This window comes from Moschus berezovskii, chromosome 11 (assembly GCF_049115385.1).
Source record: "Moschus berezovskii isolate FMDL1 chromosome 11, NW_MosBer_1.0, whole genome shotgun sequence".
NCBI lineage: Eukaryota > Metazoa > Chordata > Mammalia > Artiodactyla > Moschidae > Moschus > Moschus berezovskii.
The window spans coordinates 18008259-18080347 of record NC_142470.1 but is presented as its reverse complement, the minus strand read 5'-3'; the positions used below and the strand labels follow the sequence as shown (position 1 = coordinate 18080347).

At 45.8% G+C, this 72089-nt stretch overlaps 2 long non-coding RNA genes across 4 annotated transcripts; both read left to right on the top strand.

Annotated features, from left to right (window-relative positions):
• The first annotated feature begins 6598 nt into the window (after positions 1-6598).
• On the top strand, positions 6599-9339 carry LOC148776094 (uncharacterized). Its single transcript, XR_016038682.1, has 3 exons — positions 6599-6745; positions 7060-7136; positions 8490-9339. It is a non-coding gene; the product is annotated as an uncharacterized LOC148776094 (long non-coding RNA).
• A 13558-nt stretch (positions 9340-22897) lies between these two features.
• On the top strand, positions 22898-45809 carry LOC129539574 (uncharacterized). Of its 3 annotated transcripts, XR_016038529.1 has the most exons (7): positions 22898-23179; positions 25691-25835; positions 38355-38512; positions 39958-40076; positions 40786-40916; positions 43251-43366; positions 45378-45809. It is a non-coding gene; the product is annotated as an uncharacterized LOC129539574 (long non-coding RNA). The 3 variants fall into 3 exon arrangements; XR_016038528.1 differs by having other exon boundaries at positions 38355-38468; positions 39958-40916; XR_016038527.1 differs by having other exon boundaries at positions 39958-40916.
• The last annotated feature ends 26280 nt before the right edge of the window (positions 45810-72089 follow it).

Here is a 72089-nt window from a genome sequence, read left to right as displayed (position 1 = left end):
CTTCCATTTTCTCCCTTTTTTCTTTCTCATTTCTGTCTGGTTATCTGTTGCTGCCTGGCGACCCACCCCACCATGCAGTGGTTAAGGCATTATCCATCTTTTTATCGTTTATGATCTTGTGGGTCACAATTTCAGGCTGATCACTCTCTGTTCCCTTTGTGTAGACTGGGATGGCTCAGAGGTGTTCACTGGGGGCTGGTCTGGTCTGGACCATTCCACATGGCTTCTCTCACATACTGTGGGCCTTGGTAGGGTGGGCTGCCTGGCTGGGCTCAATGATCCTACTCACCATGTCCTCCATGGGGTCAGTCCAGCAGAGCAGTTCAGTCCTGTTACATGGCTGCTCAATGCAACAAGGGGCTGAGGCAGAAGTTTCCAGTTTTCTCAAAGCCTAGTCTTGAAACTGGTTGCCATGTTCAGCAAACAAAACAATAGGAATTTTAGAGAAACAATAATAACTATTAGTGTGCGTGTGCTCAGTTGCTTCAGTCGTGTCCAATTCTTTGTGACCCCATAGACCATAGCCCACCAGGCTCCTCTGCCCATGGGATTTCCCAGGTAAGAATATTAGAGTGGGTTGTCATGTCCTTCTCCAGGGAATCTTCTTGACCCTGGGATTGAACCTGCATCTTCTGCATTGGCAGGTACGTTCTTTACCACTGACCCTCCTGGGAAACCCAAGCTATTAGTATAGGTATGTCTCAAGTATTCTATTCCACAGGGATATTTCTCATCCAAAGAAAACTGTTATTTATCTGAAATTCAAGCTGAACTGGGGGTCCTGCATTTTTTTTCTGACAACTTTGGCCTGGAGTCAATTTCACTGTTCCCTACTTGTTAAAGCAGGCACAGGCCACACCAGACCCTGGGTGCGGGGGCCCGTGGGACCAATGCTATCCCAAGAAAAGAGGCAGCAAGTGTGTGTCCTTCCTGTAACCAGCTTCAACACTGTGGTCCTGGGCTTTGGTCCTGCTCTGGGTTCTAGGAACCATGCAATGCTTGCCACACTTTTCCTTAATGGATCGAGGGGCTTGGTGACATTAACAGCCTTGGTCAAGCAGGCAGCAGGGCACAGGTGGGAAGGGTAGACCTGGGTGAGAATCCCATGTACCTCAGGTAGTGGCCTTCATCTTTTTGAGCCTCAGTTTCCCTCACGGGTTACATGAAAGTCACCGTAATGCCGCGGGGGCCAAGAGGTGAGGAGTGGGCATGAAGCACAGCCCCAGAAGCAGAACGTGTTCTCCAATCACTAGGAGCTGCTCCTACTTGTATCATTGTTTTAGCAAACAGAAGAGATATGAAATGAGAAGATGGAAATTTAAAGGATGAGACATTTGTGAGTTGGGCCAACTGCTTGATGCCAGCCTTGGCTTTGCTCTTGCTGTTTCACTTCTCTGAAGTTTTATTCTTTTGACTGCAGAAAATACCTCATCTTCCAGCAGATTAAATACAAATGTGAATGCTGATCTTACCACTTACGATTTGTGGCATGTCTTGTTGAAAATAATACTGTAAATATTTTAATACTTTAAGACAAGGCTGGGAGAATGTTTTCTTTAGCCCCACCCAAGCTTTTTAATGTCTCCTAGTACTCTTGCCTGGAAAATCCCACGGACGGAGGAGCCTGGTAGGCTGCAGTCCATGGGGTCGTGAAGAGTCGGACATGACTGAGTGACTTCGCTTTCACTTTTCACTTTCATGCATTGGAGAAGGAAATGGCAAACCACTCCACTGTTCTTGCCTGGAGAATCCCAGGGACGGGGGGGCCTGGTGGGCTGCCGTCTATGGGGTCGCACAGAGTTGGACATGGCTGAAGTGACTTAGCAGCAGCAGCAGCAGTGCTACAAATAGTGACAAGTTAATTTTTTTCAAAGTTTTTTTCTTTTCTTTCTTTCTTTTTTCTTTTTTTTTTTTTTGATGTGGGTCATTTTTTGAAGTCTTTATTGAATTTGTTACATTGCTTCTGTTTTACATTTTGGTTTTTTTTTGGCCGAGAGACATGTGGGATCTTAGTTCTCCGACCAGGGATTGAATGTGTGCCCCCTGTATCAGAAGGCGAAGTCTTAACCACTGGACCACCAGGAAAATCTCCAAATTTATCTTTTTAACATGTCAGGTCATTTTATCCTTCCCATCCCACTATTGTCTTCTAAGTGGAAAGAGTAGAGGCCACTTCTGTGCACAGATGTCCGTTTCCATCTTGAGTCACGACTGCAAGCTCACCGAGCACCCTGACTTGACTCTCTAGGCTGACGCCTCCGCTCCTGCTTTTACCAACCTCAGTTCTTTGCATGAGTGCAAACATGGAGAGGACTGTCAGAGTTATCCATAGTCTAGGCATGGACCAAATTAAGTACAGGCAAAGTATTTGACAAAATGCATTTCAAAAAATAAAAACAAATTTTAGGATCTGTCACAGCCAATAAATTCACTTAGATGAAAGGCCCTATGTGCAATAAAATGTCACATTTAAGGAATTAAATGGATCTTGTCATTGGTAACAAGAATTAATAGAATTTTTAAATAGAGTGAGCTCAAATGAAGCCAGTGAGTCACTGTGGCCTTTCATATTTGCAATATTCCTAAGATAATTATTAATTAACACACCAGGAATGATTTTAATGTAACATTATGGTACAGATTTCAACACCCAAATGGAAAAAGCTTCTTATTTAGTTCTCTCATCCTTTCTTAAAATTAAAATGCTAATTAAAATCAAAGGTACTTTAAAAACAGTTTGCTTCCAAACAGATTTTTAATATATGTCAAGTCAAGTATGAGCCCAGAGCTATTTGGTTGGGGACAGAATCAGGAATCTATTAAAAGTGGAATCTCTGCAAGGCATCCTAACAGACTGTCCTCCATCTCCAGGTAACCTGCGTAGCAGTAATGCGATTTGTGGCAGAGTTTGGCACCGAGTTGTGTATCTCTTTTCTTCCTCAATATCCTGTAATAAACTATAATGAAAAAGAATTAAAAAAAGGATATATACATATACATATAAATATATGTAAAATCAAATCACTGTGCTACAAATAACAAAATCATCTGAGCTAACACAATATTGTAAATTATTAATAATTATGCTTGCTCCTTGGAAGAAAAGCTATGACAAACTTAAAGTATTAAAAAGCAGAGATGGCGGGAGACGCCCGGCTCTGGCGGCACAGACGCGGGAGACGCCCGGATCCGGTGCAACTGACCACGTGCAGAATCGTGGCTGAGATGAGCTACCCCGCGCCCAGGGTTAGGGCGGTGGCCGAGAGGAGCTGTACCACGTTCAGGAGGCGGTGGCTGCTTGGGCACCGGAGGGCCGAGAGGAGCTGATCTACATTCAAAGCAGGAGGCGCGGCCTTGAGGAGATACCCCTCTTCCAAGGTAAGGTACAGCGGCTGCACCTTGCTGGAGCAGCTGGGAAGAGATACTCCATGATCAAGTGGAATATAAGAATCCAGTGTTCTGGGGAGGAAGGAACAAGATGGCGGAGGGATAAGATGGCAAGACCACTTTCTCCCCCACAAATTCATCAAAAGAACGTTTGAACGCGGGGTAAAGTCCACAAAACAACTTCTGAATACTGGCAGAGGACATCAGGCTCCCAGAAAAGCAGCCCATTGTCTTCTAAAGGAGAGAGAAGAAATCCAGCTCCACCCACCAGAACACCGACACATGCTTCCCTAACCAGGGAACCCGGACAAGTCACCCGTCCAACCCCACACACAGTGAAGAAACTACGTAATAAAGAGAACTCCACAAACTGCAAGAAGAGGGAAAGGCCACCCCAAGCAAAGCAATATAAGCAAGATGAAGAGGCAGAGAAATACCCAGCAAGTAAAGGAACAAGATAATTGCCCACCAACACAAACAAAAGAAGAAGATATAGGGAATTTACCTGATAAAGAATTTCAAATTTTGATGGTGAAAATGATTCAAAATCTTGAAAGCAAAATGGAGTTACAGATAAAAAACCTGGAGAAAAGGATTGAGAAGATGGAAGAAAGATTTAATAAGGACTTAGAAGAAATAAAAAAGAGTCAATATACAATGAATATTGCAATAGATAAGATCAGAAACACTCTGGAGGGAACAAACAGTAGAATAACAGAGGCAGAAGACAGGATAAGTGAACTAGAAGATAGAATTGTAGAAATAAATGAAACAGAGAGGAAAAAAGAAAAACGAATTAAAAGAAATGAGGACAATATTAGAGACCTCTGGGACAATGTTAAACGCTCCAACATTCGAATCATAGGAGTCCCAGAAAAAGAAGACAAAAAGAAAGACCATGAGAGAATACTTGAGGAGATAATAGTTGAAAACTTCCCTAAAATAGGGAAAGAAATAATCACCCAAGTCCAAGAAACCCAGAGAGTCCCCAACAGGATAAACCCAAGGTGAAATACTCCAAGACACCTATTAATCAAATTAACAAAGATCAAACACAAAGAACAAATATTAAAAGCAGCAAGGGAAAAGCAGCAAATAACACATAAGGGGATTCCCATAAGGATAACAGCTGATCTTTCAAAAGAAACTCTTCAGGCCAGAAGGGAGTGGCAAGACATACTTAAAGTGATGAAAGAAAATACTCTACAGCCCAGATTACTATACCCAGCAAGGATCTCATTCAAATATGAAGGAGAAATCAAAAGCTTTACAGACAAGCAAAAGCTGAGGGAATTCAGCATCACCAAACCAGCTCTCCAACAAATGCTAAAGGATCTTCTATAGACAGGATACACAGAAAGAGTGTATAAACTTGAACCCAAAGCAATAAAGAAAATGGCTACGGGATCGTACTTATCAATAATTACCTTAAACGTAAATGGGTTGAAATTTTCAAAAAGGCTAGGAAACAATTCTCATAGCCATCAATAGTTCTGTGTTGAGTTCATGAATAGTTTTTAAAGTTTGGGACAAACTGTAGTATTTGCTATTTGAAGTACTATTTGTAATTGGCATATTACGATGTAACATTGGTCTTCATTTCCATCTTAAAACGCCTAAAAATGCCTAACAGGTTTTTAGATTTGTGAATTTTAGTTGAAATGTATTTTACGATGTTACTAAACCTGCAGAAATATTGAAATATTTCAGAGAACTTATTCACTGTACATTTAATTTATTTTATTTATAAAAGTTATGAACTGTAGAAAGTTTTACTTGTTGGGTCAAATGTTTGTTGCTTCAAATGCTTGTTGCATTTGAAGTGCTAGTTACAAGAAAATCAAATACCTTCAATGTATAAATGCTATTAAGTTTTTAAAGGACTCTGGAGTATAAGTAAGTTTGTTTAAAGAAATTTAGTCTGTTCAACTTGAAAAAAATAAATAAATAAAATTGGAAAAAAAAAATAAAAAGCAGAGACATCACTTTGCCTACAAAGGTCAGTATTGTCAAAGCTATGGTTTTTTCCAGTAGTCACATACGGTTGTGGCAATTGGACCATAAAAAAGGCCAAGCATCGAAGAATTGATGCTTTTGAATTGTAGTGCTGGAGAACACTCTGAACAGCAAGGAGATCAAACCAGTCAATCCTAAGGGAAATCAACCCTGAATATTCATTGGAAAGACTGATGTTGAAGCTCCAATACTTTGGCCACCTGATGTGAAGAGCCGACTCATTGGAAAAGACCCTGATGCTGGGAAAGATTGAGGGCAGGAGAAGAAGGGGAGGACAGAGGATGAGATGGTTGAATGGCATCACTGACTCAATGGACATGAGTTTAAGTAAGCTCTGGGAAATGGTGAAGGACAGGGAAGCCTAGTGTGCTGCAGTTGATGGCGCTGCAAAGAGTTGGACACGACTTAGTGACTGAACAACCACAACAATATTTCAATTTTAAAAATCATAAGATAATTTAGTAATATAGAATATGAAACTGACATACAGAAAATAACAAGCATTTTATATAGACACATACACATGCACCCCTCAAGCAATATCCTATTAAAAGGTATAATGAAAGGGAAGACACCATTACTATAAAGAGTTTCAAATGTGCAAAAATTTTATGATTAAAATTATAAAACATTCCTGAAAGAGCAAATGTAGAATTAAAAGAGAGAAGTCAATATTCTTGGATAGGATGGCTGCACATCATAAAGATGCCAAAAGGCTTAGGTGACAGGTTGATGGTGAATGTCGTGATGGATGAGAGATCAATCTTACCTAGAGTGGGATACGCTGACATTGTGTGTCACTATTTTGCTTAACATATTCCTATGATCTTCCATTGCCCCAAGTGTAAATTTCAATTTTTTCGCTATGACCTAGAATGCCCTGCACGATCTGGCTTCTACCTACATTTTTCTCCCCCTTTCACTGTGTTGTTGTGGTACCCTTCTTTTTCTGAATGTGTCAAGCTTGTTCTTGACACCCAAAGGTTTTGTATTTTTAATTCCTTCTAGAATATCCTTCCCCTAAATCATTTCACAGCCAATTCCTTCTCATCTTTTTGGTTCTAACAGTCTCATCCAATACGATTCTAGTCCACTCCATGACCTGTGTTATCCAGTTGGGGGCACTCACTAAAAAGCTCTACAATAACTGCATGTTTGTTTGCTTCTTTAGCATTTGTCTCTTTCAACTAGAACACAAGCTCCTTGAAAGTCAAGTCCTTTGCTGCCTTGACCAAATCCGGATCCTCGACATCTCTCCCAAAGCTCAATCTACCTCTGTGGACTGAAGGAAGCCATCTGTGCCTTCCATAAATGACAACAGGAAATGGCGACCAGATAGCTGGTTAGGAAAATCACGTTGGTTTTTAAAGAAGTTACCCTTGTCTCATTGTGAGGCCTTGAAGAAGTTCAGATAAAAGTGTGTGGGCAGGAAGTGGGAAACATATGTATTAATATGCTCGGCTAATCTCTGAATCAAAGAGAAAGAAAACAGAGCTATGACATTGAAATAAAAAGGCTGATAGCAGCGAGGGGCCTGAGTAACACTGTTAAGAGATGGAGGCTGTTGGGTGTTTTTTTCATGTTTAAAAAAATTTTTTTTTATCTGAGTCTTTTTTTTAAAGGCTCGTGTTTTTTTTTTTTTTTTCCCCTTTCTAGGTTTGGAAGCATTCACGAAATGCTTATCAAATGCTTATTTGGGAGTCTCAGTTTCCCCTTTCTTCCTATTCTTCCTGGTAAGTGTTGCTTCACATTTATCCATGGTTGTGAATTACTTATTTACATCATGACAAGAATGTGCTCTTTTGTCCTAACTCCTCTCTCTTCTCTGGTGTCAGAGTCACTCCAGCCTTCTCCATCACCTCTGCTCCATCTCCCTTTCTGACCTGGCAGCATCTGATACCCAAGGATTTATCTGACAGTGTGTGGATCTGGCCATTCTGTGGAAACTTACTGTTGTCCTGGAGGGATGTTCTTCAGGAAAACTTCCATCTTAGAAGTTTTGATGGAATGATCAGTCCCCAACCTCTTCATATTTTAGGATTGCGTGAGGGCCTTTGTTCGTTCTCTTTCTAAATGACTCTCCCTCACCTGCCCTGAAGCCATACATTTGTTCTAATTTATCAGGAAGATCTGAACCAGCCAGCTTCAGTTGTGGTCATCACTATGTTAAAAATGGGCCTGACATATTGAAAAGTTCATTATATGGCCCCTGACAATAGTAAGCACAAATAAAACAGCTAAAGGCTGCTCACAGCACTAAATGTCTTCTCATTGGTCTACAAGATTAAGAGTGATAATGCGCATTTTCCTTCAGTATGGGCTCTAATGTAATTTGGAAAAGATAAATTTAAATCAAAGATAATTTACATATCTACGTGCTTGTGTATCATATATGTAATACTTGTTCCAAGTAGGCAATTTGACACACACGTGTAGACTGTCTCCGTGCACCAAGACACATGGAGGATTTGGCAGTGACTTGACTTTGGCCCCCAGAGAAGGTCCCCTCTGATCAAGAACACACTTTTGTCAGGAATTAAATCTACTTCTTCATTACGTTTCTGAAATTTGCAATATGCGGCTTCTGATTTTAGAACATTGAGCAAGAACCTTGGGTTCACTCTTGATAAAAATTTTGTCAAAAGAAAAAAAATCACTGAAGTAGTAGGTAAAGGTAGAATATAGTCTTTGAGAAGTCAGTGCGGAGGGCCACCAGTCCATCCAGGAGCCTGGAGAAAGGAATGGGGGAATTTGAGGAAATGAACATGACACGTGTGAAAGAGCCTGGCTCTTTCAGTGAGAGGGTTCTGTGATAACCTGGAGGGGTGGGAATGGGCGGGATGTGAGAAGGAGATTCAAAAGGGAGGGGACACATGTACACCCATGGTTCATTCCTGTTGATGTACGGCAGAGATCAAACCAGTATTGTAAAGCAATCACAAATCAATGAAAAATAAACAGATTAAAAAATAACCAACTGCATTTTGGAGACAGAGCAACCTATCCGGGAGGTTGATGTGAGTTGCTGCGGACAGTCGTCTGTCTGTTAGGAGAGGGATGGCTAACCTTACCGCTTTACTTTGCAGGTTGGTGTTCAGCTCACAAAGCATACTGAGGGCCCCTCTGTCTTTCTCGCCAGCGGGCATGGCAGTTGAGGTGGCGATTGAGTGACACCCGGGAGAGCAACCGCTGTTTCTGCTTTTCTGCTCTTGGGGCTCTTTCATGGGTTAGCAGAGCCTTGAACAGCACGCCCATGGGTGTGCAGCCCTGCGACGCTGACCACTGACCACACTTCCAAAGATAACCATCTCCAACCCCCTCCGCCTGGAAGAAAAGCGTGAGCTCTGAACATATTTGGGTTCTGCGGTCTTCGCTGGGTAAACTGCTTTTCTACAGTCTGCTCCTTTTTGAAACAAAGTCTTCGCGGGTTGGGCCTGCAAAATAATTGCCCACCCTAGACTGAACTGTGCTCCTTTTATAAACCACTTAGGGTTGGAGAGGCCGTACCGGCTGTCAGAAAACTTCTCTTTTTACCCTGGGTTTGTTTTGTAACCTCTTTCATGCTCAGGTTGAATGCATGACCCAGTTTTCTTTCTTTTAAATTGGTAGCAAAGGGGAATAGGAACAAAGGGCATTTTCAATCATTTTATGAGGAAATTCAAGATTGATTGAAACTTCCTGTTGGTTTAGCCCATGGGAAATTTCATCTTCTGTTGGTTTACCCTGGATTTTCCAAATAACTTCCAGGGCTTATAATATTTGCTTCCTTATTCAATAAGTGACATCACCTCACCCAAAATAGCTGTGTGAAAGGACTGTGCACCAGAACAGATATGTTCTTGGAACCAGTTTTTACCGTCCCTTATTACAGTATCTTTTCTCAGGGAGAATTCTTATCTGATAAATATATTGTTGATTACAGCACTTTATACACCCCTTCCCACTCTCAATAATAAAAATAATTTGCATTAAGAGTTTGCATGTATGTCTTTGAAACTTGGAGTTTCCTTTTACTTTGAAACCGGCACCAAAAATATAACAAATCTTATGATGCCTCCTCCATGCCAGCCTTGCTTAAGCACTTTACTGATATTAGTTCATTCACTCCTTGTTGAAACACTGTCAAGCAGAGTTTATTGCCCCCGTTTGACAGGCAGGAAAGCTAGGCATGAAGGGTTAAACGGCTTCCACAGGTCACACAGCTGGAACAGCAGTGGAGCAAGATTTCATTCCTCTGTTGCCAGCCCCAAGCCCACGAGCATAACTGTAAAGCTCTTTGAAGGATCAACCTGTGGCTCATGTATCATCCACTGGGTCACTGAACACCTAGCATCTTGTGGATCACCTGGAGGATGGTGACCCACCTAGAGGATCATGGATCTCTTAGGGGATCAGGATTCACCTCGTGGATCACAGAGCATCTGTGGAGCATCTCTTAGACAGGATCTGAAGGTGGAGGGATGCTGGGAGGCTGAGGGATACTGGGCACTGGAGGGATGCTGGGAGCCGACAGCACACAGGCCAGAGGAGTTACTTATTTTCAAGATCCTTTTGCCTCCCACATGCTGGGCACATCCCCTCCTCACCGATGAGACTAAAACTGCTGGAATGATGAAGGTTCTGGAGTTGGCTGAAGGCAAGAAGAGGAAAGGTCCATAGGGAGATAACGCTGGGCCCAGGTCTCCCCCTTCCCTGCATGGTGTCCTCTGAACAGAGAGCACACAGGCTCTGCTGATCACCGACTCTGGAGGAACTCCAGCCCGGGGAACTCAGCCAGGACCCCAGGTGCTTGATCTGGCCGCTGGGGACCCGCCCTAACCACCAGGAGAGGCTTAGGTTTAGGGGCTGGAACTGGGATTTTCCCTTTCCTTTCTCACATCCCCTGGCGGTGGTGGTTTAGTTGCTAAGTCACGTCTGACTCTTTTCGACCCCATGGATTATAGCCCGCCAGGCTTCTCTGTCTATGGGATTCTCCAGGCAAGAATGCTATGCCCTCCTCCAGGGGAATCTTCCCAAGCCAGGGATCAGACTGGTGTCTTCTGCCTGTCTTCAGACAGGTGGATTCTTTACCACTGAGCCACCTGGGAGTCACCTTACATCCCCTTAATAGTAGAATAAAGAGCACTGCCGATGGGGTCACGTGATATTTTTATTCCGTAAATCATTGTGTATTTAAAGGTCGCCATGGATGTCTTCTGCTGTGCAAAGCACAGCTGCGGCCTTGGGGCAGACCTGCGTGGGGCGCACTGTCCCAGGCCTGGGCGGTGGGGGCACCTGCATGGCTGGACTGCCTTCTCTGCGAAGTTCTTCTGTCTGCACAGATGTTCTTGGTCTGAGGCTCCAGCATTCGGCTTTCTCTGCTCTCGATGCATCGTTTGTGGACTCCCCTGATTCCAGGGCACACGATGGCCTGCCTGTCTGCTGGCCAAGAGCCCCAGCTGTTGCTGGCACCATACGATAGCTGTATTGTCGCAACCAAGCCAGTTTGCACTGTTCCTAGGGTGAGGCCCGTTCTTGCTCCCTGTTTATTTCAGCGCATCACACTCACTGGTTTGGATCAGGGACCTATGGTCAGGTGCCGAATGGCAATGCCTGTCCACTCTGTATCCTGATGCCGGGGTGCTAGAACAAGGTTCCATCACACTGTCCTGGGCGCTGAATACCTGGGTTATGTGCCTTCCCTAATTATTCCCTTTAATCCTCACAACAACCCTCGGAGGCAGATGGAACGATCCTCTTTTTTACACATGAGGAAAGCGAGGTCAGAGAGGTTAAGCCACTGAGATAAGGTCACACAGCTCACATTTAGCTAAGTGGCAGTGTGAGGATCCAGATAAACCCACAACTGGCAATGGCAGAGGGCACCGTCTGGGTCTTCCTGTGGGTGCTCCCAAGGCTGCCCTGTGTGGTGGGAGGCCAGAGACAGGGCCAGCACCCTCTGGAGCCGGTGCAGCCAAGTGAGAGCAGGAAACTCGCAAAGGGCTTTTCAGGACTGACCTCGAACTGGAGTGTGGGCGCATGTTCATGTATCCGAATGGCAGCTCTTGGGTTTTTTAAAGATAATTTGATTCATTTTTTGGCTGTGCTGGGTCCTCCTTGATGCAGGGGCTTTTTCTTTAGCTGTGAGGAGCGGGTCTTCTCTCCAGTTTTGATGCCCAGGCTTCTCTTGTTGCAGGGCCTGGGCTCTGGAGCACGCGGACTTCCGTGGTTGTGGTGTCTGGGCTTAGCTATTCTGCAGCTTGTGAGATCTTCCGGGACCAAGGATCAAACCTGTCTCTCCTGCTTTGGCAGGCAGATTCTTTACCACTGAGCCACTAGGGAAGCCCAGCTCTTGGGTCTTCTCATCATTCTACATCTGAGTCCTTAGCTACTGGTGTGGGTTGAGCAGGGGCGGCCAGTAAGTTACCCCAGGTCTGTAGGGGTAGGCTTCCTGAGTAGGTGCTCAGGAAACACCTCTTCTACATGGAAGTTAATGAAGTGGGAGAGTGGTACTGCCTTCTCTCTGAGGCTGAGGGAAAGCCTGGGGTGGTGTGAAGGGGGCCGGAAGGGGCCCCTGGAAGGGAGGGCAGCCCAGGAGATGCCACCTCCTACCACCGGGCACATGGGGACCTTCCTCACTCCCCCACCTCTGTGCCCTGTGTTCAGCCCAGGCATCTATTTTCAGATAAAGGAGCCCTAGAGATAATGGTGGCTCAGAGGTTAAGGCGTCTGCCTCCAATGCGGGAGACCCGGGTTCGATCCCTGGATCGGGAAGATCCCCTGGAGAAGGAAATGGTAACCCACTCCAGTATTCTTGCCTGGAGAATCCCATGGACGGAGAAGCCTGGTAGGCTACAGTCCACGGGGTCGCAAAGAGTCGGACACGACTGAGCGACTGAACGGAACGGAAAAGAAATAATGGGGAGGGAAGGCAGAGAGAGAGTTGGAAATGGGGATGTGGGGATGCATTCAGTCCTCATGGGTCCATCCCTAAAAGAGAAGACGGGTGAGGGGTGGTCCGCCTTCAACAAACAGGAGCCTCATTCCCCGGGTGTTGGAGAGGTGACCCATCACTGTAGCTTTCAGCCTGTTTTTTCTGCTGATGAGAGCTGTGGCAGCTCTGTTTCCAGGACAAGAGTAAACGCACACGATTTCAGAAGCCCTGTGGACCCGTGGATGCATCTGGCTCTAGAAACTTTGCATTAAAGGGAAGAAACCGGGGCTTCACCAGAGGCCAGGGGAAATGAACAACAGCAACATATTCAAGACCGTCAGGTTCTCATCTTCTAAAAATTTGTATAATTTCATGGAATTACAGTCTTCCACATAAAAAAATGATCACGAAGATGCCAGTACCTTCTACCAACTTTTTTGATCCCTTTGACTAAACTAAAGTTCACTTGGAAAAAAATTCTACACTCCTGAACCATGAAACCTCTGCAAGATCTCACAAAGGTCTCTTTGGTGGGAGGAGGTAACCAAGCTGGGAATTGGGAGCGGCACATCCCTTCACTCTCGTCCTTTGTAGGGTCATGGAAGAGCTGCAGATCTTTGAATTCCTCCAGGTTCTTTATGCCCAGGTGCCCGGGCCCCTGCTGAAAGATATTTGAACACCGTGGTTCTTCTCTGGCTGCTTCTCAGAGATGTTTAAACCCATTGTCTAGATTCTTCTCAACCATGTTGAGGGCTGGGACTCAGAGACGCTGACCCACCTGAGCCTCAGAGCCTGACCAGGGCTTGGGTGTGGGACTTCCCAGAGCTCCCCAGGAAGCCGTGTCCATTCTCAATCGTTAGCCTTTCAGTGACAAGCTGCAATCTCATGACAGAGCTTTAGACCCGGCTCTGGTCCGGAGCTGGCCTGTGGGTGGATCAGGAGCTGCTGGGGTAGGAGACCTGGGGAGTTTGTGGGGGAGGGTCGGGGGGTAGTTTGCTGGGCTGTGACCCATGTGGGGCAGTTGTTTGGGTGCAGCTGTTCCCTATGCCTGCCTCCTGGCTCTGTGGTCAGCTGTGACCCTGAGGTCAGGCCAGCAACCCCTCCCCCCCGCCCCCCAGCCAGCGGGCAGGGTGGTGAGAAGAGCCAGGCTGTGTTAACACACACCTGTGTTTTCCTCCAGCTGTTGGCTTCACAACAGGGCTGCTGTTAGAGATTGTGAAACGTTTCGCACCACTCACCCACCCACCCACCCACCCACCCCCTCCCCACTCCGCTGCAACGTGTTGTTGACACTCCCCAGCGGGTTTGAGCCACTTTCTTTTATTTATTTTTATTTAGAAAGGGACACAAGGATTCTTTGTGTCTGGGGCCGAGCCAGCCTGGCCCAGTGTTGAGTGAAGAAATATTCCACCTTCCTTCAGCGCCCAGAACTATTTTTGTTTTCTTCCATACACAACCTAGATACGGCTAAGCAAGGAAATCAGTGGATTTTCGAAACCCAAACTCCTTTCCTGTTTATCAGTGCACGAAAAAAATTCCACTGCTGTCAATCACAGTGCTCATTTCTCTGTGGGTGGTGTTGGATTCATTTTCTCTTTCCTCTGCTGTGTGCTCCTAATATTGTACCAAAGGAAGTAGCCGTCCTGTCTTCAAGCCAAGATGAGCGAAGAGATATTTGCAACAGTAGAATGAATACTAGGGTCCCTCTGGGAACTCAGCCTTCCTGAAGGGTAGTCTTTCCATCAGTAAAGGGAGGCAAGTGCTTTAGGACAGACATGCAATGGAGGAACACGAAGCGCCTGGGCTTTTGGAGGGCTTCCCTGATGGCTCAGTGGGTGAAGACCTCGCCTGCAGTGCAGGAGATGTAGGAGACACGGGTTTGGCCCCTGGGTCATGAAGATCCCCTGGAGAAGGAAATGGCAACCCACTCCGGTACTCTTGCCTTGGAAATCCCAAGGACAGAGGAGCCTGGTTGGCTATGGTCCATAGAGTCACAAAGAATTGTGGACAACTGAACACATGGCATGAGCTCTTGGAGAAGCTGGAACCTACCGACCTTAATATTTGCAGGTGCTCAGGGCAAGAGTTGGACATGACTTAGCAGTGAAACAACAGCAGGGCAAGCGTGAAGGCTCATGCACAAAAGATCTTCATATTTAAAGTGTTGCTTTGAGCCTCTAAATTGTCTAGTAAAGTAGTTTCTCCCCTCTCCTGGTGTTGAGGACCAGCTTCAAGTTTGGAATTCGGAGTCCGCGAGGCTCAGAGCCAGGCCCCTGGCAGCCAAGGGAGAGAGGCCCTGCCATCTCCGCCACCCCCACAGCCCCCCTTCGCGTGCCTCTCCCCTCGCACCTCCCTGGACCTCACTCGGTCCCCCAGGGGCTCCCGCGAGTGTGGATGCCCCAGCCCCTGCCTCCCAGCTCCTCTGTCCCCACCGGCAGGGAGGGGCTCGGCTTCCCTGACTCAGGGGTGGGCTCACCTAGTGGACTTCCCCAAGGAGTACCTTCTGGAAAATGGGGATAGCGACAACATTGACAGCAGAGGATTGTTGAGCAGGTTAAATGAAATAAGGTCAATGCCAGGCCCATGAAAATCATGCGGTGGGTGCCGGTTGTCATTTTAAGCTGCTTAAAACAAGCCTCCCCTCTGTGACCTGACAGCGCTTAAAATACTTAATACTTGTTACCAGGTACTGAGTATTTTCCACACATCCAGGCCTGGCCCACACTCTCTCCCTTAACTCTCTGGCTTTGTACGTGAGGACCCGAGGCTCCAGGGCCACCAGACGGCAGAGGTCTTGGGCTGGAAGTTGTGCCCGTTTGGTCTGATGTCAGAGCCCATATTCTTTCCACTGTATGGGTCTGAGCAACATTTTGTTCTCCGCTTTCCCCCAGGAAAACTTGCCCTGTCTTTTCACTGTGAAGCTTCCAGAGTGGCCCTTTGAAGTGCAAAGAGGGAAGGATAGATGTTCATCCCAGCAAGTGGGTTCCACCAGGAGGGAGGTGTGGGCAGGGGCTGGGTGCAGCAGAGCAGCCAGGCTGTGGCAGGTGCCACCATGGCAGCAGGCCTTCCCTGATGGGCTAAACAAGAAGAGGAAACTGGCAAACACAACTGGGCTGCATTTGAAGGCCTGAAGGGGATGGCCTGGCTCTGTGAGGCATTTCCACTGGACACGAGATCTGGGGGCAGACAGCTTTCCTGATGCAAGAGCACACAGGTGGGTCTCCCCTCTGAGTCACATGTGCTGTGTGTTGGCTGGTCCCTGCACGTGTGAGAAAGGGGATCTTGAGAAAGTTCAATGGACATGAGGTCTGGTGGGGCTGAGCCCCACCATTCACACCCTGCCAGGTGTCCTGTTGTGGAGCTGTGGAAGCACCACATTCCTACTCTTTTTCCTTTTTGAGTTGATGTGGAAAATGACTTCTTTTGCCACCGCAGATGTGTGGGCACCTTGAGTGAGCTGGTGGCTCTCACTGTGGGCTCCTCTGGGGAGAATGTGACTTGGGTCCAACCATCCACTGCTCAGAGGTGACTGCTGTCATGAGCATGACTGCTCAGAGGGATGCATGCAGACAGTTGTCAGGATTGCGATGCTTTTTCACGTTTAACATCCAGGCTGAGTTTGGCCATGGTCTTCACAGCACGGCTTCCAGCTCACCTCCTCTTGGAGCTTCAAGGAACATGCTCTCACTGGTGGCTCTGATAACTTCTGGTCCTTTACTTAAGCTACCTTTTTATTAAAGAAAAATGTCTTCACTGGACTTGCTTGTTTAAATCACGCTTTCAGTAGCTCACTGAGATTTATGCTTCTTACTAAACTGAGATAACCGAAAGATACACTCCAGGCAGTGGTGGATGGGGTTTTTAGGGCTCTGAGAGGGGATGACAAAATCTTGGGTTGTTTTCAGGTCTAACAAAGGGCCTTTTGATTTGCTTTTTAAAGGATGTGCATGCAAGGTCTTTATCAGTATAGGAAACACGACAGAGCCGAAAAAAGGCAGATGAAACTCCTAGTTGCCATTTCCCAACTTTCCTTTGGTATTTGTGGTATTTCCAAAGGCAGTGGAATCAGCTGAATTTATCTCCAGAAAACTCCTCCTTGTAATTACTGATCTTCCTTTGTTAAAATGTGTGCTTTTTTTTAAGTTAAAAAGTGGTGAACTTTGATGCAAAGAAGAAATGTTTTGCAAATGGATCTGAATTTGAATTTTAGTTTAGATTTTTTTTTACTGGAAACAGAACCTTGAGTAAGTGAATTTCTGAGTTACTATTTCCTCACCTGTGAAAGGGGGGATACGATAAGATACCTCAAAGAGTTATAAAGATCAGGGTTGGTACTAGCAGAAATTGGAGAAGGAAATGGCAACCCACTCCAATATTCTTGCCTGGAGAATCCCATGGATGGAGGAGCCTGGTGGGCTACAGTCCATGGGGTCGCAAACAGTCGGACACGACTGAGCGACTTCACTTCACTTCACTTCACTTCACTTCACTAGCAGAAAAGAGCAGAGACCAGTTTCAATTAGCTTGCTTTCACTAACAAAGGTCCGTATAGTCAAAACTGTGGTTTTTCCAGTAGTCATGTATGGATGTGAGACTCGGACCATAAAGAAGGCTGAGAACTGAAAATTTGATGCTTTCAAACTGTGGTGCTGGAGAAAACTTATGAGTCCTTGGATTGAACGGAGGTCAAACCAGTCCATCCTAAAGGAAATCAGTCCTGAAGGACTGATGTGAAGCTGAAACTCCAATACTTTGGCCACCTGATGTGAAGAACTGACTCATTTGAAAAGACCCTAATGCTGGCAGGAGGAGAAGGGGATGACAGAAGATGAGATGGTTGGATGGCCTTATCGATTCAACGGACATGAGTTTGAGCAAACTCTGGGAGATTGTGAAGGACAGGGAAGCTTGGCATGCTTTGCAACAGTCCATGGGGTTGCAAAGAGTTGGACAAGACTGAAGTGAGTTAGCACACACGTATATGATAAGATACTGGCTTCAAAGCTAAAGGTATGACTCTTTGTCAGGTAAGGTAAGCTGTAGGTAAGATTCATGGATCTTTAAAAATTTGGTCAAGATTTTTAACTGATGAAAATGCTGAAATTCAAAGTAACATTCCCTAATATTTGCTCTTGACTTTGAATGCACATTCACGTCCATAATCTGATTTCATTCATCCCGCCTCACGAAGCTGGTAGACGGGTGGTGGTGGGGATTCCACCCATTTTACAGAATTAATTCCCTTGAGTTAAGTACATCGTATGTATTTCATTCCTCGTTTTGTTTTCAGCAGTCGGCTTAGTGTCTGGAACATGGAAAGAACTTTGGAAATATATGTCATATGAGTGTGTGAGTGCCTGGCTGAATAAATGAATGACTGAGAGCCTGAAGCACACTTGAGATGAAGTTATGTAGCCAAAATGATCTGGTATCGGTGCCAAGATTTCGTGAACCAGACAGTTTGGACTGTTCAGAGATCAAACCTCAGAATGGTACGTGATCCTGTTGCAACAATGAACGGTTAAGCAGAATCGTTAAACAGTTTTGCCATTGTGTTATTCCTTTGTTGTCCCAATCATGCTGAAACAAACAGCTTTTAAAATCGCAGTGGCTGGTGGCAAACACTGACGGGCTGCAGACGTGGGTCCGTGGGTTGACTGAGGTTCTGTTGATCTTACTAGCTTGGCCAGGCGTTGTTCCAGGCTCCAGTCAGGTTCAGGCGTGCTCTGAGGAGTCCACACTAAAGGGGAGGGACAGTCTGGGCCATGTTCCCCTCAGACTGCATTGCAGGAGCACAAAAAGACCCCAAACAAACAAACTAACCAGGCACATATGTTTATTTTATTTATTTATTTATTTTTATTGGAGGCTAATTATTTTACAATATTATATTGGTTGGTTTTGCTATACATTGACATGAATCCGCCCCAGGTGCACATGAGTTCCCCCTCCTGAACCCCCCTCCCACCACCCTCTCCCTTTATCCTCCCTCTGGGTCATTCCTGCACACCAGCCCCGAGCATCCTGTAACATGCATCGACCCTGAACTGGTGATTTGTTTCACATATGACAACATACATGTTTCAATGCCATTCTCCCAAATCATCCCACCCTCACCCTCTCCCACAGAGTCCCAAAGACTGTTCTATACATCTGTGTCTCTTTTGCTGTCTCGTATACAGGGTTAAGGTTACCCTATTTCTAAATTCCATATATATGCGTTAGTATACTGTATTGGTGTTTTTCTTTCTGGCTTACTTCACTCTGTATAATAGGCTCCAGTTTCATCCACCTCATTAGAACTGATTCAAATGCATTCTTTTTAATGGCTGAAACTAGAACACTTCCTAACACCACACACCAAAATAAACTCAAAATGGATTAGAGAGCTAAATGTAAGACCAGATTCTATAAAACTCCTAGAGGAGAACGTAGGCAAAACACTCTCTGACATAAATCACAGCAGGATCCTCCAAGACCCATCTCCCAGAATACTGGAAATAAAAGCAAAAATAAACAAATGGGACCTAATTAAAATCAAAAGCTTCTGCACAGCAAAGGAAACTATAAGTAAGGTAAAAAGACAGCCTTCAGAATGGGAGAAAATAATAGCAAATGAAGCAACTGATAAAGGATTAATCTCCAAAATATACAAGCAGCTCCTGCAGCTCAATTCCAGAAAAATAAATGACCCAATCAAAAAATGGGCCAAAGAACTAAACAGACATTTCTCCAAAGAAGACATAAAGATGGCTAACAAACACATGAAAAAATGCTCAACATCCCTCATAATCACAGAAATGCAAATCAAAGGCACGCATGTTTAAAACCTTTGCTCCTAACATGTCTGCTCATATCCCATTGGCAGTATGAGCAGCTGGCCAGTCCCCTAGTCAGTAGGGTAAAAAAGTATGCTCTATTTCAAGAAGTAGGGGGAGTGACTATTTCCTAAACCATGATTCAATTTATCACTTTTTAAAAATTAAACAATTCTCAAGCTCTTCATCAGCTTTGTGGATTTCCAGGTTTTGTATCAAACATTCAAGGGGCTTAGTCCTTCATAAGTGGAAACTGCCTAATGTCCACTGACCAGAGTTCAAGGCCAATTGAAGATTGTTATTCCTGCTGTTTGATATTCACACATCCCTAATGATCTTGGAAAGTATAAAGTTTCCTAACAGCTGTTAAGACAAGAGACTCTAACATGATCAACTAAACAGAATATCCATAAAATTACATTGAATAATGTAATGAAGTGTTGTGCTTTCATTAACCCATTATGAACACCTAATTTGAAAGATTAATGAAATTGACAACCATGCAAACACTATTATCATCAATACTACTTAACAAGTCTCTTATCTTTAAGAAATATCTAAAATGGGAAGATCCCATCACTAGAAAGGCATATTTTGGTCCTAAATTAAAAAGAGTCTACATAATATGTTTTGTTCTAATTTGAGTGTCGGATTAAAAAATATTTTATACTTTAGGTTTATGTGTAAATGATGTATAATATATAATAAGACCATCATTATTTGAAATGGACATTTGTAGTTCTTCTGAGAAGGGTTACCCTTGCTAAGGGTGGATGTTTTTCACTTGGATAGATCAAAGAGAACATCAGGACCAAGGACAACTGCCATGGGGAAAAGACTCCTTACCATCAGATTTTGTTCCTGCACAAAGACTTTCCATCTGGGCTAAAAGAGGCAGATTTTTTTATCCTAAAACTGGGAGGAATGGTATGAGGAAACTATTTCCTTTCTCTCCGGATCCCTGAGTAAGCTTTTCATTTAATTGATTGGTTTTAAGCAGTTGAATCTCAATCAATAGGCTAATGATTATCAATGGACATGAATTTTAGCAAAGTCCAGGAGATGTTGAAAGACAGGGAAGCCTGGCGTATGGCAGTCTATGGGGTTCAAAGAGTCGGACTCAACTGAGCGACTGAACGAGTATCAATAAAATTCAGACACACAGATGGGGCTTACTTTATTTCCATTCCCAATATAACAGCCCTCAAAGAATGAATAGCATCTTTGTCCAGATTTTCATATAAAGAAAAAAATTGAAATATATTTTGTTTCTGAGTGTCCTCAATAATACATCAATAATAGGAATATGAGTACAAATACTAATACTAGTATTACAGGATCAGTAGTAGTGACAATATGGGTGCCCTTAGATTGTACAAAGCACTTTACATAATCGGTTTGTCCTTTGAGAAATTCAGTGAAATTATTGAGAAAACATCGCAACTCCTTTGTGTCAATGGCAGAATGAGGTTATACGTGATTTACCCAAAGTATATCGATTAAGATGTGTCAAGGCTGTGGCTTGATGATTCTGTGCTTTTAGAGTCTCATGCTCTACCAACAGAGCTAGCCAATCTTTTTTAGTTGTTCTTTTTAAGCTGTGCTTCACAGCTTTGCTATCTCTGGGGTTCAGAAATCATGACTTTTTATTAGCTTGTTGTAGTTACATATCATTTAAAAAATATGATTATTTTACTTCTGATTACAAAAATAATAAGTGGTCATTGTAGGAAATTTGAAAATGTGGAGCGTTAACAAAAAAATAATAATCACTCCTGGAAGCCAACCATGCAGGCATAGCACACATTGTTCTCTGTGTGTGTGCGTGTGAGTGTGTATGTGTGCTTGTGTGCAAGCAAACTTCATTCTTCTTTGTCCTAGGTTCTGTCACATGACTCATGTCACAAAACTTACTCCAAACCCTGAGGCTCCTGGAACTGCCAAGTCTAGAGGAAGAAGAGACAAGACGTAGAAACTGTATTTGCAAAATCCTGGGAAAGTAGGCTCCCACCTTGAAAGCCCAGGTCATGTGAACTTCACTGTGAATGGGACAACTGTCTCTCTGATGGTTCTTGGGCACTTCTGAAGCTACTCCGTGGGCAGAGAGAGCTTCATGGAGGGTTCTGGAAAGGGGAGACATTCCTTACTTATTCCTCAGGCTCTCCAAGTCCACTTCACAACCAATTCCAAGCCACAAAGCCCTCTGAGCCTCCATTTCTTCATCTGCCACATGGCGATGCGAGCATGAGATTAATCAATACACGTCAGGACCTCCAGCAGGACCAGCCATAGCTCACCCTCAGTAGGCGTCAGCTGTTGTGACCGTGGTCCTCACAGTCAGTATTGCTGTCACCATCACTCTTTCACTGCCCGCCTGGCTCCTCTGGCATGGACCCTGGTCACTGGTTCGCAGTGGTCCTAGACACATGTTGTATCTGCACATCTCACACGGCTTCCTGCACTTTCCTCCCCAGAAGAGGCTCCCGGAACACGTCCTTCCCCAGCCCCCCAGGACCCCAGCTTCCCAGCCCATGGCCCACAAGCCCACCCCACCCCCGCCCCCTCTGAGACTCTCACTCATCCACAGGAACTCAATTCCAACCCACCTGCCCTGCCCTGGGCACTGGCCTCAGCGGGGAGCCCAGTGACTGGGGTGTGGGGGTGGGGCTACCCTCTTAGAACTCTGCACTTTGGGAATATTTCCTTAGCTCTGGGTGCCTCAGGGTTCTTATCTTTAAACCAGAGATAGTGCTTATGGAAAGGCTGTTTTGAAGGTGATACAAGGAGAGATGTTGCAGCTGTGTGTAGGGTAGCAGGCATGCTCAGAAAGCTTCCAATGCACTTCCCCACTTGGATCTCACCCCATGGCAGCCTGTGGAGCAGGGATCATTCCAGGTGAAAACATGAAGCCTTGGGGGAGAAGAGACAGGCTCCAGGCCACCCAGTTCCTTGGGGACTCAGCTCCACCTAGAATGTAGGACTTCGGGCTTTCCATCCTATATGGTATCTACTGCAAATTTGCAGGAATATTGCTGCTTTATCTGTTAATAGCAGACTCTCAAACTTTCTCAAATTTAATTCATTAATTCAGACAGTGAAATACTATTATATTTTGATTATTAATTTATTTGTTTTGTATGCTGGGGTTTGGTTGTAAGGCTTTATGGAAAGGAAAACAAATAAGGATAGACAAGTTGCTTTCTCATAGCAAGGCACCAAAGGAAGCTTCCTGGGTGGCTTATTTTGGGGGCCTTGAGACCCCAGATGTTGGGATCAGGCATTCAAAAAGGCAAATTAGCATCTGACTTATTAATGTTGTTTCTGTATACCAGAATCTGTGCACAGAATAAACCACGATACATAGACATTGAAGAGTGTTTTACTTTGTATAGCATATATTTTTTGCAGCCCCACTTAAATTAGTTGATATAAGCCAGCCAGCAATGGTGTGTGTGTGTGTGTGTGCATTCGCACGCGTGCGTGCGCGCATGTGTGCAGGCACACAGTTTTCTGCCTCTGGCCGACTCTCACTCTGCCTTTCAGCCCAGGGGAGCTGTCTCCACCCCTAGATCTGGTGTCATAGCCCACCCTTCCACTTCTGCAATCACATCAGGTATGCTTCTATCTCAAAGACTGAGTATCTGACATGAAAAGGAGCCAGCTCTCATAGCGTCATTCCTGACAGATTTCTTAATTAATCCTCTCAGATTGTCAATAATGTAATTCACTGTTGATTTAGAAACTAGTTATACGAGCACTGCTAGTGCCGTTGTGGGAAAACATCTGAATAATTCAGCTGAAAGATGGAAACTCACCCAGATTGCTGGGGCACAGGAAGAGCACAGCGAATTCGAATGAGATGAGCTCAAGCAGAGGGATTCCAGCAAGTTCCAGGGAGCAGGGAGAGGTTGTCATATTACTGGGGGCAGCAGCTGCCTGGTTTAATTATTGTCATTTTGATTTTTTGGAAAAAAGAGCACATGCCTCACACTCTTGCAGGCAAAGGCCATTAACACGCTCTTGAAAAATACTGTGGAATTTCAAAGTAAGTGTGTGGTCTAGTTGATTACTGACTCTGACCTATGCTTGTGTGTTAGAGGGTCTTATACTTGCTATTGCAATATTATTTTGTATGATGCTTACTGAAATATGTGAGTTCAGTAATAGGCATCATCAAAGGAATATGAAAGTGACATTATTTTTTTAACTGGGGCATTCATGGCTTTTCGGGTATTTCCTAGAATTGGATAGATATGTCTTAACATTATGGTGATTACTCTTTTTACACCCAAACTTGAAGCTGTGTTGAAAATGGAAGTTTATAGATTGGTGAGTCTAATTATGTGAAAAGTCTTACATAAACATAAAACTCAATCACTTCTAGTTATACACTTAACATTTCGTTTTATTGAAAATAATAAAATTATATGGAGTTGAGCTGTTATACTAAATTTTTTGCTATGGTGGTTAGAGTTTTAACAGCCCTTAAGTGCAGATGAGTTAGCACTTAACTGTTAATGTTAGTAAGAACCTTGGTGCTTTTGATGGTAGGCGTGACTTCAGTTGTATTTCTCTATAGTCTCACACTTTTCTCCTGTTTCTGTCTCTCTCCCTTCCTCTAACACACACACATACACACACACAACATTCTCTGTCACATCTTTTCCAAATTTCTATCCTGAGCCCTTCAAAAGGAAGAAAAGAAGACCAAGTAGTGTCCAGTTCTGATACTTTGACATTGACAAGTTTCTAACAGGTAACACTCATCCTGTTTGGGACCTGTTGCCTTATACTGGAATAAAGTCAAATCTGAGTTTACATCCTAAACTGCATTGGGAGCCTTAGGAGACAGACTTACTTTCGTGGGGCATAGGAAACAGAACCTCGATGGGTAGCTCTTGAATGAATCGATAACAGAATTACAGGGTGCTGCTTTTAGATGAACTGTGGGTTTTTGATGTCCAAGTGTCTCTGGCTGCATAGAGGAGGTATGCAGAGCATGGCTCTGGTTAGGGGTGTGTTTGACTGCCTGTGACTGAACACCCAGATTCTTAGGGGCTCGAATGAGATAAGGGCTGGTTCTCTCTTCCTAAAGGAGTCGGTGCTGGCAGCTAAGGGCTGGGGTGGCCACTCTGTACTCATCAGGGACCAGGCTCCTCTGTCTTCTTGCTCCACCAGCCCAGTGCATGGTTTGCTTCAGTCTCATGGTGACCTCATGGCCCAGATATTAATATCTGTGTGTGTGCTGGAGACATCACATTCATGTTCCAGAGAGCAGAGAAGAGGAAGAAGGACAGCCACTCCCTTCCCTTTTGCTTTTATAAAGCAGCCTTTCTGAAAGCTCTCCCCGGCCCCACCTACACACATTTCATCTTGCACATCCTTGATGGGAGCTCAGAGGGCCATGCCTAGCTGCGGACAGCCAGCCAAACCTTGTTCTTTCGGATGGACATAAGTAATACTGATGTTCCATTACGGGGAAGGTGGGTAATTGGATATTTGATGATAGCCTAAAGCTAGCTCCTAAGACCTAACAAATTCTTGCAAAGAGTGGACACTTCAGAGCAAGCAGTCATTGTAGCTCTCATGCCTGCAGGCTAAGTCACTTTAGTCATGGCCAACTCTCTGCAACTCTATGGACTGTAGCCTGCCAGGCTCCACGGTCCATGTGATTCTCTAGGCAAGAAAACTGGAGTGGGTTGCCGTGTCCTCCTCCAAGGGATCTTTCCGACCCAGGGATCAAATCCGAGTCTTTTTTGTCTCCTGCATTGACAGATAGTTTCTTACCACCAGCTCCACCTGGGAAGCCCATAGCTCTCCTGAAACTATAAATAAATGCTTCCTATTTTTACCACATTCTCGGCTATTTTGAATTTAGAAAATAATTGGAAAAGACTATTGTTAAATGATAGCCTAAGGGGGGAGGTCATCGATCATGGCTCATTGTGATTTGCTCTGTAGACATTCCTGGCTCCCATCAGGGAGAGAAAGCAATGATAAATGCTCCCAGCTGTGGGTGGACAGGGTGGTAGGTCCCTATGTTTCCTGATGACACTGGTTATTTGGAGAATTGTTTTTTATTGAAAAAAAAGTAATTTGTTGTTATTTATGTGTGTAAAAGACTCTGATGCTGGGAGGGATTGGGGGCAGGAGGAGAAGGGGGCGACAGAGAATGAGATGGCTGGATGGCATCACCGACTTGATGGAGGTGAATTTGAGTGAACTCCAGGAGTTAATGATGGACAGGGAGGCCTGGCATGCTGTGATTCATGGGGTTGCAAAGAGTCAGACACGACTGAGCGACTGAACTGAACTGAACTGATGTGTGTAACGCTAGCATTCTCTGACCATGTATTCCCCGGAAATCTAATTTGTAAATAATTGCTTGACAGAACGTAACAGGCTGGAAAATTCTGAACATGCAGAGGCATAGGCAGGCCCCCAAGAGGGGATTTTAGCTGAAAGTCTGGGTACCTGAATGGTCAAATCACAATTTCCCATCTCTCAGCAGTTCATGGCTAACAAAGTCCCCAGTTAATAAAACCTGAATTCTCAGTCTCCAGGTGCAATGGACACAGGTAGGCACCATCGGCTGAGGTGTGGGGAGCAGCAGTCCTGCTGGGAAAGCTGATGAAGTGCTTCTGCCCCTTCACCTCCCCACACAGAAGATGGCACCTGGGACAGCAGCGTCCGTCCTTCCGGTGTGTACAGTGGGGATGAGGAGTGGGGAGGGTGGGGATGAGGGTGGGATGGAGGAATGGGGTGCCTGGGGTGGCAGGGAAGGCAGAGCTATAGACTGAACATTTGCATCCCCCTCAAATTCATATATCAAAGCTCTACCCTCCCAGTATGGCTCTATTTGGGAAAGGGGCCTATGAGTAAATAGTTAAGTAGTGAGGTCATAGGATGGGGACCTGAACAAATAGGGTTAGTGTCCTTATTAGAAGAGGCAGAGACACCAGAGCTCTCTATGTGTGTATGCACCCAGGCAGGGTCACATGAGGACACAGTGAGGGGCTCAGAAGAGAGCCCCCTCTGGAAATCTACCTGTCCAGACTGTGGTCTTGGACTTCTGCCCTCCAAACCTGGGAGAAAATAAGTGTCTGTTGCTTGGTATCAGCTCAAGATGTGAGGCAGTGGAAGAGAAGTGATGCCTCAGAAAGCAGACCCTGCCCCGTGGCTCTACCTGAGTCCTCCTGCGACTGTCCACTGGCACCAGTGTTCCTGTCCCACCAGCTGCACGCACACCACACCCGGGGCCTCTGCACCTGCTGTGCTCTCTGTAGGGAACATGGAGCCCTTTCTTCCCTTCCTGATTCAGTCTTTGGATTGTTCCTTTCTGCAGTCACTGAGTACCTGCTAAGTCCCAACTCAGTGCTGTACTCTCAGCAGGAAGAGAAGCCACCCAGTTCCCATGATGACTTGTCAAAGGGGTGACTACAGACACCTGGGCCAGTCTGAGTTACCACTTGGGGGCACTTGCTGTGGGTTGCGGCTGTTTGAAGCACACAGTGGGTGTATGCGAAATCGCTCGAGGTTCATAATAACCTTCCAGGGTAGGGCCTGGAATTGCCTGAATTTGTAGGAGAGAAAGAGGCTTTGGAGGTTCAGTGGCCGCTCTGTGGACACAGAGCTGGGGAGCGGGGGAGCCAGGAGTCACAGCCAAACAGTCTGCTCCAGACCTGCTGCCCTCAGCCCTGCTGTAAACCACGTCCCACCACCCAGCGCACACGTGCTGCTCAAGTTCAGGCCCAGGACCTGTGGGAGCACAAGTGGACGGCCCTTCTGGGTCTGGTGCGCCATGGAAAGTCTCCCGAAGGAAGTCATGTCCAAGTAGAGATCTGAAAGACTGTTGGGGCAAAGGTGGTGTTCCCGGCAGCCGGGATAGGGGAACAGGGGAGTCGGGGAGGTGTGTGATGTGTGCATGGCAGGTGGGAGGTAGCGATGGTGGGGACCCCAGCAAAGAAGCAGGAGGCTCACATCACGGAGGGAACCAAAAACCATAGAGAAGTAGCAGAGAGTTTTAATCAGGGGGTGACATGACCGCACTGCATCTTAGAAAGATTACTGTGGCTACACGGAGGCAGGAGGCCTGGTTAGGAAGACAGTATAACATCCCCCAGAGACAGGATGGCAGCTTGAACCCAGGTGCATGAAGGGATAACCTAGGGGTGTTCTGGAGAGCTGATTGTTATATTTTCAGCAATTTTGGCAGCTGGTTATTAAACACAGTCACGTGTACAAATTAAATTATATGCATTTATAATTAAATGAACTATAATAAAAACAAAGAGAATAAATACTTACATTTATCACCTCCTAATTATTTTCCTATTCTCGAGCGTCTTGAAGGTATTTGTGTCCCTTGCATTTGCAGGTGGACATAACAGGGTGCTACCTACCAGGTGTGAATTCCCAACTCTGAGTTCAGTGATGCCATACCAGTGACTCGAAATTTGCTTTATTCATTGGGACTATTCCCACCAAGGACTCTGGAAAATATTAGAAATCAAGTTTTTCATTTTTAACTCACTCTGGCTGGGTTGCCATCTTTTAGAGTTGAAGAACCTCAAAGAACCGTTCCACCTGGACTCCACCTGGACCCACCTGGACCCTTTCCAGTCGCCTCTCCTCTAGGGTCCCTGACCTGTTCTGCTGACCTTCCTCATAGGGTTCATCTCTTGTAACTGTTACTTGTGTCTTCCTCTCCCGTCATTAGGCAAGCATCTTGATTCTTCTGTAGACCAGAACTTGGCCCAGACATGGGGCTGGTTCTGCGCTCATAAAATAATGGACTTGTGAACCAGTGAGAGTGGCTCCCTGTTTCCTTGTGTCTGATTCACCTTTGGGAGAGCACCCCCCCCCCACCCCAATGAGCAAAACTCCAAGACAGAGATACTCCCGCCTTCTTTCAGCCTCAGAAGCAGTCTGATGGCTGAAGTGACGTTTTATAAACATGTGTACAGCTTGATGCTGAAATGTCTGCTGAGGAACTCCTCAAAAGAGCCACTTGCGAAAGCAAAATACTGCTTCTAAAACTACTGGATAGTCGACTGAGTCGAGAAGGACACGGTCAGGGTGCTTGGATAGACACATGAAAGGCCTTCTGCAGGATGATTTGAAAGGAGACCCGAAAGCCCAGATCACCTTGGGAAAGTTTTCTTTGCAACTAATCTCCAGTAAAGGCTAGAGGGCACAAGGACATCAGATCTGTTTGAAGGAAACAGCATTCTCTTTCTCTTGGGAAATAATTACACTGAGCCACCAGAGCACTGCTTCCTCTCCTCCCACCGCCCTCCTGCCAAGTAAGATTTCATTGGCACATCAAAGATTCTTTGAGCCCAACATCTGCCTTGCATGTCACCTCAGTTTACCACTTGAGGTCAAATGCTCAGAATGTCGATATGGGGGTCTTAGAAAGAGCCCCTACCCCTCTGCTAAGTCAGCTCCACCTCATTCCCTTCTCTGGGGCTTACCTATCCCTCGGCTAGCTTTGGCCATTTTTCTAGATCTTGAATCCAGAGGGCTGAGTTCCAGGGCTAACGCCACCAGCTTCCAGGCGGGTCTGGGCAGATCACACTGAGCCATTGCCCCACGCGCACAGTGAGGTCTTGCCCTCGACTTGCCTACCGCAGGAGCTATTGGGAGGCATCCAGGCACCACAGAGCTGTAAGCTACTGGATTAGACTCCCTGCTGCCGGTACTGGTGTCTTAGTTCTTCTCAGAGGCGAGAAGGACCCGACCAGAGCTGCTAGGGTCTCACTGGTAGATCCAGGGTGGAACCCAGGCGCCTTCCTCTTCAAACACAATCTGACTCTGGCCTGCCTTTCTTACCAACTCTCACTCATCAGTCTTGTGGTGGTAAGTGATCTAACAACTGGAAATAACTGCCACCCATTTTTGCTATAAATTCTCATCCTGGGAATGCAGACAGACTTCCATGCCCCAACCCATATGCCCTGCTTCTTAGATTTAGGACATGAGAAGTGCACCCCAGGAACCCAGCCAGGACAGCCGGAGCCCAGGCTCAGCAGCAGGTGTCTCCAAAGGTGTATGGCCAGAGAGCTTTTGGTGACAGAGGATGCTAGTTTTCCCCCAAAAAACTTCTTGCTTTGGCTTCTGAGTGGCACTCAGACCCTGGGGCACATCAGAGCTCCCGAATTCAACCCCTGAGCCTCTCGCCTTCATTCTCCTCTTCTACCTTTCTTTCTTTTGTCAGCAAGTAGGCTCACCTGGAAAGTCCCATGGACAGAGAGGCCTGGTATACTACAGTGCATGGGATCACAAAGAGTCGGACACGACTAAACGACTTCACTTTGAGGCTCAAGAAAGTAAGCCCATAAATCTCTGCCCTTGTGCCCTGGAATCCACTGTCCAAGAACTGCAATTTGCTAGAACCTGCTCTGTGTAGAAGTAATTTCACTACCCTGTGGAGTTCAACAATCGCCTGTTCTTCCCAAGGCAAAATGCCCTTTAAGTGCAGTGTTCAGACACAGTGCCTTCAGAGAGCAGTTTTCCAGGGTCTTTAGAAGGCAGTGGGTCTCCTGAATTGGTCTTGGTTCCACATAAATCAGAAGCCATTGAGAAACAGCGAAGCCCTCAGCTGATACACAGAGCCAGGGCCAAACCCACCCTGAAGAACTGCCCATTTCTTTACTTTCCTTTTGATGAAAAGAAATACTCAGAAAGGGTGGTCTCAGACTGAGTTTCTTCTGAGGCTGTATTCTTGGTAACAAGTTCACAGAGAAGCAGAGAGCAAAATGAGTCTTGCATTTCACATTTGATTCAAACTCTTGATTTTATAGATAATGAAATTGAGGTCAGGGAAAGTCAAGGAAGTTGCTAAGTTAAAGTAGCTAGTGAGTGGCACGAGTCGAACCCAGTGTTTTGCACCTTGGCCAGGATTCTTGCCGTAACAGTTCATTCTTGGCCAAAGAGCAATAATTTAATTCAATTGATCAAACAGTTATGATCACCTGTGTGACTAATTTTGGGCCAGTGTCCTGAGGAGACAGCAATAAAGACTGCAGAACCTTGATCCTTACGTATACGATAGTCTAGTGGAGACAGACTCCTGTGTGTTAACCTTGCCCTCAATGCTGATGACAGTGTTGCTAAATAGAGAGGAACAAAGGTCTCTAAACCCCAATGTTCTCCTTTGAAAAATAATGTTTGAAAAGGACAAACACACCAAACTGAGAGATGGTGAAAAGATGGCAGGAAATTTCTGGTAAACTGTGTCTCTGGAAACATACTTGGAATAACTCAAAATCACTAGTTCAACTACAATTTTGACAATTATTCTTGCATTTATTTACAAATGAATTAGAAGCTTTGGGTCTCTTTCTCTTCTGTTTTCCTGGAATGGGTGGTGTTGTTTTAAGCTGTGAACATGCACACACACACACACTCACACACACACTCACATACACACATTCTTACACATATACTTACACACATACACATGCCCACTCACACTGTCACACAAATTCATACTCACACACATATACACACACAGTCACACACATGACAGTCACATTCTCTCACACAAATTCATACACACATACACACACTTTCACATTTACTCACACACTCATACACACACACATTCTCATGCACACTCACTCTTAGACAAGTTCACACACACATATACACACACACTCTCACACACTCATACAACACTCACACTCTCACAGAAATTCACACACATATACACGTTCACACACTCATGCACATTCACACTTTCACACTTACACACACACACACACACAGAGCTGTCCTTGTAGGGAGCAGTGGCAGCATTCAGCGTGGAAAATTCTGCCCTATAAACTCTTCTGCAGCTAGATTACATGCAGGACAAGCGTTGACTTTCAATTTGCACCTCTGACATGAGTCGCTGAGTGCTCTGATTCTCAGTTTATTTGTTCTGCCTGCAATAAAATGGAATGAATGTAGGGCTATCCAACCATGATGTGGCGCTTTGATGCCTCCAATATGGGACTGATGAACTCAGAGTGCCTGGCACTATCTTACAGGAATATAAAAATTTGATTTGGTCCTTAGCCAACTTCCCTCCTGCTTTGGAACCTGGGTGGAACATCTGGGGAAAACACACGACTCATTCACTGCAGCCATGGACATTTGCATAATACCTGATCCGTCAGAGTCTGACTCCGCACTTTCTGTTGGCCTCAGATCCAGCTTGCATAGCAGATCACAGTGATGAATCTTGCTTTAATATCTTGCATCTTTTAAATTTTTATGTATTATACAGAAGTATGGCTCACTGTTTGAAAGCTCAGAATGAGATAATTTATTTCTAAACTAAAATTTCAGATTTCCATACTTCTCCAGCTGCTGTATCTTTTGTTCTTTTTCAGAGAGATAGTCTTTAGAGATATCTTCCTAAAGCCAAAAGTTTTAAGCCCATTCCCCACAGAGGGTCCAGGGGTTCTCTGAATCTCCTTCCATATTCTGTCCATGAACTGTGTGTTTATGAAGCATGAACAAAGACAAGACCCATGTTTTCATCAGATCCTTTACAGACCCATGGTTCCAAGGGGTTAAAAACCTCCTTTAGAGAGATTCCCCATGATCTTGAAACTAGGAAGGACCTGGGATGTCGTTTAATGGAAACTCTGATTTCACAGATACGGAAACTGAGGTGCAGAGAGATCTCCTTATTTTTCCCAGGCCAACGCAAAAAGATAGTAACAAAATAGTATGAGAGCCCAGGATCAAAACTTTGATTTTCTTTTAGCTCATTAAGCCTGAGCAACTATCCAAGGTTCTTCAACTATTCTAAGACAAATTTAGGAGACTTGGTTGGAAGTCAGTATGGAAAATGGTTCATTTTCCTTGTTTGCCTTCTTTGTCATTTATTCTGGCATCAGGTGGTATTTTATCCCACAGGTCTGTCCAGAAAATCCTGTACACAGTGTTAAACCACTGACCCATGCAAATAGCCAGTGCTATTCTTTTCAGCCATTAAGAATTGTCAAGCCTTAGACACTACTCCATTTTAATATCTTGTGTGTGTGTGCCCTTGCACACTTGTGTGTGAACAGCAAATGCCCATAACAAGGAATCAAGAGAAAAATCTCAAGCTTCACTTCTATTAAATACTTGGCTTCTGAGAGGATTGTAAAGAAGGTATATGTTCAGGGGACATCTTCTTAAGTCTGGATGATGCCTTTACAGATGAATGTGTGAACTTGACCTTGCTTTTGCTCTGAGATGTAAGTCTGGTGAAGTTCAAACACATTGGAAATAACTAATCAGCTGTAATCACAGCAAGGGATGCAAACACTCTCTAAGGGTGGCTTCTACAAGAGTAAGATGCCATGAGTCACTTGGGAGGGCTGGGGTGGGTCTCAGGGAGACTAACTTCATACATGTGGAAGCCTGCTCTATCATAGACTATGTTTTATAACAACACAGCCTCAGAAATTGTTAGAAGGGAATACAGTTTAAAGAACACAAAGCATGGAGCTTGCATTTTACCCGCTAAGGAAGATGACAGCTCACTCCCCAAGGGAAGTGACTGGCTCAGTGGTAACTGTCCAGGAGGGAAAGTGCACTTGTTGAAAATACATTGAAATCACATTTTTAATTGAAGCAATTAGTTCTTTGAAATATTGGAGTATCTCTCCTATTATCAGAGATAATTGTTTGGTTGTGGGTCAAAAGAGGCAGGGAACCAAGTGCATTGGGTGTCCGTGACTATTTCAAAGGGTGAGAGTTTATGCATTTCAAAGGGGGAGGATATAAGGTTTAGAAGGGCTAATGGCAATGCTTTTGACCAAGATATTTTGAAGGTCTCTACAGACTTTGCCAAAACTGAGTTTTAACAATGCTGTTAGTGTGTTTGACTAAACCAGAGGACTGAGCATGGTAAGCACAGTGAAGATGCTGTAAAACGGGCAGGACAGTGCAGACTTGTTAAGTGCTTGGCCAGTAAAATGGGGTCCTTGTTCACTACAAAGTCTGAGAGGAGTTCCCCAGGTAGGGATAATTTTTTAAAAAAGGACGTTACAGGCAAAAGGCAGTAGCTTGCCTGCAAGCAAAGGCTTCAGCCCAGTGCAAACACATACAGATCATGACTAAAACATATTTATATACACGAAACCTATACACTTGCGAGAACTTGAATGGTCCATTCAGTTCAGTTCAGTTCAGTTCAGTTGCTCAGTCGTGACTGACTCTTTGCGACCCCAAGAATCACAGCATGCCAGGCCTCCCTATCCATCACCAACTCCCGGAGTTCACTCAAACTCATGTCCATCGAGTCGGTGATGCCATCCAGCCATCTCATTCTCTGTTGTCCCCTTCTCCTCCTACCCCCAACCTTTCCCAGCATCAGAGTCTTTTCCAGTGAGTCAACTCGTCGCATGAGGTGGCCAAAGTATTGCAGTTTCAGCTTTAGCATCAGTCCTTCCAATGAACACCCAGGATCGATCTCCTTTAGAATGGACTGGTTGGATCTCCTTGCAGTCCAAGGGACTCTCAAGAGTCTTCTCCAACACCACAGTTCAAAAGCATCAATTCTTCGGCGCTCAGCTTTCTTCACAGTCCAACTCTCACATCCATACATGACCACAGGAAAAACCATAGCCTTGACTAGACGGACCTTGGTTGGCAAAGTAATGTCTCTGCTTTTTGATATACTATCAAAGTTGGTCATAACTTTCCTTCCAAGTAGTAAGCGTGTTTTAATTTCATGGCTGCAATCAGCATCCGCAGTGATTTTGGAGCCCAAAAAAATAAAGTCTGACACTGTTTCCACTGTTTTTCCATCTATTTCCATCAGTGTTAGGCAGGCATGAGGGATTTTTCTGGATAGCAGAGGGGAGAAAAGTATCAAGGTTATTATAAAGCAAATCGTTATGGGAGGAGAGTTAACAAAAGGACTTCATAGGAAGTGAGGTGACTGAGAAGTGTTGAGTGTGGTAAGGGTTCAGGAGGGCCTATGTGGTGTGAGACACAAAAGTGGCTAAAGGGGATTCCGCAACTATGTTTTCAGTGGCCTTAACCAAAAGGGCTTCCCTGGTGGCTCAGAGGTTAAAGCGTCTGCCTCCAATGTGGGAGATCCGGGTTCGATCCCTGGGTCGGGAAGATCCCCTGGAGAAGGAAACGGTAACCCACTCCAGTACTCTTGCCTGGAGAATCCCATGGACGGAGAAGCCTGGTAGGCTACAGTCCACGGTGTCGCATAGAGTCGGACACGACTGAGCGACGGAACGGAACGGAACCAAAAGGGCAGCGGCCACAATGGCTCTTAAGGGAGTGTCCCCATGCTAGAGTGTCCCATAGTTGGCTATGATGATCAGTGTCGGTTCCTTGCTCTTAGATCAGATGCCCTAAGTATTGAACATGGGTTAGGGAAAACCATAATTTTTCTTCAGTGGACTTGTATAACTTTAAGGCTGATAATTTTAGGAAATGGATGTGCCTTTCTGTGAGGAGGCTTAAGAAGGAGAGCAAAGAAGCAGATCATCCATATGCTGCAACAAAGTAGAGCCCCTGGGGACCTTCACACCATCCAGACAAGCCTTCAGGATTTGTGAGGAATAAGGACTTTCAGTAAAACCCTGAGGATTACTGTCCAGGGGAATTGTTTTCTCCCCAAGTGAAAACTAGAAGATACTGGTTAGCTTCTCCATTGAAATAGCAAAGAAGGTACTGCATAAATCAATCACAGTAAAGAATTTTCTTCCAGTGGGAATGGATGTTAGAAATGTATAAGGGTTAGCAACAACAGGGTGTCCAGGGTTAGCAAGGTTGTTTATTGCTCAGAAGTCCTGAAAAAGCCTCCACCCTGGGTCCTTAGGTAGTACAGAATCCAGTGCAAAGGAAAACGAGGACTTGAGCTTGAGAATCTTCTACTATGGGCTTTATGCCTTGAACGGTTTCTTTATTTAAAGGAGACTGATTAATTCTGGGAAGAGGTTTTGAGGCGCTCCTTGAGTCTTTGATGGGAGGCACACACTGAATTTTGCCAACATCGGTTGGAGATTGGCCCTTAAGGAGGCAAACCTGTTGTTAGCTGATTCAACAGGGACAAATGATCCATGTTTCCTAAATCAGCCTATTACCCTCAGAGATGAAGTGAATAAGAGATGTCAAAGAGTTGCTTAATCCACCTGGTTGGCTGCTTTTATGATTACTATCAGTTTCTAGAATGATTTCCCCATTTTAAGAGAAAGAAATTCTGGCGTGATACTTCTTTAAGAAGTCTCAGCCTAATGCATAAATGGTGGGGGAGGAAGTAAGGAAAAAAGGGTGTGTGTCTCTCAAAGGGTCTAACAAGAGAGGATAGGTTCAGAGACAGAAATGTCTGGAGGTTTATTGGAGATTCCCTCTAATCTGAAGTATTTCAGTACTCCGAGGCAGGGGCTGTTTGGCAGTAGCGAGGCTGAATAAAGAGAGTGTGGCTCTGCTGTCCATGGGACTCATCTACAGCCTGGAGCAATGTATCTCCAAGAAGAGTAAGAGGAGGGTTTGTAAGAGCCCCTGCAGTTCCTCAGAGCCCTGTCATTGAGAATTGGTGGGAAGGATGGAGAAGCTGGTTAGGAGGCTGAAAGTGCCTGACGTGTACATTTGTAACCATCTCATCTCCGTTTTCCTGACTCTTTGCAATCATAGCTGAAACTAGAAGAATCTTGATTTTGTTTTGGGTCTTCATTTGTTAGAATCAATGATTGAGAACTTTAGTGGTTTTAGGTGACATGTCTAGATTGCAAGAGAGCTGAGTTGCCAGATAACCTAAATCTAGACTGGACATAGTTTCTCATTCCATCCTGGTCTTTTTTACAAAGAGAAAGGTCCCAGTTCAGCCCATTAATTCTTTCTTTTTTGGCCATGCTGCTTGGCATGCGTGGGATCTTCGTTTCCTGACCAAGGATTGAAACTGTACCCTCTTCAGTGGAAGCACAGCATCTTAACCACTAGATCACCAAGGAAGTCCTCAGCCCATTAATAAACATAGACTTAAAAGCAACCCAGGTGGAACCAACATCTGAAAGAAAACCAGGATTTTCTTTAAAAATAATCTGAAGTTAATTGTAATATTCATGAACAGATTTATCAGATTTTTGTATGCAAGCCTGAATTTTGTTTCAATCAACAGGCTTCCAAAAAGCCCTAGAAATTGCCTGATGAAGCTGCCTAGTGCCTGCTTCAGCCTGACCATATAATAAGTTAGTGGGCTAGTCACCCCATGAAAAAGACCTAATTCTTAAGATCTTCTAAGATTTCCTCAGTTAGACGTTTTTATCCAGTGCTGGACCTAGCCCTCACTGACAAATACATGAAGTAGTTGATATAAATCAGAGAAACCATGTTGATAAGTTTGAATGACTGCTAAATTCCTCAGCAAATCTGTGAGAATCTTTGGTTACTTTGGGAATATCTTTGACTATAGCTCTCAACTCAGCTTTAGAACAGGGCATATAAGGAATTAAGGATTTAGCTTCTGGATCCTCAGAATATAAGCTTCCCTGGTGGCTCAGATGGTAAAGAATCTGCCTGCAATGAGGAAGACCCAGGTTTGATCCCTGGGTCTGAAAGATCCTCTGGAGATGGGAATGGTAACCCACTCCAGTATTCCATGGACAGAGGCTACAGTCCAGGGGTCACAAAGAGTGAGACTGACACTTTTACTTCACTTTCACTCCTCAGAACTTGATTTTAAAGAAACAGGTTCTGATAAGTTCATAGGATAAGGGAGTGGGGAGAGTTTCATGGAATAAGTGAAATTTGGTAAGAGAATTAATATGGAGGAACTGAGGGTATGCCGGAGGTGTAGGCAGTATAGAAGGAAAAGAGAAAGAGGTGGAACTTCGGACAAAAGGTCCAAGGAGAAAGAGCATGAAGCTTTGGAAGCCATTTTATCTCTCTTTAATTGTCTGTTTGCCTCAGTTAATTTTAATATTTTGCAGAGAGGCAATTTTAGTCTCCTGATCATGTTTGGATGCCTCAAAATACCAATTGGAATAGGTGTTTCAGTCAGTTTTAGAAATTTTTGAGCTATAGTAGTCCAATTCTTTTTTTAAATATAAATTTATTTATTTTAATTGGAGGCTAAATACTTTACAATATTGTAGTGGTCTTGCCATACATTGATGTGAATCCGCTACGGGTGTAAGTTTGAGGATTTCAGAAGTTCCCCACACTGGCCGTTGACATTCTGAATTGCCTTTGGTTAGACTGGGCCATTTAGTTAGAAATGACCATGGCATTTAAATACAAAATTAGCGGGGGTCCCTTTAAGGTGAGCATCGTCAGAGTATTCAGGCATCTGGGATCTCCTTTCTCAGAACTTTTTCTCTTCTAGAGTAAATGAATAGTTTTTGAACAACCTGAACAGCTCATGTACATTACATGTTGGACTTCTTCAGCTCAGACAGCCTGCATACCAGCTAGTTCTAAGGGGACAGCTTGGTCTCAGAGAAGCCAGGCCAAAGGCTTCTCAGCTCTGTTCCCATATGATGGCTTCTTTTCCAAAGGAATGGGCTGAAGGATGAACCAGCAAAGTTCCAATGAAATGGACCCTGTTCCTGAAGGCTAGCTCATTCTGTTTGAAACCATCTGATTTCAAATCCAACTAAAGTGCCAAAAAAAAGCACTGACAAACAGAAGAAGGCCTTCATCAGAAAGGATGAGACCTTAAAATAGATCCTGAATAAAGTTGGGAGGGCGGGCAAAACACAAAGGGAGCAGAAGCTTGAATCCAGGAGAAAGACTTTCCAAACTCCAGGGCTGGTTAGAAAAGCAGTGAGCAGCAGTGCCTTCGAAGTGGGTAAGGCACTTGTTTGCTGTGCAGCCCCAGAACTGTAGGGGGTCTCCTTTGGATCCCTTTATGGGCACCAAAATGTTGACCTTAAACAAGAATAATTCCAGATAGATAAAATGCCAGATTTTCTACAGCAAATGGGTTTATTCAGATAAGTAGAGATTTGTAATTCAGGGCTTGCAACCCTGGGGAGCCCCAGGCACTCCCTCACACAAGGAGGGAAGGAGAACCTTTTTACAGAGGGGAGAGGAAGTCAGGAGGGAGCTGGAGGAAACAGGGAGTCTCTGGCTTTTCATTGGTTGAGTCCTTGCCAGCGGAGAAGAGGAGTCCTTCTTCTTCTGTTATCTTTGCAGGGCATGTGAGCTCCCCCTCTGGTTTCCTGACTCTATTAATTGAGGTTTCTGTTTATTATTATTTTTTTTTACAGATCAAACACTGGGAGGAACAGAAACCAGAGATTGGGGCTCAGCAGGACCCTCCCTGCTAACCTCAGAACTGCTGGGCATCTTCTTGCTTCCTGTCACTCGCCAAAAGGAGCAGGGTTTGAACTGCTTTCTTGATGGGTCAGATGCAGTGGCCCTTTGGGTGGGTCTGACCTTTGTTGGCTCAGTGGGGACTGTGCTCTGCATTCAGGCTGCTCTTGTACAAGCCCTAGGGGGCACTCAGAGCATGGGAAGGTCAGGGCCACCTGGGAGACCTTGTCCTCCTTGGTAACAGCAGTAACTCAGGGCAGTGAGTGCTGGTGACGGGTGCTCAGCCTTGCAGGGGGCTTGGGCTCTAGGAAGGACACATCTCACAGTGTGGGCTTCATTGTCAGGGCTGCAAAGGTGTCACCTTTCTCACTGCTCCACCCTGCCTTTGAGGCCTCCAGGTCCATAGCACAGGTGGGCACGCGGTGGGCACGCTGCTCAGGAAAAGCCTCACGCCTTAGCCCAGGGCCATGGTGGTCTGGGAGGTGCTCACAAAGGGAGAATGGGGGAGGTGAATAGGTGTTTTCAGCCCGAAGTTACTGCATCTACACTATTCAGTATTTGCATTTTTCTCCCTTAAAGCAAAATCAAAATATCAGTGAAAGTCAAGCCTTCTTGTTTGGTAATAATAGAGATCATGACCTTTTAGTTTAAGTATGTCACAGAAAATGACATACTTAAGCTTTGGAGGAAAAAAAAAAAGAAGAAAAAAATGTGATAATAAAAAAGAGGGATTTCTTGATTCACGGCTAGAATTCTTTGGAAGCATCCCAGAACATTAAAATGACTTCATGATCTCTGTTACTCTGGAGTAATAGATGGTGTATCTACACATTACACATTTTAGTCCTTATAAGAGATTCATGAGCTTGGCTGACCTTAGCCCGCTCAGCACAGAGGAGGCAGTTGTAAGGGGGTTCGGTAGAAGGTGCCCCAGCCGGGAATCAGCTGCTGCTCCCACTTTGTGTGATGGGTCCTCGTGTACCTGCTCCCAGCTCTCCTCCCTCTGGGGGACCTTTGGAGCAGCAGCCCCACAGGGAGCTCTCTGCCCTGGAGGGAGGGTGGGTGTTAACCGCTGTCCTGGTGGCAGCTGCGAGTTTACACCTTGTATACACACATCATGCATATAGCTCTCACTGGACCTGCACAAAGGCCCTGGGAGACAGAGCATGTTCCTTTCATGATCCTGCTTTGTACACTTGGATCTGAGCCTCCGAGGGTGCAGTAACTGCCTCCCCCAACTCCCAGGCCGGTTCCTGGCTCTTCACTCACTGTCTGCACAGTGGAGAGCCTGCTGGTGTCTAACCCAGGGTGCTGCCACCCACCCACACTGCCCCAGCTCGGGGGTACCTGCTGACTTGTTGCACTGAGTACGTGTGGCTGTTTTCATCTTCAATGTTCTGCCCTTGCAGCACGTTTGCCATATTTTCCCTTTTCTTGTTTTAGAAAATACTGGGTTGGCCAAAAAGTTCCTTTGGGTTTTTCTGTAAGAAGTCATGGAGACACCAGAATGAGCTTCTTGGCCAGCCCAGTAGTATGGATCTGTGATTCTTCTCTCAGCCAAGCTCCCTGCCTGGTCTCGGGCCCCTTCCCTTGGACATACACTGACCATAAGACTGACCATAGGACAGACTGCCCGGGATCTGGAGGAATCTGAATGACCTGCTTGATGATTTCAGGTATTCTTTGCACACTTGGTGTGAGGCATGGTGGGTCCTGGGATGTGCAAGGCAATGAGAGCCCTTGAGACACTTCAGTGCGGCGGGAAAGACAATGTGTATAAGAAAGAACATCCCCTCGCTGTGCAGACAAGGGGGTGGGTGATCCTTAGCAAACTGTGTGCTTGGTGTGCTGGGCTAGTGTTTTGAAATGTGAATTCCGCTTTCACCCTGGATCTCTGTGTTCCTGTTTGGTCCCTCCCGTTCAAACAGGACCTTTCTGCTCCTTATATCAGGTCAGGGGCTGAGAGCGGAAAGACGTGAACAGAAAGCAGCCCTGTTTACTGAAGTGGTGCTGGGGGCTCTGCGGGGGCAGGGGCGGGGGACGGTGGGCAGCCTTTCTTGCTGGGAATGATGGCTTTGGAAGGCTCACAACGGAGCCACTTGCTCGACACCACCCTGGGCTGTGGGAACTGCCTGCCCTCTCAGGGCTGCCCATACCGGTGACTGGGTGACTGGCAGGAATACCAAAGCTCCGTCCGTGCCCTGCTCTCCCTCTGAGCTGGCTCTGATGGGCCATTTCACCTCCTGCCTCCCGAGACTTGGCTGGAGGTGGCCTCCTCACCAACCTCACTTCGAATCAGCTTCTCCCACTGCAAAATCCTGTCTCTCTTGCTACTTTACAAGTGAGTCTCGCAAGAATACTCCTTGGTAAACCTTCTGCCTGCAGTTTTCCATCTCAGACCCTGTTTCCACGGAACCTCAAGGCCTGACATGGAACTGTTGTCAGAAGAGTCCTCTAAGTGGAAAACTGGAGCTGGAGCCCACGGCCACTGATGGGTGTGGATCCTGTCACTAGGGGTGGGTGGACCGTGGCTGGTGCTTGAGAGACATTGAGGAGATGGTGACTAGAAGGTCGATGGGGTGGGCAAGCCATGGCCGATTTGTTGGGGCGTGATAGGCTCAGGGTGAGTCATTACCTTTTGGAGGCAAACTACCTCCTTGGCAGTGTTGAAGCAATCCCCAAAGCTCTGCCTCTGGAAGACAGGTCAGCTGCAAGGACAGTCTTAATTCTAAGAACAGCAGAGTTTTGGAGGAGGTGAAGATTTCGGGCCTCCAAGGTCATGGTCTGATAGGGAAGAGGTGCTTGGGGTGGGTTACCTGGACAGTTGAGACCCTTGTTCCCCTGGGTTCTCTGAGCTGCAGAACTGGTGCCCTCCACTTTCACAGAAGATTATCAACTCCTTTCTTCACGATCCTACCGAGGCCTCAGACAAGGAAGGCATCTCACAAGACAGTGGTTGCCCACTCAAGATCTAGCTCCATCATTCTCGCTAGAAACAAGATGCATGACAAGGGCCAGATCTCTGCACAGCCTAACTAGGCTTTGTTGTTGTTGTTGAGTTGCTAAGTCATGTCTGACTCTTTATGACCCCATAGACTGCAGCACACAGAGCTTCCCTGTCCTTCACTTATCTCCCAGAGTTTGCTCAAACTCATGCCCATTGAATGGGTGATATTATCCAACCATCTCATCCTATGTCACCCCCTTCTCCTGCCTCAATTTTTCCTAGCATCAGGGTCGTGGTATGGCAAAGGAGCTATAGGATCAAGGTCAGTCAGTCGGTCAGTCAGTTCAGTCGCTCAGTCGTGTCCGACTCTCCGCGACCCCACGAATCACGGCACGCCAGGCCTCCCTGTCCACCACCAACTCCCGGAGTTCACTCAAACTCATGTCCACAGAGTCGGTGATGCCATCCAGCCATCTCATTCTCTGTCGTCTCCTTCTCCTCCCGGCCCCAACCTTTCCTAGCATCAGAATCTTTTCCAGTGAGTCAACTCGTCGCATGAGGTGGCCAAAGGTAGTATGTTCCAAAAGGGCCCAGGAGAATATTCATAGGATCAGGTCAAAATTAGAGAATCTAAATTTGAATAAGGCAGAGTTTAGTCATGGGGGGGCACTCTACTTTGGTTCAAGATTCACATCGTGGCCAGAATCCCTGGAGACAGTGTTAACACCCTGCTGAGATGATGCTTGATTGCTAGAGGAAGCAATCTCCCACACTCAGCGAGATGGTGGGGGTAGAGACCCAGCAGCTCAGAGAAATGGACATGCTGGAGTGGATGTGGTCCTAAGATGGCCTGGGGGCTTCCCATGTCCAGAGCGATGCACTGGGGAGAGTGGCCCCAGCATCTCCAAGAAGCTCAGGAACAACCATGCTCCGAGGGTCAAGCTGATGACAGGTGAGGAAGTCACAGAGCTGGTTCTTGGGAGCAAAGAGGGTGATAGGATGCTGAGACAACAGAGGCCAGGTGCTGTGCTCCTCATCAATGTGGAAGCAAGGTGGAGGCAAGGACCATGGTGAAAGGCAGGCTTATCAGAGCACAGGTGGTACCTGCCCTGAAGAGAGCTATTGCTCCTCGACATGAAGGGGATGGACAGTCATAGAGGGTAACTCTTGATTTAAACAATTAGAAGAAATCAAGTATGGATTATCAAGAGGAGGAACAAAACCATGCCAACAACAGTCTAGATCCCTTTCCTTGTTTCTTGACTTGAGTCAGTTCTAAGATTCAGAACCCGTGGCCTGAAGGAGAAGCAGCATTCCTCCCAGGAAAGATCTTGAAACATGACGGCAAGCACATTCATCACTACTTCCCCTGGTTCTTCGGCAAAGGGATGCAGCCCATCTGTTCAGGCAAAGGTGCATCGGGGAAAGAGTGGTACCATGGCTTTCTGAGGATTACTGAATTTACTCTGAGACATAGGGACCCAAAGTACCACCATGACACTCCTGTTAAGAGGAGAGACCAGGGAGTCAGGTGATAAGTGGGATTCTTTGCCTAGAAAATCCCGTGGATGGAGAAGCCTGGTGGGCTGCAGCCCGTGGGGTTGCTGGGGGTTGGACACGACTGAGCAACTTCACTTTCACTTTTCACTTTCACACATTGGCGAAGGAAATGGCAACCCACTCCAGTGTTCTTGCCTGGAGAATCCCAGGGACGGGGGAGCCTGGTGGGCTTCCGTCTATGGGGTCACGCAGAGTCAGACACGACTGAAGTGACTTAGCAGCAGCAGCAGCAGCAGCAGTGTGGGTCCAGCGCTCAGTGAGGCCCTGGGTACAGGGAGGTACCTGTTGTCACTTCCTTGGACCACGAGTACGCCAAAGAACAGAGGTACTTTGTCTTTGACAGAATCTGCCCGTTGGTTCCTTTGCCTGGAAGAAAGAAATGTGGTAGCAGGCAGACCTTCCCCACAAGCTGGTAAATCATGACCACGATCACACCTCATGTTGGGACAGGAATGTAAGGTGAGTGCCCCCTGGAAACATGGGGAGTGCAGGGGTCACAGTCCTTGTAAAAGCCTTAATTCACCATCTGGCCCCACATAAACCAGGTGAACCACGGGGAAGGATGGAGAACCTCTACACAGTGAGTCAAGCAGCCTCTCCCTTGCAGCTGCTCTGCCAGATGTGGACCAGAGGGGCCGCTCCGGTCCAGGGCTCCCTGCCGGAGACAGAGGTCTCCTGTCCAGCCTTGTGAAGCGTCATCTCCCTGAACCCAGTTCCACCTTCCTTCCTTCTTTCCCTGGAGACGTGTCTTCTGAGAACACTCTCCGGTCAACCTTCTCTGTGCAGTTTTGCATCCAGGGCTCTGTTTCCAGGGAATACTTTGAGTTTCAAGGCCTTAAGGGAAGAGGTCATGGAATACATAAGTTTTGGGGGAAAAAAAGTCATGTGTAAGAGTAGCAATAACTCCCTCCAAGATGGAGACAAAACAAAATAAAAAATCAGGGAAGAAAGCTCCCCAGTGAATTTTCTTCTATTATTATGTTATAACCCTCTTTATTCCTAATGATGTTTTTGCTTTAAAATCTACTTTTCCCCCTGATATAAATATAGCTATTCTGGTTTTGTTGGTTTTATTGGTAGCATCTGGAAAAACCAAAAAACCTTTAATATATGAGTTTTGATTTTGTTAATAAGAATGGAAAGCTTATTTTTCATTACAAATTCCGAGGCATACCCAGCTCCCAGCTTGGTCTTCTTGGCACCAACACCATCTCCTTTGGTGAGTGTGAGGTTTGTCCCCTATATGTCTCACAGTGGGGTCTCAGTCAGATTCGAGGTCTGTACAACAGGACGTGTTTTTTTTCATAAAAGGCCATGAAAATAAAAGTTCGTCACATCTGTCCTCAAGGCAAAGCTGATTTCATTGCTACTCTCACGTCTCTTGTTTCTAACTTTCACTTAGCTTTTGGCCTGACAATTTCTTGTGCTGTCATAAATATATTTTGAAGAATGAAAGAAAATTATTCATAATCTTTAGCTATTTTCAGTGTTTGGCCTGAACACGTAGCCTGTCATGTGAGTGGAAGCGGACCTCCTAGAGGTCACTTTTTAAAGAAAGAAGTTATTGATGATGGTGAAATTTCACCATCCATGCACTCTGCACAGGGACAGAACTTATCTAGCCGATGTGATGTAAATATCTACTCTGAATTTGGCAGGACAGATTACAGGATTTTGAAGCTCCATCATGTTCATTTAAATTAATTTTATGAGAGAGAAAAGGGGCGGGAGAGAGAGAGATGGGGGGAGGGAGGGAGGAAGGGAGAGAGAAAGAAAGAGAGGGTAACCCAGACTCTTCACTGTTTGTTGGATGAATGCTCGCTACCAAATAACTTCAACAATTGATTTGCATTATACAGTTGAGACAATAAAATTGAAAATAAATTAAAGCCACTTAAACAACTGTTTTGTGGAACAAATATGTGAAATTTGAATATTTATGATGGTAAATCAGATTAAGTTGTTGAATGATTTTTTTTTTCTAATCTGTTATCAATGATACAAAGCTCTCAGGAGTAAGTTATCAAGTTTTTGGAGTGTGTTTTGATTAAATATAAATAAACTAATCACATTTTCACGGTTATAAAACAGTTCAGCAAATGGGGGAGGCGGTGAAGACAGCCTTCTCCTCCAGAAACATATGGTTAGCCATGTAGACATAGGAAAATTGTGTCTCAGTTCAACATTTCAATTAAATAAAATCTCCAAAGGCTAAGAAACAATAACAGGTTTTATATAGCTGATGATAAAGCTGCATATTGGTTTTTTTAGAAAGCTAATAACTGAACCATGTTTCAAAATTGTTCCAAAAGAACCTTGAGTTTATTGTGCCTCCTAATTTCTTGGTATAGTCCCATCTGCTGTTGAAGTTCTAGAAACATCCTTTCCCTTTGGGATTCTTTCTTTTTCACCAAGAGGTGAAAGGTAAGGTGTTTGGGACAATTTCTAAATTTTTTTTTTTTTTTGCTAGGAAACATGAAAGAAAATCCACCTTTCCTCTTATTCTCCTTGGGCTTTGGATTATTGATACTTCCGTTTTGAAGTGGATTCTGCACTTAGGGCCACACTTGGTTGAAGATGGACCTGAGAGACGTTGAAGGAACAGACGCGCTGAGTCCCGGACCTGGCAGCTGGCTGGTGGCGGGTCACGTTTCTGCTCCGCCGAATGACACTTTCAGCAGCGTCTTTGTTCTCCTCCAAGCTCCAGACCCTCCTTCACTTATTTTGGCCATCGTGTCTTTGAAAAATGCCCTATAATACTCCTCATAAATGTTTTATGCATATTTTATTAGGTCATTTCTGGTGCCTCACATTTTGTTGTTATTGAAGAAGATAAGGTAGTGCTTTCTTTTAAAAGCTGAAGAAAATTGTTATTTATTGGTCATTGCTGGTATTGATTTTTATTTTTTTATTAATTTTTATTTAATAAATGATACAAAGCACAATGCCATAAGCATTAACAGTTAAAATTTTACCAAATGGTATTGATTATTAAAGTGATTTTGTATTCCAACAGCTTAATTTCTAATTGTTTTAGGTTGTCCAGGATTTTTCTAACATCTTATCTATTGCTTTTCACTTGTTACATTTATTTTCAAAAATATCTCTGTAGTAATAGTAATCATTCACATTTATAGAGTTTTATTTACAGATGAATAAGTAGATAAAGTGTATATATTATAAAGTATATAAAATACATAAATAAAGTATGGATCCGTTTCCTTCTCCAGGAGATCATCGCAACCCAGGGATAGAACCCGGATCTCCCACATTGCAGGCAGACACTTTACCATCTGAGCCACCAGGGAAGCTCATATATTATAAAGTATATATAATATATAAATAAAGTATAGATACTCTTCTGGCATTTTCTTTGTATTCACGCTTCATCCCCATGGCAACTCTATGAGGTAAATAATATTTTATTCCTATTTTATTGGTGAAAGTTTGATCAAATACCATTCATGTAGTTAAGGAAATTCTTGTAGATTGCTTTGAATTTTTTTTCTTAATTTAGAAAAAATTTTGAATTTTACTTAATAACATTTCTACATACACTGAACTAATCTTAAGACTTTTTTCCCTTAAATTTGTTAATGTAGGGAATGACACTGATAGTTTTTCTGATATTGAACCATCTTTATATACTCAGGATAAACCTTAATGGGTCATAGTAGAAATAAATTTATTATAAATCCTAAATATCTTAGTGGAAACAGTGTCAGACTTTGTTTTTTTGGGCTCCAAAATCACTGCAGATGCTGATTGCAGCCATGAAATTAAAAGACGCTTGCTCCTTGGAAGGAAAGTTATGACCAACCTTGATAGTATTTTAAAAAGCAGAGACATTACTTTGCCAACCAAGGTCCGTCTAGTCAAGGCAATGGTTTTTCCCGTGGTCATGTATGGATGTGAGAGTTGGACTGTGAAGAAAGCTGATCGCCGAAGAATCGATGCTTTTGAACTGTGGTGTTGGAAAAGACTCTTGAGAGTCCCTTATACTGCAAGGAGATCCAACCAGTCCATTCTAAAGGAGATCAATCCTGGATGTTCATTGGAGGGACTGATGCTAAAGCTGAAACTGCAATACTTTGGCCACCTCATGAGACGAGTTGACTCACTGGAAAAGACTCTGATGCTGGGAAAGGTTGGGGGCGGGAGGAGAAGGGGACGACGGAGAATGAGATGGCTGGATGGCATCACCGACTCTGTGGACATGAGTTTGAGTGTACTCCGGGAGTTGGTGATGGACAGGGAGGCCTGGCGTGCTGTGATTCATGGGGTCGCGGAGAGTCGGACACGACTGAGCGACTGAACTGAACTGAACTTTGATCTTTGAAACATGGTTCCAGGTTTTGTTTTATTTTGTTTCCCTTCAGTCCAGTACTCAAGATTGACTAAGTTTTTTGTCAATGCAAAGCACTAATGTATCCTTATCCTTTGCTTAGAAAGGTAAGGAAAACAAGTCATTGATAACTTAATGTTAACATAGTATTTAGGTAAATCTGTTGATTTTGCATTCTGTCACCATCAAGTTGAGTAAAAAGGCAAAGAGCTTGCCTTTTAACCTTTAAAGATTCGCTTGATTAGTTCCCATGTCTGTTGATCCTAATGTGGGTGCTATAAGGGTGCTTTTATCAGCTCAAAATTCTCTAAGCCAGGCTTCAGCAATATGTGAACCATAAACTTACAGATGTTCAAGCAGGTTTTAGAAAAGGCAGAGGCACCAGAGATCAAATTGCCAACATCCGCTGGATCATGGAGAAAGCAAGAGAGTTCCAGAAAAGCATCGATTTCTGCTTCATTGACTATGCCAAAACCTTTGACTGTGTGGATCACAATAAACTGTGGAAAATTCTGAAAGAGATGGGAATCCCAGACCACCTGACCTGCCTCTTGAGAAACCTAGATACAGGTCAGTAAGCAACAGTTAGAACTGGACATGGAACAACAGACTGGTTCCAAATAGGAAAAGGAGTACGTCAAGGTTGTATATTGTCACCCTGCTTATTTAACTTCTATGCAGAGTACATCATGAGGAATGCTGGGCTGGAAGAAGCACAAGCTGGAATCAAGATTGCCAGGAGAAATATCAATAATCTCAGATATGCAGATGACACCACCCTTATGGCAGAAAGTGAAGAAGAACTCAAAAGCCTCTTGATGAAAGTGAAAGAGGAGAGTGAAGAGGTTGGCTTGAAGCTCAACATTCAGAAAACAAAGATCATGGCATCTGGCCCCATCACTTCATGGGAAATAGATGGGGAAACAGTGGAAACAGTGTCAGACTTTATTTTTTTGGGCTCCAAAATCACTGTGGATGTTGATTGCAGCTATGAAATTAAAAGACGCTTACTCCTTGGAAGGAAAGTTATGACCAACCTAGACAGTATATTAAAAAGCAGAGACATTACTTTGCCAACCAAGGTCCGTCTAGTCAAGGCTATGGTTTTTCCAGTGATCATGTATGGATGTGAGAGTTGGACTGTGAAGAAAGCTGATCGCTGAAGAATTGATGCTTTTGAACTGTGGTGCTGGAGAAGACTCTTGAGAGTCCCTTGGACTGCAAGGAGATCCAACCAGTCCATTCTAAAGGAGATCGATCCTGGATGTTCATTGGAAGGACTGATGCTAAAGCTGAAACTCCAATACTTTGGCCACCTCATGTGATGAGTTGACTCACTGGAAAAGACTCTGATGTTGGGAAGGATTGGGGGCGGGAGGAGAAGGGGACAACAGAGAATGAGATGGCTGGATGGCATCACCAACTCGATGGACATGAGTTTGAGTGAACTCTGGGAGTTGGTGATGGACAGGGAGGTCTGGCGTGCTGTGATTCATTGGGTCGCAAAGAGTCGGTCACGACTGAGCGACTGAACTGAACTGAACTGATCATTTTCTGTATGGAAGTCACAGAAGCACTCCTTGGTTTGTGGTCCTGACAATGTAATAAGGTCTGAAGGAAGCTGTAGCTTCATGTCATTTGTTGGGAAGGTCCCTGTAGCATGGAAGTCCTGCAGTTTGGGGTTTAGAAGACCTGGATTAGAGGTTTCTCTGCCAAAACAACGAACTATGTGTGATCTGGTATAACTTTGGACACCCCGCACTGTTGGCTGAAAAGTGAACATAATAGCAGTCACCGTCGAGCCCAACATGTGGCACGTGCTAGGATTAAATGAAACTGGCATGTGGGTTTAAATCCCTTGAAACTTGGATTATCCAGGCCATTCCCTCTTTCAGCACCGGGGATAACTGAAAGTTGTCTCTGCCATTGAATTAAGACCAACTTTAAGCTTCCACCTTAATTAAACCCGTATTACTTTAGTGTTTCATGCCAAGGAGTAAATTCCTTCAAGACTAATGAGTCAATACGTCCAAGCCAGGAGTTGCCTTTTGTACCAACAAAATCAGCCCAGAGAGGAGTTAACACTAATGGTCCTGTGCAAAAAAGAAGCATCATATACTTACTCTGAAAGCCCTGGACCCAGAATCAGAAAGTGAGATGTGAGATGCTGGCTTCATCTTGGACATGGCCACCAGGAGAAAAAGTTCATGGCTTTTCCACCTGATGGCTGATGACCGGGAGGACAGACAGGAGCCCTTCTGTTCACATTACCGGTGACTGTTCTCTGCAGCTTGCCTCCGGCTGCAGAGTCTCTGCTCTGGGGGTTGAGACACATTTCATTCATTTTGCATAAAGGGTCCTGAGATTGAAATCGTGGTCGGACTCTGGTTGCCCTTCTGGTTGGATTCAGATCATGTGAGTTGAGTTGATGACTTTCCATCCCTTGGGACTGCCTTTTTCCGTTCCCCATAGTTTTCCTTTTCTCCTCCTAAGGTGCGTTTGTGGTGCACATGTGGCCGTGTTCACAGGAAGTTCCACCTTTGAGTTGTCTTCCTCTGGGACCCCAACCTTCTCAGGTCTGATTCCCATCATTCTGACAACGTCCCATTCTAATTTGGCAGCTTGAATCCTTTTAAAGAGGCTCAACTGTATTAATTCCCACATTCTGGTCTTGTTTGTTCAAAGGCATAAAAAAATGAAAAGAAACTCACTTGCCAGCAGAAAGTTAGGATGAGACACGGGATCCAGTAACACTCGTAAAGCACACATTCCATCTCCATTTAGATGTGCGTGGACCAGGCTCCTCTCCATCCACCGCCATGCTGGTCACTTACCCAAGGTTGGAATATTCTTCCCAGAAGCTGCAGTGGTGGAGGGCTCCTCCAAATCAGAAGAACACCTGCCTTGTGAAGTGAAGAACCTTGTGAAGTGAAGTGAAAGTCACTCAGTCATGTCTGACTCTCTGCAACCCCACAGACTATACAGTCCATAGAATTCTCCAGGCCAGAATACTGGAGTGGTTAGCCTTTCCCTTCTCCAAGGGATCTTTCCAACCCAGGGACTGAACTCAAGTCTCCCACATTGCAGGAGGATTCTTTACCAGCTGAGCCACCAGGGAAGCCCAAGAATACTGGTTGGGTAGCCTATCCCTTGTCCAGGGGATCCTCCTGACCTGGGAATCGAACCGGGGTCTCCTGCATTGCAGGCAGATTCTTTACCAACTGAGCTATCAGGGAGGCCTGCCACCTTGTGAGCCTTCCCATAACTGTCTTTTTGATGATTGATGTCCTTACAGCACCCGTGCGTTTCAGAGGGGCCAGTTGCCTTCTTGCTGTTTGTCCATATCACGAATCTGAAGGGAAATGACAGAAACAGGAGGGTGAGTGTTTGGAGACAAAGTGGCGTGTTTCTTTACAGACACTTTCTGATTCTGGGCCCAGGACTTTCAGAGTAAATACAGGGTGCCTCCCTTTTGCAAATGGCCACTGCTGTGACTCCTCCACGGGCTTGTTTTATTGGTACAAAAGGCAACTCCTTGCTTGAATGTATTAACTCATTAGTCTTGAAGAAATTTACTTCTTGGCACTAAAAACTAAAGTAATGCAGGTTTAATTAAGGTGGAAGCTCAAAGTTGGTGTTAATTTAACGGCAGCTTCGACTTTCAGTTATCCTTGGTGCTGAAGGATGGGACGGCCTGGATAATCCAAAACAGTGAATAGTTTAGCATACATTCTACCTTCCCCTCTAAGTTTATCAGGATTACTGTTCTGGTTTTGCTAGAAAGGGCTGATGTGGAAATGATCATGCATGTCAATTTTGGAGAAAGCAGGACCCTAGCTGGGGGAGGAGGGGTCCAGGCTGCCAGGGATGCAGTAGGTATCCTATCTTGTTAGCTTTTTTTTTTTTCTTAACTGGGGTATATTTGCTCTACAAAGTTGTTAGTTTCTGCTGTACAACAAAATGAATCAGTTATACGTATACATATCTCCCCACCTCCTGAGCCTCACTCCCTCCCCCAGAACTCCCTCTACATCATCACAGAGCAAGGAGCTGAGCCTCCTGTGTTATACAGCAGGTTCCCACCAGCCATCTATTTGACACATGGTAGCGTATACATGTCAATCTCAATCTCCCAGCTCATCCCCCATCCCCATATCCACACATCCATTCTCTATGTCTGCATCTCTATTCTTCAGCTTTTTGAAATGTCACAAACACCTGTAAGGAAGATACCACTAACCATAATATACATGAGGAAACTGATGCAGAGCTGAAATACTGTTCAAGGTTATTTCCCAGAAATTAGTAGAATAAGTGGTCCTGTGTTCCTCGGCCCAACCTATGGGTTGAACACAGGGGGAAAATGTTTTAATGGAAACCTGAATTGCAATGTTTTTTACCCTTATGAAAATTGTGTAAGTTCTCTTCTGAGTATTATGCTGCTTGCTTTTTAAGCAAAATTCTTCTACGGGATCATAGCACAACTTGGAAGAAAACAGCAAAATAGAAAAGTACACTATTTTGCTCAACAACCACATCATTGAGGCTTGAGGTGAGGAAGAGAGGTGTGTGCAGGTGAAGATGTACCCTAGCTTTTATTACAGGGTCCATAGGACTTCTGAGAACAAGGACATATAGAAATCACGTTTATATTACTAGCAATGGAGTTCTCTGGTGTCACAAAGCTTCCTTCGCTCCAAATCTGTAGCAAAGACCTGCTATCAGTGGACACAGTGGATTTGCTCTGAGGCAGAGGAAAGAAAAGCCCTGGGAGGTCAGATGAGGCGAGAAGTGGACCAGAGCTGTGAATTGGTCAGGGTTCTCAGGAGAAACAGACCCAATGGGGGTTGGTGTAGTTTCTCATGAAGGATTGGTGAGACATCCCACCAACTTCTCTCTGCACGTGGGAGGCCGAGGAGGGTGAAGAGTGTGGTCCAGTCTGAGCCCAAAGCCTGAGAACACGGGAGGAGGGATGGGTACACCCCAGTCTGAGGGCGGAGGAGAGAAGAGCAACGTCTTGGCCAAAGCAGGGAGAAAGGGTGACAAGGGCAACCCTCTCCTTGCCTCCTCCACCTCCGCTTCTACTCAGGCCTTAGCAGATTGGAGGATGCCCACCCACTCTGGGGAGGGCTATCTACATTAGGGAGCCCACCTATTCATGCTCACCTCAATTCTAAAGGAAACCAACCCTGAATGTTCATTGGAAGGACTGATGCTGAAGCTGCAGTTCCAATACTTCAGCCACCTGATGCAAAGAGTTGACTCATTTCAAAAGACCCTGATGCTGGGAAAGATTGAAGGCGGAATGAGAAGGGGGCGACAGAGGACGAGATGGCTGGATGACATCACTGACTCAATGGACATGAATTTGAGCAAACTCTGGAAGATGGTGAAGGATAGGGAAGCCTGGCGTGCTGCAGTCCATGGGGTCACAAAAAGTTAGACATGACTTAGCAACCGAACAATAAACACCCATAGACACCTGAACAAAATGTCTAACCTGAGCATCTGTGGCCAATCGAGTTGACACACACAGTGAACCATGCCAAGCTGCCTGTGAGAAGGTAAGCCTCGGGGAGTAAGGAGACACCACAGAGCAGGCTCAGCTACTGTCAGGGCCAGGATGAGTGAGGTCAGCGTTCCTTCCTGTAATCTTGCTGGGGAACCTGAATTCAGTAGTCTCGTGGCCTACCTGGTATACACAGCCTGACAGAGTGAATGGTTACCTGCTAGTTACCAGCTTACTTTCAGCCAGTGGATTCAGAGCAATGTATTACTAGCTACCACCCCAGCACATGCTAAAACCTTGCTACTCAAAGTGTGGTTCCTGGGCCAGAGCAGGGGCACCAGTAGCTCTCATTAGGAGTGTAGCAGAACTTGAGTCTTGCAAAGCAACACCCAGAATATCCCCAGATAGTTCATCTGGGTGTGGGAGTCTGAGAAAGTCTGGCTGGGAACACGCTGGTGTTGGGGTGAAACGTGGAGAGGGGCAAAGGTCATGGAGGGAGACATGAGGTGAATTGGGGCTCTGATATTTATCAGGAATCCCCTCTGGTCCTTAGGCATCACTCAGAGCTGAGGGTATAAGATGCAGCCCCTAAGTCCAGTCAAGCACAGTTCTATGGGCTGCAGGGAGCCTGCAGGGACGCTCACCCCCCACCCCTGTCCTGAGCCCCCTGGGCCCAGACTGAAGCCTCCACTCCGGCCTGGTCCCCGTCTGGACTCCATCTTTCCCCCATGCTCCTCCAACAGCCCAGCTGCAAAGGGCATACTTGTTCTCTTTCTTCTTTCTCTTTGGCACCTTTGCATCAAGGTGTGTCTCTGAGGTCATGTGTCCTGTTTAGTGCATGGGTCACGTCAGGGTGAAATCAAGGAGCATGAGTGTTACCGGGGACCCCGGACTCTCTGATGTTGGAATAGTGGAGGTGGGTGTTGCCTCGGACCACAGTGACCTTTCTCCATCTGGGCGGGGAGTGTTTTCAGCAGCTTCTCATGTAAGGTGGAGGTACCACTGAACGCGTAGGAGAAGGTTATGCATTGTGTGTGTTAGCTGTGTGTATCATGTAGCTCAATGATGGGACGCACTTGACTAATTTTGGGGTGCCTCCTTATTTTAGGAGTAGTCTCGTGGGGCAGGATTCTTGCCTGGAGAATCCCATGGACAGAGGAGCCTGGCAGGCTACAGTCCATGGGTTTGCAAAGAGTTGGACACGGCTGAGCGACTACCACCTTCCCTTTCATGTTTGGGGGGCACTGCGGATAGGCTGGTCCTAGACGACCTCTTCTTCTGGCCAAGGTCGATCGGCCCTGACATTGTGATCCTGAAACACACCCTTCGTGTGATATGACCTCTGTCTGGGCGGCCACCGGAGAGGGAGGACGGTTGAGAAATATCACAGCTGGCTCTTCGTGTCCTGATGAGCCTGACCTGCATGTTCCATCCGTGATGTGGTTCTGGATCATGTACCACAAGCCTGATTCTGTGTGAGAACCAGATCTGACCTTTGCTCTTCAGGAACCTTCAGTCCAGTGAGCACGATGGATATTAAAAAAAAAAAACACAAAACCACTGAAATAAATGTAAAACAATATTTGCACTAAGTGATGTGAAAGAAGGGATGCACACAGTGGTGAAGGGTATAAAAGGGATGTGATCCCTGCGGGGAGACAAAGAAGGATCCCTGGGGAGGTGGCAGCTGAACAGGGTCTGAGAGGTGAGTAGAGGGTCCTGGCCTGGACGTGGGGGTGGGGCAGCGGCAGGGGCATGTATGTGTGTATCTGAGGGCAGGACCAGCGTGGCCGAAGTCCACACTGCCCGGGCAGTGAGCAGCACAGCAGGTGGGGCCATGTTCAGTTCAGTTCAGCCACTCAGTCGTGTCCAACTCTTAATGACTCCATGGACCGCAGCACACCAGGCCTCCCTGTCCATCACCAACTCCTGGAGTTTACCCAAACTCATGTCCACTGAGTCAGTGATGCCATCAAATCATCTCATCCTCTATCGTCCCTTTCTCCTCCTGCCTTCAATCTTTCCCAGCATCAGGGTCTTTTCAAATGAGTCAGCGCTTTGCATCAGGTGGCCAAAGTATTGGAGCTTCAGCTTCAACATCAGTCCTTCCAGTGAACACCCAGGACTGATCTCTAGAATGGACTGGTTGGATTTCCTTGCAGGCCAAGGGACTCTCAAGAGTCTTCTCCAACACCATAGTTCAAAAGCATCAATTCTTCAGTGCTCAACTTTCTTTATAGTCCAACTCTCACATCCATACATGACTACTGGAAAAACCATAGCCTTGACTAGATGGACCTTTGTTGACAAAACAATGTCTCTGCTTTTCAGTATGCTGTCTAGGTTGGTCATAATTTTCCTTCCAAGGAGTAAGCGTCTTTTAATTTCAAGGCTATAGTCACCATCTACAGTAATTTTGGAGCCCCCTAAAATAAAGTCAGCTACTGTTTCCATTGTTTCCCCATCTATTTGCCATAAAGTGATGGGACTGAATGCCATGATCTTAGTTTTCTGAACGTTGAGCTTTAAGGAAAAGGGGCTATATTAAGGACTTTTTAAAAGCAGCAGGTGGTGGCTAGTGGTGACTGCTCAGATTGTCCCAAACTAGGGAGGATTCGGAGAGGGCAATGGCACCCCACTCCAGTACTCTTGCCTGGAAAATCCCATGGATGGAGGAGCCTGGTAGGCTGCAGTCCATGGGGTCGCTAAGAGTCAGATACGACTGAGCAACTTCACTTTCACTTTTTACTTTCATTCATTGGAGAAGGAAACGGCAACCCACTCCAGTATTCTTGCCTGGAGAATCCCAGGGATGGCGGAGCCTGGTGGGCTGCTGTCTATGGCGTCTCACAGAGTTGGACACGACTGAAATGACTAAGCAGCAGCAGCAGAGAGGATTAGGAAGAAATAAGTAACTAAATATATAGCTTGTTTTTGCAACTTGAGGAAAGAGTAACATAGAAGCCAAATCACAAGTCTTTTAAAGATCATGGCAAAAGTGTGAGGCAACTAAAACAACTGCTCACCTGGGGTGTTCCTTCCTCTAAACACAGAGAGAGGCAGGAAGATAATATACTACAAGCTGCCAGGACAGGCTCTGAAAGGCAGGTGAAGAGTTTTCAGGGAGAGACAGTGTTCAGGGTCAGCACAGCTAACCTGGTTTGCATTCTTCTTTTCAAGTGAAACGAGAAGAAATTTTCTTTTGCCAGGAGATCCACAGCTTCATTTTTCTAAGCAAAAGTCAAGGTTTGATAATCGTTTCAAGATGATTATTTATGACTTCGTAGACAAGCCTGCGGTGCCCTTGGCCCTGGCATTGCCTCTGCACTGTCTCTGGCTGTCTCCTGAAGTTCCTGATTTCATTAGGAGATAAGAATGGCCTTGAATACTGGGGAGAAATGTAAAACTGTTAGCGGGTCCTTGTTGAGGTCAGGACATGCCCTGGTAAGCTTCTTAGGAAACTGGTGGTAGCCAGTGATACAGGGATTTGCCTGGTACTATGTGTGTCTGTGTATGTGTCTGTGTGTGTCTAGATCACACACCTGGCCTGCCCTGAAGAACTTGTGTAGGATAAGTTCAGACTTATGGATCCATGAGTTCCTGACACCAGGACTTTTTCCTTGCTCTTCCTTTCTCTTTCTTCCTGAGTTTGAGTTCCAGTTTTGGATGCATCTGCTGGATATGAGGGCGGTGTTTCTGCAGACAAGGGAGGGGCCTCTGCCAGCTTGGCGTCTGCTCACCAGCACAGGTGGGAAGGCTTCCTGAGAGGGACCACCGGCTGCTCCTGCCTGGCCCGCCCGGAGGCCTGTGGGGGGGCAGAGTGGGCTCTAGTGTGGCCTCTGTGAGGTGGCTTCTCAGACTGGCCGCTCACAGCAGCAATTGGGTCTTTACCTGGTGGCTCCGCTGGTAAAGGATCCGCCTGCAATGCGGGAGACCTGGGTTCGATCCCTGGGTTGGGAAGACCCCCTGGAGAAGGGAAAGGCTACCCACTCCAGTATTCTGGCCTGGAGAATTCCATGGACTGTACAGTCCACGCGGTCACAGAGAGTTGGACATGACTGAGCAACTTTCACTTTCTCTTTCTTTCTTTCTGGTGGTAAGGGCCAGAGAGCCCTCTGGGGCCTCTCTATAGGGACACTGACCCCATCACTGGGTCTCTCCTGATCTTTCCTCCGGGGACAAGGGTGGGCGGGGCTGGATAACTGGTGAGGAGGGACTGGTCACCTTCAAGTCTCAGGAACTGAACACTGTAGAACTGTTAAGAACTGTCAAGCCTTTAAACAAAACAGAAGAGATATTTTTTGGGTTGTGCTGGGTCTTCATCGCTTTGTGTGGGCTTTTCTCTAGTTGTGGTGAGTGGGGGCTTCTCTCTAGGTGCCGTGCAAGCGAGGGCTTCTCATTGCGGCGGCTTCTCTTGCTGTGAATACCGGCTCTAGGCGCGCGCGCTTCAGTCGTTGCGGCTCATGGGCTCAGCAGTTGTGGCTCTCTGGTTCAATTGCCCTGCACCTTGTGGAATCTTTCCAGGACAGGGATTGAACCTGTGACCCCTGCACTGCCAGGCAGATTCCCAACCACTGCGCCACCAAGGGCATCCGATATATATATATATATATTTTACCACGGAAGGTTACTAGTGCTTGTGGGCAGGTTGGAGAGCAGGAAGGGGCTTTGCTCAAGTGCCTCTCATTCTTGTTTACTCCTCCTGGGGCTGGTGGTGTGACAGCAGTTAGTACCTCATGCGGACGTTTCAGATCCCAAGGTGGAGGGACTTCAGACAACAGTCTGATGCCGATGTGTGGGGGTGTGATGCTCAGAGGGGTGGGCGGCTGCTTGTATTTCTGAGGATGGGGCAGGAGGAGCAGATTCCAACGATGATAATAAAAGACAGAGGCCTCCTGTAGAAGACGGATGAGGGGCATCTGCCTCAGTCAACTCAGGGTGGCCGAGATGCAATACCAAGTGGCTTGAATAACATTCATTTCTCACAGTTCTGAGGCTGGAAGTCCAGGACCAAGGCTCCCACAGACTTGATGTCTAGTGAGAGCTTGCTTCCTGGATCACAGATGGTTTCTTGCTATGTCTTCACCTGGTGGGAAGAACAAGTGTGTTCTTTGGAGCCTCTTTTTGGGGCACTAATCCCATTCATGGGGGCTTCACTCTCTGCCCTAACCATCCTCAAAAGCCCCACCTTCTCATATCATCCTCTAAAATGCACTGAAAAGTCTCCGGTGCAGTGCCAGGATGGACAGATAGATGTATTGATATGCAATTATGAACAGCCATTTCCTGGAGGTCTGGAAGGCGTATCTGTCTTTATCTTTTGCGCCACGAGTCCTGGTAAGGAAGTGACTCTCACAGGTAAGCTGAACACAAGAGTCAAATCTAATAATTTGAAGGCACTTTCTAGGAATTTGCTCTTAATCACACAAGACAGCTGTAGCCTTGTGAATAACGAAGCCACGTAAAATGCAGGTCACTTAAATTTGAGCTTCAGTTAAACAGCGAATAATGTTTCAGTATAAGTGTGTCCCATGTAATATTTGGGATACACATATTAAAAAATAGCTTTATCTGAAATTCAAATGTAGCTGGCATCTTGCATTTGGTAAGTCTGGCTACCCTGTACTGGAGATAACAGATATGCAAGCGTGAAATCCCATTACCAAACAAAAACTAATTTTTAGTCTTTTAAAATTATTATTATAAATAGGAATTCCTGTGTCAGATAATTTATTTGAAGTTCTCAAAACATGGAGAGGATGGGAGAATGGCGGCTGTGTGGGGTGAGTGGGATTTAATGTCCCTGGAATCTCACCATCTTCCCCATCTTCAGTTCAGCTCAGTTCAGTTCAGTCGCTTAGTCGTGTCTGACTCTTTGCGACCCCATGAATCACAGCACATCAGGCCTCCCTATCCATCAGCAACTCCCGGAGTTCACTCAAACTCATGTCCATCAAGTCGGTGATGCCATCCAGCCATCTCATTCTCTGTCGTCCCCTTCTCCTCCCGCCCCCAATCCTTCCCAGCATCAGAATCTTTTCCAGTGAGTCAACTCATCGCATGAGGTGGCCAAAGTATTGGAGTTTCAGCTTTAGCATCAGTCCTTCCAATGAACACCCAGGATCGATCTCCTTTAGAATGGACTGGTTGGATCTCCTTGCAGTCCAAGGGACCCTCAAGAGTCTTCTCCAGCACCACAGTTCAGCCAGGAACTATGCAGGGAGCAAAGTAGGAATTCAGCCAATGGTGCTGATTGAAAGATTACATGGAATAAACAAAGAGAAAGCTCAAGAGTGGCAGCGTGGCCTGGGGGCAGCCCTGAGGACCACGTTGTCCAGCCCTGCACTGACCTTGGGAGCCGCTGGACAAATCGTGACCACTTTGAGGCCTGTTTCTCTTTTCCTGAGTGCAGGGCATGGCCTCCCAGCACTGAAGTCCATTAAAAATGAACTTCTGCTTCCGAGTGAGTCAATGACTCTCCTACTGATGCCACACATCCTTACTGTGAATTCCTTTGGAATCAGCTGGTGTTTCACTGAGTCCTGGATGCTGGGCTGCGGACTGCAGTCATGGTCACTGGCCCAGCAAGTGGAGGAGGCTCAGCCATTCTGAGTCAGGACCCTGAGTCAGTGGCCCTGCAGGGATGGTAGGTGGGCTAGAGCCCCAAGAGTAATTTCTGGGGGTGTAGGTACAAGTGGGGGTTTCCCAGGTGGCACTAAGGATAAAGATCCCGTCTGCCAATGCAGAAGATGTGAGAGATGTGGGTTCGATCCCTAGGTTGGGAGGATCCCCTGGAGGAGGGAATGGCAACCCACTCCAGTATTCTTGCCTGGAGAATCCCATGGATGGAGGAGCCTGGCAGGCTATCTTCCACGGGGTCACAAAGAGTCAGACATGAGTGAAGCAACTTAGCACATATGCATGAAGGTACAAGCAGGGTGGTGTGGGGAGTGGTCTGGGGATGCCCCTGGGCAGCCCAGGGGCTCCCTCTGAGCTCTCATTTCAGCTGCCAGGACTCGGGGCTGTGGTCCCCAGCAAGCCCTTTCATCTATCTTGGTTGTAAAATGAGGAATTTTGTGTTAACCCTATGGACTGTTTTCAGCAGCTGTGCTTACATCCTGTGCTCTTGGGTTTACCTTCTTCTCTGTGTCATTTTTTTTCTGGGAGAATAGGCCCCGATGACCTTGGCCCTGCCCTGTGCCTTCAGAGATAAGAGTGAGAAAGCAGACTGTTCCTCCCTGGGTCCTGAACCTTTTATCCAGAAAGAAGGGAAAGCTGGATGTTTTTTTCCCCCTCTTCTCTTCTTTAACAGATATTTTTAGCTTTTCTAAAAGCTTCTCACTCTGAGCCTTAAAAAGAAATAGAAACCTCTTCCAAAAATGCAAATGCCCTGGCAAGAAGCTGGAGGGGTGTTTTCAATCTTCACTGAACAATTGTTTTCTCTTCCATGGACATTCATGGTGTAAAGGGCTGAAGGTTGGGGGTGCAGAGGGGAGGATGGAAGGTGTGTGACAACCCCAGGGACACTGGGGACAGCAGGAGCCTTTCCGAGGTTGCCCCATGGTGTGTGTGCTATGGCTGGCTTTCCTCAATCAGGAGTTTGTTCAAATCACTCCTGAAAGCTCTGGGCTGGATAGGAAGCTACTCTCTGTGTTTGGAAAGTTGTGAGTCCCGACAGCCCTGAGATGTGGAGGGGGCTTCCTCACCAGGCAGCCCCCAGCCTGACACCAGCTTAGGAAATCAGCAGGAGCTGTTGATGGCACCCAGAGAGGGGCAGAGGCCGAGATGAGATGAGCGTGCGGTAGACTCCGGTTGGCTTAGATTGCGTCCTTAGCGTTCACTGCTCCCTGCTGGAACCCAGCGCGCTCCCCTGGCTATTTGAGGTCTCTCGTCTCCCGTGGTGCCTCTTCCGTCCCTGATTCCTCGTAGCCCCGGGTTCACAGTGCAAAAGACCACCAGCCGAGGAAGGAGTGATGAGCTGTATCCCCTCCGTTTTCCGGATGAGGGTGGGAAACGGGGTGCGGCGTGAACTCTAACACGGGGAGCACTCTGCTGAGCAGCTCACAGTCCATGTCTCCACTCACTCTTTCCAGTCATCCTGCGGTATGCCTAACTCATGCTTTGCCACTCCCGGCTGTGACCCAGCTGAAGTGGGCCAGATCCCCAGGACGCGCTCAGTTGTACTTCAGCCACGCCCTCCTTAGATGCCAAGTGTTTGGTCACAGACAGTGGGTTCAGAAAGACTCGTGGGGAGCTGGATCAGGAGACATCTCCTCCATCTGCTGGTGTGATTCGGGTCTGCATCTGGGTGGGCGGGTGGTGGAAGTGACCCTTCCAAATGGGTGACCAGACCAACCTGAAGAGAGGAGGGGGTTGAAAACAGGGCTTTCATTTGACAAAAGGCCCCCCGATCTGTTCAGGGTCTGCTAGGTGCTGGCTGTTTGGAAGGCGTAGGGGGAGAAATGGAGAAAAGCGTGTCTGCAGCCTTGGGCTCCTTACCTTTAGAGGAGAAAAGAAAACTCTTGGCAAGAGCTTGTCTTCATATTCCTTGAGTCACAGAAACACACTTAGGAACCGTAAACTTAAACTGCCGTGAAGGTGAGTTCTCTGGTGGCTTCTCTCATGACAGAGTGGCCATCATGACTGTCATGGTGATCATGGAATGACAGCAATCATGAAACAAAAGCCACATTACTCTGCCAATTGGGATTATATTTCAACCATGAGGAATTTAGAGGAATCAGAGATCTCATTTTCTTTCTATGATTATCCAGATTCCGAACACTTATTAAAATTCATTTTTATTGGAGTAGAGCTGCTTCACGATGTTGTGTTAGTCTCGACGCTATGGCAGAATAAATCAACCAAACACATGCATACATCCCCTCCCGTTTGGATTTCCTTTACACGCAGCTCACCGTGGAGGATTAAGTAGAGTTCCCTGTGCTGCCCAGTAGGTTCTCACTAGTTATCTATTTCATATGTAGTAATGTACATGTCGGTCTCAATCTCCTAATTCATCCTGCCCACTGTTTTCCTCCTTGGTATCCATACATGTGTTCTCTACATCTGTGTCCCTACTTTTATTTTGAAAATAAGATCATCTTTACCATTTTTCTAGATTCCACATATATACATTAATATATGGGGCTTCCCAGGTGGCTCAACTGGTAAAAAATCCCCCTGCAATGTGGAACACCTGGGTTCATTCCCTGGGTTGGGAAGATCCCCTGGAGAAGGGAATAGCTACCCACTCCAGTATTCTGGCCTGGAGAATTCCATCGACTGTGTAGTCACATATATGCATTAATATATGGTATTCGTTTTTCTCTTTCCAACTTACTTCACTCTGTCACTTTTAACAGGTGCATATTTTCAAACTGTGTGTTACTATCAGAAAATTATTTTTGAACAAAGGATCCTCGATATGCATAAATGTTTATTTATAAACTGGATGCTATATTGTGTTAATATATAGTGTTTTTTAAAATACATACCAGAATAGAAGTCTTAAGCTAATGAGATACTTGTAAGTCCTAGAACTTTCTTCCTCAACCTCTGTGATTCTCCATGTGTATCTTTGGAGAATGTGGGTCTGGACCCTGGACCCAGGGAGAATGTCTTTTGAAATGGCAAACGTGGTTATTCTGGGGCCTCTGCAACAAAGGGCTGCTGAATGGGTGGTTTAAAGCACAGACATGTATTGTCTCACAGTCCTGGAGCCTGGAAGTCTGAGATCAGGGTGTTAGTGAGGTTGGCCGCTTCCAAAGGATGTGAGGGAAAGTCTGGCCCACGCTGGCCCTGCCTTCTGTGGTTTGCCAGCCGAGTTCGGCGACCCTCAGCTTGCAGAAGCACCACCCCCGTCTCTGCCTTCGCCTCCCCTGGGGCTCTCCCTGTGTCTTGTCACGTGTCTTCCCTCCTTGCACCTCTGTGCCTGTCCAGATTTCCCCTTGTTGTAAAAGCGTAGTCACATTGCAGTGGAACCTACCCTAATGACTTCATTTTAACTTGATGACTTCTGTAAAGATCCTATTTCCAAATAGGTTCATACTCTGAGGGTTAGGACTCCCACATAACTTTTGGGGGAACATAATTCAAAGTCTATAACATCTGGGAAACATATACTTTGCTTTAAGCAGTTAATTTGTGCCTGGAAAAGCTGTATGCCGATTATATATTCACAGTCACGTGGTCGTGTAAATTATGGATGTGTTCTTAGGGACATAATTTATAAACTGGTCTCTGTGAAGCCACTCCAATATTTTTTTTTTCTAGTGAGAATGAATCCTTTCTTCCTCTACCTGTCTACAGAAAGTGTTTTAAAACTTTCTTTAGCTCATATTTATTCTACCTTGTATAATGGTTGCCATGACAGATTCTCACATAAAACTGAAAGCTTATCAGGGAAGAAATGTTTTCATCGACATTTTTGTTCATTTCCCTTTATAACAACTTCCTACCTTCCCACTTGCCAGTCCCAAGCATCTACTTTTTTTTTATAGAGTTCCCTCAGACATGGTAGATGATCAATAAACACATCTTGAATTAAATTGAACTTTTTGTGAAATGTGCAGCTCTTCTATCAAGTTAACAGCAACTTCCTGGTCAGTTATCTTTGTGCAAGTCATTGAAATTCATCAACCGCCTTCCAGTGAAGAAGGGGTGCGAGGGTACCGTCCATCCCCCATGCCCATCATTCCTTTTCCCACAGTATTTAAAGGAGAACTGAAAGCACTTGTTGGTACGTGTTCAGGCTCACAGAACTTTACTTAATTAAGCAGAACTCGGCTAACATCTGGGGTGGAGATACATCTTCCCCACAGAAAATTGCCTTGTTTGCCAGGGATGAGTCATGCCCCTGAGTCTTGGCCCGGGAGCAGGTGTTCATGGGGTCCTGGCGTCCAGCAACCGTGAAACACTCTTTCTGTAAATGGCAGAGTGTCTGGGAGATGCAGAAGCACCTGTGTTTCTTTACCAGCTTTGGAGGAAGTGTCACGGAGACTTTTCATTTAAATCTTCAGAGTTCCTGCTTATCTGCTGACTTGGCTGCAAGGCTAGTGAGAGGAGGTTGTTGGTATTATTATTCGTTTTGGCTTTGTTAAATAAACTGGTTGCCACTCTGGAAAAGTCTATGATTTTCCAGCCTCCTATGGATTACCCATTTTGCTTGACAACAGCATTCAATCAACTCTGGCAGATGTCTGTTGCTTGTATGTTACCAAAGGTGAAACCAGTGAAGGTCAGGTTCTTTCAGCCTACTTGCTACTCTTATGTCACCCGTCAGCTGGATTCATCACGTAATTTTGTCACCCCCACATCGTACAGTTCTCTCTGAGAACACCATCAGTCAATGAGTTCTTCTGATCCACGAACAGGGGGCAGGGAAATCATCCCTGCCTTTTTTGCTTCTGAAATAATTTGTCCTAGAGAGTTGACCGTTTTTGATCAACCAACGTAGATTTTCCATGGCAGTGTAGCAGTGTGAGAAAGCTACTCAGACTTTCACTTCTTACCCAATAAACTGTGCACGTAGCATTGCTCTTCTTACCAAAAAGTGACTCTTTGATCATTGGTTGAAGTACTTTTTAATCTATGAATATACTTGAGACAACCAAATAAGGATCTAGCAAAGTACCCAACTTTTGTGCCAGACACTTTACCATTATCTCATTTAATAGTTATCTGACAATGAGCTTTAAAATTTTTCATAATAAGGAAATTGGGGCACAGAGAAGTTGAGAATCTTGCTGTAGGTCACACAGTTCTGAGTGGCAGACCCCAGATCAGAAGACAGTGATGACCCAATCCAGAATGCTTTCTCTTTGCTATTTTCTAATATTAGCCCACGTGCTTCAGCAGATTTAGCTCCTCTCTGCCCATTTCAAGAGTTTAAGAGTTTGTCTACCACATTGGATTTTCAAAATGGACCACATCTGCTGTAAATAAAGATTGCCAGGCTGCCTCATGTCACAAGGCTCAACTCTAATGTACTACCACATACTGGAGGAGTTGCTCCACACGATGACATGATGGGAATATTCCATTTTTCTTCAACAATGACCTTTTATTAGTTTGAGTGAGCAGCTTACATATCAGTGATTCAGGATTGCAAAGCAGAACTATCTGTTTCTGAGAAGGCTCACCACCCACCTTCATGTTCCCTTCCGCTAACCCTCCTCCCTCAGACTTCAAGACAGCAAGTTGCAGGGGATAAACATACGGCCCTTGTTAATTGCAAATTAATAGTGCCAGGGAGCCATGCAGATGGCACCTGAAGTCAATTGCTGATGGCATCATATTCTGGTTATTTTTTTCTTTCCTGTTAGGCAACCGCACCCCCAGCAAAAGCAGAGTGGTCTCAGATTTTTGTTTTGCCCTGTGTTTCTAAAGAATGGAATTGTGTTCTTGGCTAGCCACCTGACAAATTCAGTGGTTTTCTCACTTATTTACTCATTAATTATAGCCAGTCCCAGGCTCTGGTGGTCTCAGGACACAGGTGTGACTCTGCACAATTTTTTTCTGTACATTTTAGACCACACTTGCTTAGCTGGTAAATACTGTGCTGTGTTCCTTTGCTGATTCTCGAGCAATCCAGAGGGAAACTTCAGTGTTGTAACAGGTCCACAGGGAACATTTGTGCTTTAGTTGGCAATTAGGTTGATTTCATCAAATAATCATTTTTCTCCCCCCAAGGCTGTTGAATGCCAAAAACCAAAGTCAACTAAGCAAAGGCCAAACCCAAAATTTGTAGGGGAGAATGATCCTTGTAGCAAACTGGATGATGTCAGTCTCCTGACTTTCCTAAACTGGATGGGAAGAATAGTTTTAACAGCTGGCTTTGACTTATGTATTTGAACAGTTGCTTAGAAAATAAAGCACCATCTGGGAGTTTGACATAAAGTTGCACTTCACATTTTAGGACAGGAGCACAGACCTGGGATAGGTGGCTGCACCTTAGACCAGCCTGAACTTCTTAAACATCCAGCCATCTCCCCAAACTTTGTGATTAATCCTTCTAGAGAAGAACAGTGTGTGTGTGTGTGTGTGTGTGGCAGGGATGGGGAGTGGGTTAGACCCAGGTCTGTCTGGGTATAAAATCTTAGATCTGGAGGGACAATTAAAATATCCTGTTATGGGAACCTCCTTCTTTTTAGGGAAGCAGACGTCCCTGCCTGGCACCCTGATACTTGAGCTTCATGAACATGTTCCAGCCCAGGAATGGGCACAGGTGCTCATCAAGGCCAACTTGGTCCTCAGTTGTGGCTGGAAGCAACAAAACTGGCCAAAGTGATGGGCAGCAGGCTGGAAATCTGAAGACTGGAAAAGCTTGTGTCTCACTTAGTGGTACCCCCTGAACCATCCATGCCCACCTCTCTTGTTTTTCAGTTTCTTGTTTTTAAGTCTGACTCTTTGAAACCCTATGGGCTACAACACTCCAGGCTCCTCTGTACTTTGCTATCTCCTGGATTTGGCTCAAAGTCGTGTCCATTGACTAGATGATGCTATCTGTCTCATCCTCTGTCACTTCCTTCTTTTGCCTTCTATCTTTCCCAGCATCAGGGTCTTTTCCAGTGAGTCAGTTCTTCGCAAGTGGCCAAAGTATTGGAGCTTCAGCTTCAGCATCAGTACTTCCAATGAATATTCAGGACTTTTTCTTTTAGAATTGACTGGTTGGATCTCCTTGCAGTCCAAGGGACTCTGAAGAGTTTTCTCTGACACCACAGTTCAAAAGCATCAGTTCTTCGGTGCTCAGCCTTATGGTCCAGCTCACACATCCATACGTGATTACCGGAAAAACCACATCTTTGACTGTATGGACCTTTGTTGGCAAAGTGATATCTCTGCTTTTTAATATGCTGTCTAGGTTTGTCATAGCTTTCCTTCTAAAGAGCAAGCATCTTTTAATTTCATGGCTGCAATCACCGACCGGAGTGATTTTGGAGCCCAAGAAAATAAAGTCTATAACTGCTTCCACTGAAAGAGATGAAAGAGGAGAGTGAAAATGCTGGCTTGAAACCCAGTATGAAGAAACTAAGATCATGGCATCCGGTCCCATCACTTCATGGCAAACAGAAGGGGAGAAAGTGGAAGCCCACCACTCAGGATGTTAAAAACAGAACCAGTCATGCCGCCTCATGGGGGCTCACAGCTTGTTGTGCTGCTGTAATTAAAAGTTCGGCCCAAACTCTGAACAGTAGAAGGAACATCAGTTCAAGTTCTGGGCTTCCCTCCAGCCAGGCGCTTCCCAAATGCCCTTTGCGCACGTCGTCTCCTCCAGGGCCCCTTTCCAGTGTGGCTGTCATTTTGCTGAGTGGGTGCATCCTGTCCACCCTTCCATGCTCTGCAGGAGCTGATTACAGTGACAGGAACCAGCCCTGGACTCAGGTCCACGGGAGGCACTTGTGGGCAGGAAGCCTTTGGCCCACTCTGCCTCCTTCTGTCTACATAACCACCCACTTGAGCCATGAATAGACATAGAGCTCACCTCGCTGAGCAGCACTGTGCCCGGAGGGAGAAAGGGAAGCCCAGGGAGATGGTGTGGTCCACGTGGGGTGAAGGTGGCTGCTTGATGGAGCAACGCAGGCTCCGGCTTGTCTTCTTGTTTGAATGACTTGCTCTTGGTGTCACGTTACTCTTGTAGGACACTGATCAGAAACACCATGGGATTAAGACACGTGGAAGAGAGAGGACGATAAAGATGAGGAGGGAGAAGTGGACCTGGGTCAGAGCCCGGGGAAGGTTCAACGGACCCCCTGGGGGGTGGTGGAGCTGGGCTGGCCCTTCAGAAAAGTCTGGAGTTGCAGCCACCAGCAGGATCTGGTGTTGATTAGAGGTTGGATCCAGGCTGCCCTGGGAAGGAGCCGTGGGTGAGGCATGTTTGGCCAGTGCCACACACGCTCAATGCGGAACTCGGTCTGCAAGCCTTCTCACTTGGGGCTGAACTGCCTACCATGGATCTTAAATGAAGTTCAATTAGCATTAAGTGGACATTTACTATGTGTAAGAACTCTGTGCTGAAGGGCATTATTTAAAAATAAGCAGGAAATACAGCCCCCACATCCCATAATTTACAGACCTGTGTGTGTGCGCGTGTGCGTGTGTGTATGTGTGTGTGTGAGTGATGGGTGGTCAGGGAGGTGGAGGAATCTTTCACAGAAAGACATGGTTGAACACAAATGAGGAGATGGAAATAGTCCTATGGGGTTTTCATTAAGTTGAGATGGATCACTTCTAGCTGCAGGGAGCAGGCTGTACTGGCTCTGGAGTTGGTCTCGCAGGGTGGGTGGGACTTAGATGGGAAAGGGAAGCTCAAGGACGTTCCAAATGAAAAGCAGCCACGGTTCACACAAAGGCATCGATACTAGAGAATATGGAACACACTTGAGAGTGTGTGCTGTGTCCGTGTGTTGGGAGAAAGGATGCCCAATGGTTTGTACCTGGATGCCAAGTTGCTTCACTCATGTCTGACTCTTTATGACCCTATGGACTGTAGCCCGCCAGGCTCCTCTGTCTGTGGGATTCTCCAGGCAAGAATACTTAAGATGGTTGCCATTTCCTCCTCCAGGGGGCTCTTCTCAACTAGGGATCTAACCCATGTCTCTTCTGCCTCCTGCGTAAGAGAACCTACCTGTAGGTGGGTTCTTTACCACTAGTGTCACCTGGGAAGCCCAGCCAAAGGCTTAGTTTGGCTAATTAACGAGATAGGAAAGTCATAGGATAGTGGTAGGCAGTTCATCTTCTTCTTCCTCCCACCCATCTCCCTCCCTTGCTGACCCCCAATGCTAGACTGAAATGTCCTCAGACTGTCTTATTGGTCCTGCACCAGACACGAGGGCACAACCATCTGCCAATTCCACTCAATCAGTGGGCTTTAACTCCTTTCTCCGAGTCACAGGAAAAGTAGATGGACGTGAAATATCTGTCCTGTTGCTTCCCTACTGCCCTTAGATGCTCTTCCTGACCTCACCCTCCTCCAGCAGAGCATATAACAATTTTTTAGAGCAGCTTCTGCTGAACCCTATAGCTGTTTGTAAAATGAATCTGAAATAAAGCTCCAGCTTCACATTCTGGGAGAAGACCATATTCTCAGTTTCTTCCAGGCTCTTCAAGGAGAGATCGCCATCAGAGCCTGAGACCTTGGCATGGGGCTGTGTGATCTGGCCCCCCACCCTCTAGGGGCTGGTCCTGGGCTATCACAGGTCACCATTTCCCCCTCCAGGGGATCCTCCTGGCCCAGGTGTGTCTCCTGCATTGGCAGGCAGATTCTTCACCACTAGTGCCACCTGGGAAGCCTGGAATTAGTGCCAGTACCACACAAGAAACCTTTAGTAAGGATATAAATAAAGAAGTCCTAAACACTCTTCCCATCACCGTGCCTGTCAGAGAGGTATCGATATTTAACCATTGAATGAGTGGGTTTAGAGTTGGGGGAGTGGAGTTTGGACACAAATGATCGGGGAAGGCTCTTTGGAGAAGAAAGAGGCTACACAGAGACGCCAAGAGATGAAGAAAATTTGGGTGAGGGAGTTAGCCTTGCTGGACTCCAAAACTTGGCAGGAGATGGAGTAACAGAAGTTCCTACATTCATTTCAAGCCTTTGGATAACTCACCAGGCAGCCAAGAACTGGGCAGGTCTCTATGAAGATAAGGAAGGAACAGCTGCTTAGAGAAGCCTGCTCTGAAAATCATGCACTTTATAGACGGGAATCCAAAAAGGTCGAGGACTCTGATGTGAATTCCCAATCTGTGGAGTTTTCTACCACCACAGGTGAGGTTCCCAACACACGGAGTTGGAAGGCCTCAAGAAGTGTGTCCATATGTTACTCTTAGCTTTTCCTTATAGACTCTATGACCCATTTGACTCAAGAGCCCCCAAGAGCTCCCCCATCTTGGTATGCTAGAGCTTTCAAACAGATACGATGTATTGTTTTCACCTTTGGGGAGGGAGCCACTGCCCAGATCTCCTGGGTCCACTCTTCCCTTCCCTGGAGGGCTTTGTGCACAGATGACTTGGCCTGGTTGTCTTGATCCCAGTTTACAAAAGACTTTTGTTGAGTGCTGGCAGGTCACTTAACCTCTTCATCTTCAGTTTTTCGCCATCAATAAAATGTACCTGCCTCCCAGGATTGCTGTCGGGTCAATACAATCATTGATGTAAAAGTGCTGTTAACCCGCATCCAGAGCGACTTTGCAGGCAACTAAAAGGATCCTTTCCTTTGAAGGCACTTTCCTGATTTGTTTTTTTAAATGCTCTTTGCAATGACTTTGATGTGTCCATTCAAGGGGATCTCAAGGTGGCTTGGGATGAACCTTTGAGGGGGGATTCCTTCAGATTTCTGTGTGCAGTTGAAAGTTTGAAGTCAGTCAAGGTAGGAAGAGAACAAGTGGGTTGATTCTGTTGCAGAGATGAGCAGAGTATGGAGGAGGAATAGAAGGAGGAGGAAGAGGGAAATCTGTTAGAGTTTGTTGAGTCTCTGGGCACCTGGCTTTCTAGGGAAGGTGTCCTATTTAAAAGTGACTCTCTCATTGATCTGGGGGAGCCTGGAGAGTTAGTGTTCCCATTTCAAACCATGAACAGATGTTTGCATGCCTGGCATGTCAGGTAAAAGACATGGTAAAAGACATTTGGGAAGTGCTTTCAAATATATGAAACTATTTTTATTGTTATCACATTTGGATCCTTTCAACAGTCCTTTGGGAGTGTTGTGTGTGTGTGTGCATGCTCAGCCGTTCAGTTGTGTCCGACCCTTTGTGACCTCATGGATTTAGCCTGCCAGGATCCTCTGTCCATGGAATTTTCTAGGCAAGAATACTGGAGTAGGTTGCCATTTTTCCCTCCAGGGAATTAAACCACTTATACCTCTGAATAAACCTGGACAGCAGACACTATAACCACTCCTATCTTCTCTCTAAAACAGAGGATAAGAAATGACTGCGTGGAGCCTAAGGTCAGTCGCATAATTAGCATCAGCAGCTGGGTTGGATTTGTCTTTCAGGCAATTTGCCCTGGGTGGGGTGCCCCCTACCCCAGTTTTCTTGGAGAGGGCATCCCATAGCAGGGAAGGGAGACACAACTCCTTCCTGTTTCTGACGCCTCATTAGATTCTAGAGGAAGAGACCGTGGCCGGACTGAAAAGCCTAGAAACTTCTGTCTCCCTCTGCCAGCTCTGCCTGGCTGCTTGAGGGTAGTTTAGTTTCGTCTTCCTTTCTCAGGGCTCTGTGGAGTAGCGCTCAGCATCTGGCTCTTTTCTGGCTGCACAGGGAGGTGCAGACCAGACCTGGGAAGCCCTGCATCCCTGGAGGGAAGCCTGAGTAGGCCACTTGGAGCTGAGAGCAGCGCTTATACCTGGCCTTCAAACACTCCCCAAGAGGCATTCCTCTGCCCTGAATGCCCTGAAATCCCTTTAGAGAGGCAAGTCCTGAATATAATACAAGTGCCCTCCAGAATGTCCCAGAATTTCCCCCAATCCAATAGCGAATAATTATACTGTTACGGCTGTAATTCAGCTACCGATAAGGCTGACCCCTGTGCTGGTCAGGTAGTCTTTTTCTCCAGCAGCTATAGAAAATGCAAACAGTCCCGAGAACACTGTCTGCCTGGACTGCTTTAAGCCTGACGAATGGAATGATAAAATCCTTAGTCTGCATAAAGTTCCATTTTGTCCTTTACTGCCTTTCCACAATCAAATTAAACTTGAAAGGGCTTTTCCTCACTGTGGGGAGGAAAAGTGCCACTGGAAAATAAAAAAAAAGAATCATCTCACTGGCAAATCAACCCTCCTGATGCAATGCCAAGCCGAGGTAAAAATTCAATCTCTTTATCACAGAAAAGTCATTTTTACTAAAGCGGGGAAATACGAGTAGGTCAGGATACAGGAACAGTTTCTCCCTCTCGACGTTTGAGATATAAAACTAAAATGGAATTGGCACTTATGTGTGAATCACAACCCTATTCTCCTTCAGATGACACCACATTTATTAAATTCTTCTATGAGAAATTATAAAGTTGCCCAAGGAATAAAAGTGATGCTCATGATAACAGAGCAGAACTGTGGGCTATTTCTAAATAGCATACTCAGTGTGATAATTGTTGCTTAGATAAAGCCCTATCTCTTCAGGGCCTCTGGGTTTAACAGCAGACTTGGCAAATTAATACAGTCATTATACAGCCAAAAGCTGCATCACTTACCCGTTCATTATTGTTCAAATCAAAATTCATACTTTTCTGGGTCTCCCCAGGGTTAAGAACTAGATAGGGAAGTTTATCATTCTGCAAAATAATCTCTCCTGGTTCTCTCTCCACCGTGCTAAGAGAAACAGCCAATCAC